At 37.7% G+C, this 72,089-nt stretch overlaps 1 protein-coding gene across 1 annotated transcript; it reads right to left on the bottom strand.

The window, feature by feature from the left end:
- Positions 1-48,155: 48,155 nt before the first annotated feature.
- On the bottom strand, positions 48,156-57,161 carry LOC149265316 (putative clathrin assembly protein At4g40080). Its single transcript, XM_089402965.1, has 3 exons — positions 57,014-57,161; positions 56,565-56,704; positions 48,156-49,132 (listed from the first exon to the last, which is right to left on the bottom strand). Exons 1-3 carry the CDS (start codon positions 57,159-57,161, stop codon positions 48,311-48,313), a joined length of 1,110 nt encoding a protein of 369 aa, XP_089259091.1. The 3' UTR covers positions 48,156-48,310.
- Between the last annotated feature and the right edge of the window lie 14,928 nt (positions 57,162-72,089).

The following is a 72,089-nucleotide window of genomic DNA, read 5'->3' as shown; positions in this document are numbered from 1 at the left end:
CAACCGCACCTAAGCCTCCCACATAAACCATATAAATACCCCTTGCGCGCATGTGAAAATTGGTTTTCATTTAACATTTGGTTAAATGAATAACCATTCCGCCAAAGTCCAAAGTTAAATACATTACAGACCCCACAAAAAACATTATAAAATGTTAAAATATTAACGCGGGTCTGGTATTATAAACCTCCGCCATCTACATCACCCGTCAACCGTCGGATCCAGCGCCACAGATCTAAAGGCTGTCGGCGATATCGGAACCCCCCATGTGCCGAAAGTTAGCGTCCGGGGGATGGGCGGTATCTCTGCCATAGCCGAGACACGAGTCGGCTTCCCAGCGTGATCGGAGCCCCCCTCCAAAACCACCATGGCCCAATGGTGGCGCGGGGAATACCGCTTACTGCCCCACTGCCTCCCCGTTGACGTCATGCCCAGGTCATCAGCTGACGTCGCAGCCACGTTGCCCGCCACCACTCTGTATCAGTGCCAGGTCACCTGCTGACATCACCACCTCACCTCTGTGTCACCCACCACGTCAGCCGCCACGTCATCCGACACGTCATCCTCCGTACCCCGCTACACGACAAACCAGAAACCTTATAATAACCCTCCGCGTTCAAATATCATCAGGGTTTATTTAACACTCGGTTAAATAAACAACCACACCTAAGCCTCCCACATAAACCATATAAATACCCCTTGCACGCATGTGAAAATCGGGTTTCATTTAACATTTGGTTAAATGAATAACCATTCCGCCAAAGTCCAAAGTTAAATACATTACAGACCCCGCAAAAAACATTATAAAATGTTAAATTATTAACGCGTGTCCCGTATTATAAACCTCCGCCATCTACATCACCCGTCGACCGTCAAATCTAGCGTCACAGATCTAACGGCTGTCGGCGATATCGGAACCCCCCATGTGCCGAACGTTAGCGTCTGGGGGATGGGAAGTATCTCTGCCGTACCCGAGACACACGTCGGCTTCCCGGGGTGATCGGAGGCCCCCCGCCAAAACCACCATGGCCCAATGGCAGTGTGGGGAATACCGCTTACTGCCCCACTGCCTCCCCGTTGACGTCATGCCCACATCATCAGCTGACGTCACAGCCATGTTTCCCGCCACCACTCCGTATCAGCGCCAGGTCACCTACTGACATCACCACCTCACCTCCGTGTCACCCACCACGTCATCTGCCACGTCATCTGACATGTCATCCTCCGTACGCCGCTACATGACTAAATTATGTCATGCTGACGTCATCCAACAAAGACGCGCCAAAGCCTGCCAACATCAATTTTTTTGTTAAAACGGCACAAAAGCGTCATTTTCGCTCATTTGTGTTGTCTCCTCTGCGCATCCTCTGCATGCCCTTTTACGTTCGAGGTAGCATTTTAATAACACGGTCCACCACCCATCCAATTTTCTCCATAGCTCGACCCATCAGCTCGACTCGCCACCTGCTAATCGCTCATTTCACCATTAAAATAGGTATTTATATAAATTTTGCTCCCAAACCTGTTTTTCTTTGGTTTTCTCTAAAAAATCTCCCGAAGAACCCAAATTTGAAGAAAAATGCTGTGCTGTCTTCAAAAATACACACTGTAACCACTGTTTTGCCCAATTTTTACCAAAAAATCCGTCAAACCCCATCTCCCTCTGTAAAAATTCGCCCACTGAGTCAGACCCGAGGTCACATTAAATCTGCATTTGCTAAATGAAAAAGCCCTGAACTGTTTGTCTGTTTTGCTACTGGAAAAACTCTGTGAACTACGTTTTTCTGCAATCTGTATCCAGTGAATTAATTCTGAGATCGAATTCGGTCTGTGTTTCCCGGAAAAAAATCCACAGAGCTAATATTTTGCCTATTTCACTTACACAGACCCAAAAATTCCAATTTCAAAAGCAACAAAATTAAGCTATGGATGCTCCAGTAGCCTTAAATGTCACTCCCCTCAATGCACCCCACAAGGAATTGGAATCACTACCTTTGGCTGATCGAGATTATCTAATCCAAGACTTGGTTGGTGACAGAAACCATCTGCAGACATTCTGTGAACTCAGGAACAGTTATCTAAATAAAAATGATTTATATGGGATATGGGAGTCAAATCTACCCATATACTTCCTCCCCTCTGTCAATGTCTTCCCTGAGATAATTCACCTCTGCTGTGAAAACTATGAACCAACCCAAAGGGCAGTCAAAACTCCATCTGGGACCATCCTCTTTCATATAACTCCTAACTCCATAAATCAAATGCTAAACTTCAAACCAACTCAGCTTCTGTTTCCTCTTTCTATGAAGTTCTTGCTTGATGAAGGTCCCAAACTCTCCAGCTCAGAGATAACCCGAATTTCCCAAGTATTTATGAGAGCAAATCGCCAGCCTACAGAGCCACCTCCTTTTCAGTATGCATGTTTCAATGAAGTGGGTAAATTACTTGTTGATATGATATCTTATGTTCTGGGTTTCAAGACAAGTGAACATATTGATGAAACTATATTGGTCTTACTGTCCACATTTACCCCAGGGCAGCCCCCTGCTGTCAAATACAATTATGCCAAATTCATTGCCAACAAGATACATGACCAACTCTTGAATCTAGATAGGGAGGGAGTCTTCAAGTATTCATCCTACATCTATCATCTGTTCCTGTATTATCAGTCAGACTGTTTCCAATTTCCCATCAAAAAATTGGACTCTAAAGGAGAAAAGAGGTCTGTGATTTTTTGGACCTCAGTCTTTCATGAAGTCCACAACTCTCCCTACTCTTACTGTGAGTTCATTGACATGTTTGTCTATCCAGTCTCTTCTCTCCTAAAGAGAACTCCTCCTCCTAGACTGTCTTATGATATGCAAAAAATATTGCAGCTCTCCAAAAACTACAAAATAGGTGACTGGTACTTCTACCAGAATCACACTGTCATCAGGATATATGGCTGTGAGCTGTGCCCCTACAGGCTGCCAAGATATGTGCCAATGAGACTGTTTGCCTTGGAATATTACAGGCAATTTATCAATTCAGATTTGACTCATTTCCATAGCACCAAGAAGAAGGCTCAGTTGAAATTGAGAGACCAACTAGGCCCCTATGTCATGAACAAAAAAGAAGGATGGCAAGATGCTGATCAGATATTGGGTGAAAAACTCAGATTAAAAAGGAGCTTTTGGTGGGTACCCTATGACCCAAATGGCTTTATCAATGCAAGAAAAATAAAATATAGGCTGTCAGCCTATGAACATTGCAAAATCCCAGAAATAGAACAATTTTCCAACCAAGATGAATGGGTAGAAGGCACACTAATTGAACAGTTCACTGAGGAAGAGAAAATGGAGCAAACTATGAAAAATCTGGAAAAAACCCTTGACTTAGATTCTTTTGGGCAGGTGTCATTCAAACAGCCACAGCAAATTGGAGAAGGCACATCAACTGCTGCAGCTTCACAAGCTGCCCAAGAAGGGACTACACCAGCAGCAGGGACAGCAAAGGGCAAGGAGGTAGTAGATACAGAGCAAGAAACAATGACAGACCAGCCAACTACCTCAAAGGAACAGGGTCAGGGGCAAGCCCCTTCACTACAGACAGAGGCACCACAGGTACCAGCATTACAGACTCCTCTCAATGAGGAAAGAAGCAAGAAACGGGACAGAGAAGAAACCACACCTGCAAGTGGGTCAACAGAGCAGCCAGAGGCCAAAAGGCAAAGAGTAGATCCTCAACCTGAGGAGGAAATTAGTGAAGAAATCACAGGGAGTCCAAGGAGGGAGAGGGCAACCAGCCAACAGACATCCACCAACTCTCATAGGCAAGAAATGGAGAGGCAACATGGTATGGAAGTTTCTTCCTCAAGGCGGCAAAGTGAACAACAATCTGGTATTAAAGGAACATTCATGGAAATCAAAGCCCAAAATGAGTTATTGAGGATACAGCTTTATGATCAATTTCTCAAAACAACGCCCTCCAAACAACAAAGACTAATGGCAGCATATGACATTAAGGAGGAAAAAATGATCTTAAGTCATTTCAAGCCTAAAATCCGGCAACCACAGACAGCTGCGGACTACATAAGAACAAATCTAGAGGTCCTCGCCAAAGACATACACCCAATGGACCAAATTGAGCTGCACAAGCAAACAGGCGAAATGGTCTATGCTACATTGGCAGACAAGGCAATGCTGGCCCACCAATTGAAGGAGTCATTAAGCAATACATCTGCCCAATTGGATTTGGAAAAAATATCTTCCTTGGCTAAAGACAACAGAATAAAGACCTTGGAGGAAATTATTATGGAGCTAGGGCATGATCCTAAGGATGCCAAGGGCATCAAAGCCCTCATAAAGAAAAAGGAAGAAGATATTGTTGCACTTAGAAAGCAATTGAGGCTGCCTGTAACCATGCACCCACAAACTACAGAACTTGCACAAGAAAAGGCAGGTGAAGACATGATGGATTTGCTGATGAAGATGAATCAAAGGCTAATTGAAATGGAGCAAGAATTGGAGAAAGAATTGCAAGCCAAGCAGGGAGAGTCGACCTCCCAGCCACCTGAAACAGCTCCAACAGTCACCACTGCCCCTCCCACAGTTGCAGCAGAAATCCCTCCTATCGTCCCAGCATCAACAGCAGGCACATCAACCACAAATGCTTCAGCAGCAGCAGCAATAACAGCACCAGGCTCTAGCATGAGCATGGAAGAAATGATGAAAGCAGTAAAAGAGCTAGAAGTCCAAATGTCAGAGCTGAAAGAGGCCAAAGAAAAGTTGGCCAAGCTAGAGGTAAGCCATGACAAATCCAAGATAACAGTGGCAGAGAAGACCAGAGAGATAAAGGCCTTGGAGAATAAGGTGAAATCCTTGGAAAAGGATCTCACTCTTCATAAACCTCTAGCAGACATTAAAACAATTTTGTGGACCAAAATTGGCCAGTCTATCACTGACCAATGGCAATCAATTCAGACGATCCATGAACAAATAGAATTGATAGAAATAGCTCGAGTAGAGATTCAAAAGGCCAGGGCATCATTGGGAAACATGCCTGAGCAGGCCAATAGACTTATTCACTTTTTGAATACTCATACCAAAGAACAACTAGCAGCTCTAGATATCAGAGATAGAACAAGTACCATTTTGATAGTTAAAAAGGTGCTAACCCTGAGGAATTTTGTTCAAAATCTGGAAAGAAAATGTCAAGAAATGCAGGCAGAAATAAATGCTTTTACAGAAAAGTTTACAGCCTTGTAGCAAAGGGGTCTACCGAGTTTGTTAACCAGCAATCAGAGGCTATCGACACATGAACAGTATGCTCAGAGGGTGAATACATATGTTTCCAACCAGATCACTGCATCATCAAGCACTTCAGAAGGCGTGGGACCTCCCATTGGACAGAGCTTATATGACAAATTGGAAAATCTGTTCTATGTTGAACATGAAATAAATCATCTTTTTGATGTCCAGCCCAACTTCTATAGGTATACTGAAGCTGATGAAACACTAATAAAAATACAAAGACATCAGTTGCCTACAGACCAATGGTGGCAGAAGATGTTGGAGGTTTTACCGAGGTAATTTTTGTCCTTTTTCTTTTTTGATCATCTGCATATCAGCAAATTCAAATGCACAGGCCACCTGTCAGAAAATGAAAACAGTAGAAGGAGGAAATCAGGTTGGGACTGTAGCTCATTAATGCAAGACCACGCACAGATAAAAGGCCGGGACAGCAACGCGGGAACGCAGAGTAAAGACACAACTATCAGCCGACTCACTCAGTTCAAAAAGTCAAATATATCTGACAAACTAAACAGCCAGCACACCAACATTTACTGCTGCATTCATTTCTCTCATTTACTTCTTCTGAAGAGTAGGTGGAGGAAGTTATTGCTTAATAGCTTATCTACACGATATTTTGTATCTCCTTTTTATATAAATACCTCCCCATGAGATGTATTCGGGGTTGGTGATTTCTTCTCTGGACTGCGTTGTAACTCTGAGACTTTTTAATACAAAAGTTGTTGAAGTTCACTCCTGCTGGACCGTCTGAATGTAGATTTGATGTTCTGGGACCTGCTACAGAATTCCTGTGTCTTTCTATGGATCAATAAGTTGTTCTAAACCGTGTTTTGTGTTTTCTGTATTTGCAAATTTCATATATGTTTCATAATCTTAGTAACAGAGAAAAAGAATAGCCCAGAATTTGTTTAAATACACTCTGTGTTCAATCTCTGTTGTTAATTATGTTTTCTTCAGAATTAGCCATAAACAGGAATTCTTAGCTGCTCTTGTTTCCACTGATTCTTTCACTTTGAATATTGCCAAGGAATTCTTTACCGCTCCTTGATAATATTCATGCACTTTCCCTCTGCCAACATGATGAAGGATTCTTAACTGCCCTTCATCCACTGGCTTACATTCCATCAATTTCCAGATTTTAAAATTGTTCCAAGATCGATTATCTCGCTCTATAGTATTGCCCTTTATTAAAGAAAATACATTCAACAGTTCATCCTCATAAACTCCATTTGCCCAATGGAATAAACTATTTTAGACTTGCATCCCAGCTCTGTTTAAGATCACCATCCAAAAAACTTAAACAAAACCCTGTGCATCATAACTAGCCTAAAATACCTCAAAACAAAGCTAAATTATAAAGAGAGAGCCCTCTCTGGTTGCAGATTGGCTAGAATCTGCAGCTAAAAGACTGGTTAGTGGTTACCTCAGCCGTATTCCCCCCTTAGAGCTTTCCTGGGAAACAACCTGAGTGATAACATCATTGGCGACTCCACTGGGGACCTGAATGACTATTTGTTACTGCTGTCTATTTTCTAAAGCTACAGATGGAGCCTGAAGTTAGCCAGGTAGCCTTTGAAATTGTTTTTGCTGTGCATTTACAGGAGTAAATAAACGCTGCTTCAGTCAATCTCCAGTCTAGTTTTAGGCTTTAAACAATTGTCCCAAAGATTTGATCAGTTTCCTTGTTTTAACATATTCAAAGGAAAGCCCAAAGCCTCCTATATTTCAAACGAGCTTCCTTCAGAATATTGTCAAAAACTGTGATCTTTAAACATTTCCAGAAAGTACCAAAAACAAATTTAGAAGCTGGCTCCAAAGAAGAAAGTCCGTTACACTAGATCAAATCTCGATCCATATCCTCCAGCTGTTTTTGAAAATCCTAACTTGATCTCTAAGAGCCTCAGAAGACAAGAAAGTCTAGAAAATTCTGTTGATTTAGACCTTGATATACTTCAGCAAAACCTTACAAGATCTGAGCTTACTCCTATGAGAGCAACAGTCCTTTCTGTCAATACTATAGCCTCTCCGAGTTCTTCATCCACACCTCAAAGCATCCTCTCCACACCCCCATCCACTGCACATATTTCCACTGCTGTCCCTGCTGTTCCAGCTGTCTTATTTCTTCCTGTTGTCCCATTTATCCCTGTAAATATGGCAAACCGTTATGCTCCTCTACAGTTACCTGCAAATCCAGGGGCTATGCCTCCAGATTATCAGAGCAAAATTACATATTTTGATGGTACTAGCTCCTATACAGCCCAGCAACACACTAAGAAAATGATGGACTACTTTGAGAACTATGAAATCGATGACAACGATGTCAGAATGAAAATTTTTGTTCAAAGCTTAACCGGTGAGGTAAGGACCTGGTTTAGGGCACTTGGTGCAAACACAATTGCTGATCTGGATGCCCTGTACCAAACCTTTTTGAACAGATGGGAAAAGAAGAAGGACCCATTGCATATCCTATCAGAGTATGACAATTTAAAAAGGGGGCCACAAGAAACTGTCCAAGACTATTGTGCTAGATTCAAGAATGTGTACAATGCTATCCCTCAAAACCTTAGACCTCCACCTGGCTTAGCCTTGATCAAATTCCCTGATGGATTTGATTCTGACATGGCATATCAACTAAGGGAAAGAGCTCCTCCTAGCCTAGAAGACATGCAAAGCATAGCAGTTAGTGTAGAGGCCAACTTGATATCTAAGAGAAATCGGGCTAGAACTGAAAGGAGAACAACTTTCAAAGAAGAGCCTTCTGCATTTGAGCAAAAACTAGATGCAATCATCAAAGGTATGGACAGATTGGGTGATAGAGTGGAAACCATTGAAAGGAAATCTTCTTGGGATGGTCAACCAAGTAACACCACTAGGAATCCAAACTTTAGAAAAAATCAAAATCCTAACACCGGGAAAGCTGGCCCTGATCAGAATATCAGACCTCCATTTCAAGAGAACTATGCCGAAGCCTCAACCTCTAGTGAGCCAACAGAGGATACTCTAATGGGTTTGAACAATGAACAACAAATCTTTCTAACCCAAGATGACCAAGAAGCTCATAATTTCAACCAATTTCAAACCAAATCCGGAGAATTATTTGATTTCAGGGAAGGGTATGATGCAGCTGTCTATGAGGTTCATAAACAATACAAATTAAGGAGCAGAATGATAGATGTGCCTAAACCTAGAAAGCTAAAAGATACCAAGCAACCTAAGAAAGCAAAGGACAAAACTTCCCCGACAGAACTCCTAACTAAAACAAACCTCGACCCGAAGGAAACCACTGTTGAGGACATATCAGATTTACAACCCTCAAAAAGTCAGCCATCCACCTCCTTTGCCTCAAAAGAAAATCTAAACTGTCCTCCTAAAAATAATTTCAAAATAGATTTAGTTCAGAGCAGCACTCATGATGAAGGAAAGGTCACTAAAAACACAGCAGAAAAGGAAAAGCTTGCTTTCCACAACACAAAAATAAGTGGAAAAACCCTTCAACCTAGAAACAAAAATAGGCAAGTTAAAAATAACAATTCCACTGTCCGAATTGGCTAAACATGAGGTTTATAGGGAACAAATCAATAGGTCACTTCAAATATCAGAGAATAGAGATGCAGTCAATGTTTTAGATGACCAACCAGAGCTAATTTTTGGTCCTGAGGTAAATGGTAAAGCAATAGATGGAGGAGTCCCTCCATTCTATGTAAGCTTAAATATTCATGACAAAGTGCTGCATAACGCAATGTTTGATTCAGGAGATTCCCACAATCTAATGCCTAAGTCTGTGATGGAAACGCTAGATCTAGACATCACAAGGCCCTACAAAGACTTGTTTTCATTCGATTCTAGCCAGGTCAGGTGTCTAGGCCTAATCAAAGATTTGTGCGTGTCTCTAGTACAATATCGAGCCAAAACAATTTTAATGGATGTGGTGGTAGCTGATATCCCACCAAAGTATGGAATGCTTTTGTCCAGATCTTGGGGTGCAAAACCCTAGGGATCTTTGCAGCTAGACATGTCTTATGCCACCATCTCAGTCTTTGTCCAGCCAAAGAGATTGTACCGGGAAACATTGATGAAGTATGTGGTCAGCAGTCAAGAGAAACCCCAAAACTTCCCCATTTATTCCCTGCATTCTGATATGGATTCGTTTATCTTATACAATGCTGAAATGTGTCCCAAAACTGATGACAAACTGCTAGAATTATCACAAGCAAAAGACATAAATGAAGAATCTACTGCCCAAGATCAAAGAATTATTGAAATAATTGATGCCACAAACAAACAAGACATACCATATGACTCACAAAATCCAAATCTGCCTATTAAAACACTTTCCACAACTCCTAAGGCTAGTTACAATCAAGAAATCTTATGGTACCTAGAGTTTGATGGGTCAGCAAATAAGTTAGGAGCAGGGGCAGGGATTTGGATACACAATATGCAAAATGACCATGCCCAAGGACATGCATATAGGCTAAATTTCAGATGCACAAACAATATGGCCGAATATGAATCCCTTTTACTAGGTCTCAAACTGATTAAAAGTCTAGGGGCAACTAAGATTTCAATTCTAGGGGACTCAGATTTGATTATCCAACAGATGAAGGGAAACTTTGTTACAAATGATCTCAAGCTGAGATCTTATAGAGGGGTAGCAATTGAAATACTCAACAACTTCTTAGAATCTCAGCTAACCAAAATCCCTAAAAACCACAATTTACATGCTCACAGTTTGGCAACTTTTGCCAGCACTTGCAAGCTGCCATTTGAGCCTAATCACCACTTCACTGCTGAAATTAAACACAGGCCCTCTATTCCAGACAATGTTAAAAATTGGCAGGTGTTTGAAAATGATACACAAATCAATAATTTCTTGACTTTAAGGGAGGAATTTTCAAGCACAAACATAGATACAAGCATCATTTGTGAAGAACAGCAAGTAGACAAAATTGAGGAAAAAATATCAGCTGAAACAGCAAATCACATTTTGCATCCAACAATTTTTACCAGCAAAAATTTACAAGAGCTGAAGCAAATGGACCTTGATCAAATGGCTGAGGGAGAATCTGAAGTAATTGAACTGAAGGATAATTTTCTGCCCACAGGCCTAACTCCTTTGGAGGATATTTTTGACTCAAATGATATTCCAAGAAAGCCAAAAATGCAACCATTGAACGCAGTAATTGAGGACTGCAATATTGGAACCACAAAAAATCCCAAAATGATAAAACTGTCCAAAACATTGCCTCCTAACCAAAAGCTGAAATACATTGAGCTATTAAAAGAATTTCAAAATGTCTTTGCTTGGAGTTATGAGGACCTCAAGTCCTATGATACTTTTGTCATCCAACATACAATACCCTTGAAAGAAAATCAAAAACCTTTTAAACAAAAGCTTAGAAGGGTGAATCCTGTCCTCCTCTCCCTTATTGAAAAAGAAGTTAAAAGAATGTACGAAGCTGGAATAATCGCTCCTATTAGATTTTCAGAATGGATTTCAAATCTAGTGCCCACTAGGAAGAAAACAGGAGAGATAAGACTGTGTGTTGACTTAAGAAATCTGAATAAGGTGTCTCTCAAAGACCACTACCCCTTACCAAAAATGGATCACATCCTACAAAGGGTAGTGGGAGCTGCTAGGATTTCACTGTTAGATGGATTCTCAAGATTTAATCAGATCTTAGTTCACCCGGATGATCAAGATAAAATTGCCTTTACCACACCTTCGAGAACCTTTAAATATGTAAAAATGCCTTTCGGACTTAAAAATGCAGGGGCTACATTTCAACGAGCAATGGACATAGCCTTTGCAAAAGAGATCCATGATTTCTTAGTCATATATCTCGATGATCTCACTGCTTTTTCAAAATTAGATCAAGAACATTTAGAGCATTTGAGACAAGTGTTCCTAATTTGCAGAAAATATGGCATATCATTGAACCCAAAGAAATCACTGTTTGGCCTAGAAGAAGGAAAACTCCTAGGTCACATAATCTCAAAAGATGGCATTAGAATTGACCCGGACAGAATACAAGCTATTCTCCAAGTGCCTCACCCAAGGAACATCAAAGAACTACAAGATTTTTTAGGAAAGATCAATTTCCTAAGAAGATTCATACCCAACTTGGTTGAACTAATAAGATTGTTGAATAACATGTTGAAGAAAGATTCCAAAGTCAAATGGACAATAGAAGCTAAACAAGCCTTTGAGGATATCAAAATAGCTTTAACAAAAACACCAGTCCTCACAAGCTCCAAGTTTGATAGACACTTCATAATCTTTTCCTTTGCATCTAAGCATACTATTGTTGTTGTCCTATTGCAAAAGGATGACCAAGGATGTGAGAAACCCATTGCTTTTTTCAGCAAAGCACTCAGAGATACACCTTTAAAATATCAGATCATGGAAAAACAAGCTTATGCCCTTGTAAAAGCCATCAAGGATTTCAGAGTTTATATCTTGTATTCTCATGTGATACCTTATGTCCCAAATATCGTGGTCAAAGACATTCTAACTCAAGAAGGAATTGAGGGAATGAGGGGAAAATGGATAGCTAACATCTTAGAATATGACATTGAAATTAAGCCAACAAAACTGATAAAAGGACAAGGATTAGCCAAACTGATGACTGAAACCAATTTTCAAGCCCTTGACATCAATGAACTGGATAATGAACAGGAGATGGCGACTCCACAGATCAATCAAGCCTTTTTACAATCACCTTGGTATGCTGATATATATTTTGTATTGTTAAACCTACAAGCTCCTCCAGGGTTATACAAGACTAAAAAGAGATTCTTGAAAATGAAAGCTTCAAAGTTTTGTATTATAGATAATGTGTTGTTTTGGAAAAACCATGAAGGTATTTTGCTTAATTGCCTAACACTGGATGAAACTGACAAAGTACTCAAGGAATTTCATGCAGGAGATTGTGGTGGACATTTGTATTAGAAATCAACAGCTGATAAAATCCTAAGAGCCGGTTTTTATTAGCCCGCCCTCTTCGCTGATGCAAAGAAATATGTAACTTCTTGCCACAAATGCCAAATCTTTGAAGGCAAGAAAAAGTTGCTGCCCCTGCCCCTCAAACCCATTTCAACTGAAAGACCATTTCAACAATGGGGTTTAGACTTCATTGGGGAGATCCACCCTTCATCTTCTGGCCAGCATAAATGGATTTTGACTGCAACAGACTACTTTACCAAGTGGATAGAGGCCATCCCTTGTAGGCAAGCAAATGACTCAGTAATCATGCAATTCTTAGAAACCAACATCTTGTCTAGATTTGGTTTTCCGGAGAAGATTATTACAGACAATGCTGTTGCTTTTAAATCCAAGAGAATGATCAATTTTTGTCATAAGTACCACATTACCTTGGGCCACTCCACAGCTTATTACCCTCAAGGTAATGGTCTAGCCGAATCCTCCAACAAAAGCCTGATCAACATCATTAAGAAAGTCTTGGAGGAGAATAAAAAGAATTGGCATAAAAAACTTGTAAATGCACTATGGGCAGACAGATTGAACACCAAAAGATCCATTGGAACAAGCCCATATGAATTGGTTTATGGCATGAAGGCAAGATTCCCTTCATCTTTGGGAATCCCAGTGATAAAATTGCTGCAAGAAATACAGGCAGAACCTAATGATATTCAGAGAAGAATCAACCAAACTATTCATTTGCAACAGACAAGAGAGGAGGTATATCAAAGATCTCAGGTTTTACAAGAAAAACTTAAAAAGATATTTGATAAAAGAACCAAAGAAGAGGATTTCTTCATTGGAGATAAAGTTTTAAAGTGGGATTCCAGAAGGGAAGACAAAGGAAAACATGGCAAATTTGATTTTCTATGGAAAGGACCTTTTGTTATTCAGGCTGTACAAGGGAACAACACCTATTTTTTGAAAAGCTTGGATGGTACAGAGGCAGATGATGAGCCAGTAAATGGTCGAATGTTGAAATTTTTTTTTCATTTGGTTTGTTGAAGAAATCAACACTTTAGTTTGTACATAATAGTCTTTACTTTCTGCAGTTTATTACAGCAATATGATAGGGAATAATATGCAGCAAATTTTGAGGGAAAGACAAGGAATTGTGCCACCTAATGGTATTGCACTTTAAGTTTATCAGAAGAAGTTGAAAAAGGGACTTGGGAGCTGTGAAAATGATGACAAATATTCAGACAAAGTATCCTAAACAGAGCTGCAACTGTGTGAATGAATTCATGAGAAACACCTAAATTTTGCAGAGGCACCATTTTGTGTACAGCAAAGGAGAAATTTCAGAATACAACAAGAATTGAATATAAGGCCCTCTGACCTACTGTTCTTGACTTTTCACCAGGAAAAGCCATCCCCAAGTGGAGCCACTGTTAGGTTCCTATATCAATAGGTTTCATTTTTCATGATTGACTGTATAAAAGCCAAATATGTTCATCATTTCGATGCTCCAAAGATTCCATATTTTGTAAACAAATGAAGAAAATTAAAAAATGAAAAGAGGGTATGCCCTAAAAGAAAAATCAAAGGGCAAGAAGAATCAATTGGTCAAGAAAGAAAGAAAATGAACCCCAAACCAAAAGACCAGGAAAGTGTGCTAGTTCAAATGCCACTATTGTTCCATTTTTGAAGAATCTCATTGTGTGCAGGTGGTTGACTCTTGCCACAGTTGATTAATAGCCAGACAGTTCAATCCTGTCTAGATCATGTTTGAATTTACTTGTCTTTAGAATAGAGAATAAAGGTCTGTCCAAATAGTTCAAGCTTGGTAGATGAGTAAATAGGTAGAGAAACAAAGGAGCCCAACTACTTAATCTGGGCCCTTGGAAGAAATAAGGATAGACTTAGATAGGAGGGCAGTCAAAAGAAAAACAAGAGAGAAAGGGTTTGCTAGTTCAAATGCACCCTGCCAAAGTGAAGAAAAAATGCTAGGTGTGTTAGGTTGGGTAGGCAGTTTTTGAGGTTGCAGAAGCAAGTTTGTGATCATTTTTGTCTTGTTAAGAAAGACTTATCTCATGGATGTCACAGGTACCATGGCAAAGTGGCTGCAGAACAGTGGAAGCATGACTAATTCCCCCTCTCATTCCCCCAAAAAATCATTTACTAACATCCCCTCAAGGACATTGGGATCTGCCCAGTGGTCCTACTTCACTTCATTTTATGAGAAATACTAAGTGGAACTCTATGTTTACTTAGTCAAAACAAGCCACATTTCTTGTATAAAAATAATCATTCCATTTTCCTTCCATTTCCCTAAAAACCTAAGTTATTACCTTATAAACTTAGCATTATCTATCCATAAAATCATAATTAACATGTTAACTTATTGTATAGCTCCTTTATCATTTTCCTACCCCTATTTTATAAAAACTATATAAAAAAAACCCAAAAAAAGTATATATATAATATCCCTACCCCTGGCAACTATAGCCATATAGCAAAGTTTCGGGAATTAAAAGGTTTACCAGAAACCTTATAATAACCCTCCGCGTTCAAATATCATCGGGGTTTATTTAACACTCGGTTAAATAAACAACCACACCTAAGCCTCCCACATAAACCATATAAATACCCATTGCGCGCATGTTAAAATTGGGTTTCATTTAACATTTGGTTAAATGAATAACCATTCCGCCAAAGTCCAAAGTTAAATACATTACAGACCCCGCAAAAAACATTATAAAATGTTAAAATATTAACGCGGGTCCCATATTATAAACCTCCGCCATCTACATCACCCGTTGACTGTCGGATCCAGCGCCACAGATCTAACGGCTGTCGGCGATATCGGAACCCCCCATGTGCCAAACGTTAGCGTCCGGGGGATGGGCAGTATCTCTGACGTACCTGAAACACGCTTCGGCTTCCCGGGGTGATCGAAGCCCCCCCCCCAAAACCACCATGGCCCAATGGCAGTGCGGGGAATACCGCTTACCGCCCCACTGCCTCCCCGTTGACGTCATGCCCACGTCATCAGCTGACGTCGCAGCCACGTTGCCCGCCACCACTCCGTATCAGCGCCAAGTCACCTGTGGACATCATCACCTCACCTCCGTGTCACCCGCCATGTCAGCCACCACGTCATCCTCCGTACCCCGCTACATGACAAAACTACGTCATGCTGACGTCATCCAACAGAGATGCGCCAAAGCCTACCAACATCAAATTTTTTGTTAAAAAGGCACAAAAGCATCGTTTTCGCTCATTTGTGTTTGTCTCCTCTGCGCATCCTCTGCATGCCCTTTTACATCCGAGGTAGCATTTTAACAGCACAGTCCGCCACCCAGCAAATTTGCTCCATAGCTCGACCCATCAGCTCGACTCGCCACCTGCTAATCGCTCATTTCACCATTAAAACAGGTATTTATATAAATTTTGCTCCCAAACCTGTTTTTCTTTGGTTTTCTCTAAAAAATCGCCCAAAGAACCCAAATTTGAAGAAAAACGCCGTGCTGTCTTCAAAAATACACACTGTAACCACTGTTTTGCCCAATTTTTACCAAAAAATCCGTCAAACCCCATCTCCCTCTGCAAAAATTCGCCCACTGAGTCAGACCCGAGGTCACATTAAATCTGCATTTTCTAAATGAAAAAGCCCTGAACTGTTTGTCTGTTTTGCTACTGGAAAAACTCTGCGAACTACATTTTTCTGCAATGTGTATCCAGTGAATTAATTCTGAGATCTAATTCGGTCTATGTTTCCCGGAAAAAAATCCACAGAGCTATTATTTTGCCTATTTCACTTACACAGACCCAAAAATTCCAATTTCAAAAGCAACAGAATTAAGCTATGGATGCTCTAGTAGCCTTAAATGTCACTCCTCTCAATGCACCCCACAAGGAATTGGAATCACTACCTTTGGCTGATCGGGATTATCTAATCCAAGACTTAGTTGGTGACAGAAACCATCTGCAGACATTCTATGAACTCAGGAACAGTTATCTAAATAAAAATGATTTCTATGGGATATGGGAGTCAAATCTACCCATATACTTCCTCCCCTCTGTCAATGTCTTCCCTGAGATAATTCACCTCTGCTGTGAAAACTATGAACCAACCCAAAGGGCAGTCAAAACTCCATCTGGGACCATCCTCTTTCATATAACTCCTGACTCCATAAATCAAATGCTAAACTTCAAACCAACTCAGCTTCTGTTTCCTCTTTCTATGAAATTCTTGCTTGATGAAGGTCCCAAACTCTCCAGCTCAGAGATAACCCGAATTGCCCAAGTATTTATGAGAGCAGATCGCCAGCCTACAGAGCCACCTCCTTTTCAGTATGCATGTTTCAATGAAGTGGGTAAATTACTTGTTGATATGACATCTTATGTTCTGGGTTTCAAGACAAGTGAACATATTGATGAAACTATATTGGTCTTACTGTCCACATTTACCCCAGGGCAGCCCCCTACTGTCAAATACCATTATGCCAAATTCATTGCCAACAAGATACATGACCAACTCTTGAATCTAGACAGGGAGGGAGTCTTCAACTATTCATCCTACATCTATCATCTGCTCCTGTATTATCAGTCAGACTGTTTCCAATTTCCCATCAAAAAATTGGACTCTAAAGGAGAAAAGAGGTCTGTGATTTTTTGGACCTCAGTCTTTCATGAAGTCCACAACTCTCCCTACTCTTACTGTGAGTTCATTGACATGTTTGTCGATCCAGTCTCTTCTCTCCTAAAGAGAACTCCTCCTCCTAGACTGTCTTATGATATGCAGAAAATATTGCAGCTCTCCAAAAACTACAAAATAGGTGATTGGTATTTCTACTAGAATCACACTGTCATCAGGATATATGGCTGTGAGCTGTGCCCCTAAAGGCTGCCAAGATATGTGCCAATGAGACTGTTTGCCTTGCAATATTACAGGCAATTTATCAATTCAAATTTGACTCATTTCCATAGCACCAAGAAGAAGGCTCAGTTGAAATTGAGAGACCAACTAGGCCCCTATGTCATGAACAAAAAAGAAGGATAGCAAGATGATGATCAGATATTGGGTGAAAAACTCAGATTAAAAAGGAGCTTTTGGTGGGTACCCTATGACCCAAATGGCTTTATCAATGCAAGAAAAATAAAATATAGGCTGTCAGCCTATGAACATTGCAAAATCCCAGAAATAGAACAATTTGCCAACCAAGATGAATGGGTAGAAGGCACACTAATTGAACAGTTCACTGAGGAAGAGAAAATGGAGCAAACTATGAAAAATTTGGAAAAAACTCTTGACTTAGATTCTTTTGGGCAGGTGTCATTCAAACAGCCACAGCAAATTGGAGAAGGCACATCAACTGTTGCAGCTTCACAAGTTGCCCAAGAAGGGACTACACCAGCAGCAGGGACAGCAAAGGGTAAGGAGGTAGTAGATACAGAGCAAGAAACAATGATAGACCAGCCAACTACCTCAAAGGAACATGGTCAGGGGCAAGCCCCTTCACTACAGACAGAGGCACCACAGGTACCAGCATTACAGACTCCTCTCAATGAGGAAAGAAGCAAGAAATGGGACAGAGAAGAAACCACACCTACAAGTGGGTCAACGGAGCAGCCAGAGGCTAAAAGGCAAAGAGTATATCCTCAACCTGAGGAGGAAATTAGTGAAGAAATCATAGGGAGTCCAAGGAGGGAGAGGGAAACCAGCCAACAGACATCCACCAACTCTCATAGGCAAGAAATGGAGAGGCAACATGATATGGACGTTTCTTCCTCAAGGCGGCAAAGTGAACAACAATCTGGTCTTAAAGGAACATTCATGGAAATCAAAGCCCAAAATGAGTTAATGAGGATACAACTTTATGATCAATTTCTCAAAACAACGCCCTCCAAACAACAAAGACTAATGGCAGCATATGACATTAAGGAGGAAAAAATGATCTTAAGTCATTTCAAGCCTAAAATCCGACAACCACAGATAGCTGCAGACTACATAAGAACAAATCTAGAGGTCCTCGCCAAAGACATACACCCAATGGACCAAATTGAGCTACACAAGCAAATAGGCGAAATGGTCTATGCTACATTGGCAGACAAGGCAATGCTGGCCCACCAATTGAAGGAGTCATTAAGCAATACATCTGCCCAATTCGATTTGGAAAAAATATCTTCCTTGGGTAAAGACAACAGAATAAAGACCTTGGAGGAAATTATTATGGAGCTAGGGCATGATCCTAAGGATGCCAAGGGCATCAAATCCCTCATAAAGAAAAAGGAAGAAGATATTGCTGCACTTAGAAAGCAATTAAGGCTGCCTGTAACCATGCACCCACAAACTACAGAACTTGCACAAGAAAAGGCAGGTGAAGACATGATGGATTTACTGATGAAGATGAATCAAAGGCTAACTGAAATGGAGCAAGAATTGGAGAAAGAATTGCAAGCCAAGCAGGGAGAGTCGACCTCCCAGCCACCTGAAACAGCTCCAACAGTCACCACTGCCCCTCCCACAGTTGCAGCAGCAATCCCTCCTATCGTCCCAGCATCAACAGCAGGCACATCAACCATAGATGCTTCAGCAGCAGCAGCAATAACAGCACCAAGCTCTAGCATGAGCATGGAAGAAATGATGAAAGTAGTAAAAGAGCTAGAAGTCCAAATGTCATAGCTGAAAGAGGCCAAAGAAAAGTTGGCCAAGCTAGAGGTAAGCTATGACAAATCCAAGATAACAGTGGCAGAGAAGACCAGAGAGATAAAGGCCTTGGAGAATAAGGTGAAAACCTTGGAAAAGGATCTCACTCTTCATAAACCTCTAGCAGACATTAAAACAATTTTGTGGACCAAAATTGGCCAGTCTATCAATGACCAATGGCAATCAATTCAGACGATCCATGAACAAATAGAATTGATAGAAATAGCTTGAGTAGAGATTCAAAAGGCCAGGGCATCAATGGGAAACATGCCTGAGCAGGCCAATAGACTTATTCACTTTTCGAATACTCATACCAAAGAACAACTAGCAGCTCTAGATATCAGAGATAGAACAGGTACCATTTTGATAGTTAAAAAGGTGCTAACCCTGAGGAATTTTGTTCAAAATCTGGAAAGAAAATGTCAAGAAATGCAGGAAGAAATAAATGCTTTTACAGAAAAGTTTACAGCCTTGCAGCAAAGGGGTCTACCGAGTTTGTTAACCAGCAATCAGAGGCTATTGACACATGAACAGTATGCTCACAGGGTGAATACATATGTTTCCAACCAGATCACTGCATCATCAAGCACTTCAGAAGGCATAGGACCTCCCACTGGACAGAGCTTATATGACAAATTGGAAAATCTGTTCTATATTGAACATGAAATAAATCATCTTTTTGATGTCCAGCCCAACTTCTACAGGTATACTGAAGCTGATGAAACACTAATAAAAATACAAAGACATCAGTTGCCTACAGACCAATGGTGGCAGAAGATGTTGGAGGTTTTACCGAGGTAATTTTGGTTCTTTTTATTTTTTGATCATCTGCATATCAGCAAATTCAAATGCACGGGCCACCTGTCAGAAAATGAAAACAGCAGAAGGAGGAAATTAGGTTGGGACTGTAGCTCATTAATGCAAGACCACGCACAGATGACAAGGCCGGGACAACAACGCAGGAACGCAGAGTAAAGACACAGCTATCAGCCGACTCACTCAGTTCAAAAAGTCAAATATATCTAACAAACTAAACAGCCAGCACACCAACATTTACTGCTGCATTCATTTCTCTCATTTACTTCTTCTGAAGAGTAGGTGGAGGAAGTTATTGCTTAATAGCTTATCTACACGATATTTTGTATCTCCTTTTTATATAAATACCTCCCCATGAGATGTATTCGGGGTTGGTGATTTCTTCTCTGGACTGCGTTGTAACTCTGATATTTTTTAATACAAAAGTTGTTGAAGTTCACTCCTGCTGGACCGTCTAAATGTAGATTTGATGTTCTGGGACCTGCTACAAAATTCTTGTGTCTTTCTATGGATCAATAAGTTGTTCTAAATCTTGTTTTGTATTTTCTGTATTTGCAAATTTCATATATGTTCCATAATCTTAGTAACAGAGAAAAAGAATAGCCCAGAATTTGTTTAAATACACTCTGTGTTCAATCTCTGTTGTTAATTATGTTTTCTTCAAAATTAGCCATAAACGGGAATTCTTAGCTGCTCTTGTTTCCACTGATTCTTTCACTTTGAATATTGCCAAGGAATTCTTTACCGCTCCTTGATAATAGTCATGCACTTTCCCTCTGCCAACATGATGAAGGATTCTTAACTGCCCTTCATCCACTGGCTTACATTCCATCAATTTCCAGATTTTAAAATTGTTCCAAGATCGATTATCTCACTCTATAGTATTGCCCTTTATCAAAGAAAATACATTCAGCAGTTCATCCTCATAGACTCCATTTGCCCAATGGAATACACTGTTTTAGACTTGCATCCCAGCTCTATTTAAGATCACCATCCAACAAACTTAAACAAAACCCTGTGCATCATAACTAGCCTAAAATACCTCAAAACAAAGCTAAATTATAAAGAGAGAGCCCTCTCTGGTTGCAGATTGGCTAGAATATGCAGCTAAAAGACTGGTTAGTGGTTACCTCAGTCGTATTCCCCCCTTAGAGCTTTCTTGGGGAACAACCTGAGTGATAACAGACTATATTCTTAGTATTCACATTTTCTATCTATCAAAATTGTTACATTGACATTTTGCACTCAAAATTTGTATTTCATCATTTTTCATCATTCAAGTTACTGACAGTGTCTTTCATCTCAACAAACTGAAGTAACTAAGCAAATTTTAAATTAAATCGACCAAATTAATCTTATACATATTTAGCAGGTTTAAAATGATCAAAATAAGAGAATTTTAAATTAAATTGACCAAATTAATCTTAGACATATTTAGCATATTTAAAATTATCAAAATAATTATATGTTAAACAAATTTTGTATGACCGCACATGAGTGAAACCATCCTAGATCCATCTTAACACCGGATCTATCAAGCACCGAGAGGGATCAAATCTCTCGAGATGCAAACCTTTCGTCAAGTTTTTCACTCAAAGAATAGGTTTTCACCTCAAGAGATTTGATCCCTCTCGGCACTTGATAGATCCAGTGTTAAGATGGATCTAGGTTGGTTTATATAAATTGAGATTTTTTTATTTTATAATGAAAATGTTTAATACAATTTAATATTTAATAATATTATAATTTAGAATTAAATGTTAATTAAATATAATAATTAAGAATTAAATTTTAATTGTATATGTGGTATTTTAAATGGTTAAAATTATTGGTGTTAATAACATTCACCTCAATTTCTCGATGGGGTGATGGATAAAAGAGTGGTGGTTTGGGAGTTGGCTTACAACCCCATCTTATTTGTCATTAATGTTGCTCAAGTGTGTTACAAACACTTTAATTGATGCTCATATAGAGAAGGATTTAGAGAACCTGTTCCATTTAATTATCACTAGTTTGGCCGCAGAGTGTGTTCGTGGGTTTTGGGAGATGAAGGGAATTTATATGGTGTGGGGAATTTCGTCAGGTGAGTTGAGTGGCTTGTAAACAAAGCCATTCCTCACTCCCTGGGTGATAGTCATCTGGGATATAAGGGTGAGGTGTTTGGGAGTGTTTGACTACAATGTATTACTGGTAGAGAGGGTCGAATATTTGGCCAAGAGGGATAGCTTTCTGGGGTTGGGAATCTCCAGAACCCCTTCCTCACTATTATATTCTTTCGACTTAACCATCTTTGGTTCTCTTGTTGAATGCATTGAGAGATCTAGTCTAGTTTTTATGAGGGATTTGGAGGGAGCCAGGTCTTTGGGGCAGTGAATGTTAAATGTGATGACAATCTGTTTGTTGTGTTGGTTAGCTTCTTGGGGCTCATTTTGTTCCTTCTCTTAGTGGTGCAGGTACTTGTTTTCGGTCTAATTTTCATTATTCGTTGGCTTTTACTTTGTGGGGTTCTTGTTGTGGTAGGTGGAGAGTCCTCGAGTCTAGATACGACAGCCATTGGGGATTGTGGCACCCTCAGTGTGGTGTCTACTTTTTCTTCCTATATCCTTTGGTCTTTGGAGGGTCAATTTAGTGGGGTGCTAAAATATTCTAGCATTATTCTCTTTGAGGTGGCAGATCTTTTTGGTTATCCTTCGTGAAGGAGGGTTTTCAGAGGGGTGTGTTGGTAGACTCATGCCATCTGGCTAGTCACATGGGGAGCAGACGACCTCATTGGAGGGGTGCTTTGGGTATATTGGAAGTGTTGGTGGACTATCTTCCCTAGCAGTTGTGTTTTTGTGGGCTGAATCTTGTAGTTAGCTAGGGCACTATGCAATGCAAACATGGTCACGCTTAATGAGGGGCTGGGTCATGTGGGCATAGAGGTGGTTGCTATGTGGAGTAGCAAGATGAGGGTGAGGGGATTGAGCAGCAACATGCAAAGTCATTGGGTTGTGTCGACCTTCCTCTGCCTTTTGGTGTTTTAGAAGCACAACTTTGCCATGTGTTAAAAGCAGTGGAGAAATTGGCCAGAGACTAACAAGATGATCACAACAAGGGTATCATATTCATGAACTAAATCTATCACAATCAAGGTCAGAAGCAGCTCCAGGAGAGGCTAGATAACTTCGAAGGGGGGATGGCACATATGGAAGCTCATGTCCATGAGGCCTCAACCATGTGGCAATGGACCAGATGATCTGGCTTCAAGTAACCATGGTAGTTAATGATGTTAGTGGGTTGTATTTGGCTCCTTGGGCGGTTCTGGTTTCTATGGGAAATCTAATTTTGGATTCTTAGTTTCAATATGTTACTATCTATATCTTTTCGTCATTGCCACCTGGCCAACAAGTCTGGTCAGAATGTTTCCAAGGGTGTTTTGAATCTATGCAACTCACAATGTAACTTTTTCATGAATTAATAGATTTTGTCAATTTAGAAAAAAAATAACATTCATCTTAATTTAAACCTCATAATTAATTTTGATGTATGATTGTGGAATTTGTCTTAAAAAAATGAAGATTATAATAACAATCCAAATATTTTGGCATTGTATTTAATGGGAGAGATTTTACATAATATAGATTTTGAGGGAAAAAATTAAAAGTTACGGTGATAATTCATTTGCTAATATGTTAAAGAAGTGAGATTCTAACTACTCATTTTTTCTAACATATTCATAAAATATTGAATAAAAACAACAATAATAATCTTGATGTTATTAAAAATGTAAATCTAAAATATAAACTTAAAAAGGTTATAAGATAAAAATATGATGTTATTTGGCATTCATAATATAAATTATTATTATTATTATTATTAAAGAAAATGATGTGTCAAATCAATAAACACGAACTTAATTCACATTAGTAAGAGGATGGTGGTTGACCTAACAAAATGTTATCCAATGTACTATCGATTGGGCAAGTTACGGTTAAAAGTATAATTGGGCATGTCTTCCTATTTTCATGTTTATGACAAAGAAGTAATTTTGCCATGTAATATTTTTTTATTTTATTGTAATTATTATAAGTAATTTTACCATGTAATATTTTTGTGGTTTTTAGTTTAGAAAGTGGTTTTATTATTTATAATGAAAGCACACAACATATTTCACATTTTCTTTAATGGAATTTATGTACATGACATTGATTTGTGATTAAAGGGGACTTTGATGGAAAATTCCAATAACAAATACAACGCATTCTAGATTAGAGGTAGATCACACTTCAGTATCGAGTAATAGAGCAAGTCAAAGTGCAATGGAATAAATTTGGACTAGATGAAGCAACATGGGAGATTTTAGATGAAATGAAGGTACTTACTAGATGTAAGAGATGTAAATATAAAGCTCAATTTTTGCTTTTGTTGTTTGTTAGAAAATACTGAGGATGGTGTTCCCTTAAGGGGGTGGGGTCTATAAGAACCCTTTTCTATCACCCTTATGTTTTGTAAATACAACTATGTACTATTAGCGTAAGGGCCATGGTTAGCTAAGACAGTTGGATTGGAAACTCAGAAATTAAATGTAAATTTAAATATTGTATTAAATGAGAGGACGACATAAATCCATTGCTCTAAAGGAAGAGGGAGCTCACTTGTTTAACAAGCCACAGTATCACCTGACAGTTATTGTCGTAATCGATTCTGGCCCAATCGAGTTACCACTGCCTAACAACAATTATGAGATTGGACAACCATGGTGAGGGGCACAGGATAGTTCCCATCCCTCTCGACGATTGAGGAGAGATTTGGAAAGACTACACTTTCGAAAGGGAATAATTGCCAAAACAATAAAAGTAGGAGCGGGATAGAGAAGAATGTGAGAGGAATAAGGAATTGATAAGAAATAGATGATTCTCCTTCATGAGTATGAAGGGATGCATGGGAGAAAAGGTAGGCTCAATAAAGAGATCACGAGGAGCTACAAGAGATAAACAAGAAGACCAAGTTATATCAGAGGTTTTCATTGATTCGGTGCTCAGTGACCTTGGGTGTTAATCCATTTGTTTCTTTGTGTTGAGGCCGCTAGACTATGTCTCTATCTGAGTGGGAGGCTTAGTAGATGACTGAATCACAATGGTGATTGTTGTATAGTTAATAAACCACCTAGAAAAGGAATTATGATCCATCGTGGTGCTTGCTAGAAATATATTTATCGCCTAAACAATGGACTGTAAACCCCTCTAGTGCTTGATATGAAAAATACAACTATAAACCACCTAGACAGTGGATTCAATCTCCTGGATTGAGAAATACCCCATATGGAACTTGGGTGAAGCCCTGCGATTAGACTCAAGAGAATATGTGAGTCATTATGGTGCTTACTCTCATAGGACAATTGATAAACAACCTAAATAGTGAACTCCATCTTTGAGTGCCTACCAAGTCTTTGGTGTGAATTTTCGAGCCTTGAGCATTCCCTTAGGTCAACTGCAAGAAAGGTTGTAGTGTAGCTAGCCTATTGTTGGGTGGAGAGTGGAAATCCCTCCTTCAATTGCCAACCATTATAATATATTTAGATAAGTACAAAGGCTATGCATATTTTAATCATAGGTTATGATGACCTTGTTATGTAAATGACTATTGTATGGTTTTGTAGTTCATGTTTGAATTTCTGAATATTTTTGTTACAATCTCTGCGATATATATTCTATGTTTTTTATTTCAATGACTTGTTGCACCATGGTGCTATTACCATACTCATAATTTATTGGTTACCTTATATGCTTTGATCTGAGTGTATACATGGATTGTGTTGGTAGGTGTTTACATATGAATATTATGATAAGTTGTGAGTTTTGCACACTTTTTCTATTGTTATGACTATGTTTCGTAATAAATTGAAGGTTGAAAAGTTCATAATATAGAGAGATATGGAAGGTAAATCTAACTATGAATGGGTTGCAACCCTATGGAATTTGTTGTGAGATTAAAGTTCAAGGTTAAACCATGCTTTCTAGGAATTTTGGATTTTGGGCTAATGTCTCTTGCTTTAGCAAGTTTATGTAATCCTCCTTTATTTAATGCATGGGTGGAAGTATGTGGAATTAGGAGGTAGTTACCTTGGGAATGGCTTGAATTTCTTCGTAACTAGATTTCCCCTTGATTGCATTGTATCCATAGGTTAGGAAGATGGAGGTTTGGAAAGGGTTTCACATTACATCCGGGAGTCAGGACATTTGAGGGTGGATAAGGTTTCCCACTCCCTAAGAGTCATAATTATCATAGGATAGGATGTCAAGTGCTTTAGCCTTCATGTAGGGCCCATAACACATAAGAATTTTTGGGACCTGTGTCTATTGTTTACTCAAGTAATGGATCTGGGGTTGTCGAAAGTTGTTCACCTTTCCATAGCCTAGATACAGTGTCAGATGGAGATTGTTCTAGGTACTGGGAAATTGGCCTGCTAATGTAACCATGTTATAATGGAACCCTTCATTGATCTATTCAGAGGTTCGGAGATCCAGAGGTGTTAATTGGTTGTGCAAATGTGTAGGCCCATATTTGACGAGGACTGAATACGCTTGTGAATGACAAAGGGCTCTTTGGATCCCATGTTGAGTTGGACTGGAAGTGCCATGGGAGCCAAGAAGGGGACATGTGGATGCCACATGGTAGGTTTTAAATGGCCAAACTTCTGAGAGGTTCAACTTTGAAGCTAGAAGCCATATTGAGGTAAAATTTGTATTGCTGAAAAAATCTTGATGAACTAAGCATGATGATGATATCTGAATTAAATTATGCAGACTTGAGATAAGAGGAATTTTGTAACTCCATATTCATAATAGACCTAAGAGTTCAGGTTAAAGTAAGAAAGTAACACCTCCCACAACTCGAGATAGGAGTAGGAGGTGGGAGTGTGCTTAATATATATATATATATATATATATATATATATATTGGATGAGGTGATGGGTAGATTAGGGGTGCATGGCCACCATCCCACCTAGCATATATAGTTTAGAATGTACCACCATTCCCTCCTAGTTATTGAATTCCATCTCTACCATGCCACCTATGCATAGTTAGAGCACCTCCTAGGGATTAATAGCGACATGAATTTTCTCACTTATCACCCTTCCTCCCATGCTTGACTATAATGTCAACATGGAATGATTTGGCGAAGTGAAGGATAGTTGTATTTCTTAGCATGATTTAGAATCTTAACATCTTGGCCCATTGAGGATAGAGCACTCATTCAATCTACTAGTTTTGTCTTGGGTTTTCCGATTGATTTAGTTTTCTTCCATCACCATTAAATAATTTCCAAAAAAAAAAAATTTCACGTTTGAAGTTTTCCACTTTGGATGGTTGTTGCTTTGCTAGAAATGTTGCTCTTCATTAGCTTTGAGCTATTAGCCTCAACTTCCCTCCTTCAGGCGACACTTTGTGATCATGAATTTTTCTTTGTGTTCCCTCCCTACCTTTCCTATTAATAATAACCTCTCAATTTATTTATGCCATGGGATTTCCTTGCCTCATAGTCACCTTTTGTCTATCTCTTTTCTCATATGTTGGATCCTTTCCTTAACATAAAGTGTCACGATTCCAAGGTAATGATATTGAAGCCATCATGGTAAAACTTATTATCAAGGTCATGGAGGGTCTCAAGTGTTCTAGCAATCTGAGTCATCTACTCAAAACTTAAAAGAATGTGTTCTGTTGTCAAATCAAGATGAATTGAACATTGTAGGTAGAGTTATCTTGGACAAACGTGGTTGCATGTTAGATACCGAAATTCTAAATGAATTGGCTTCCTGTATTCTAGATGTAGGTTAAACCAGAGGTAAGTATAACCAATAATTGAACATGATTGACTTGTAGTAGTGCATGAAAACTTTGTTATCTCATATGTTTCTAGACAAATATGAGGCAAAGGAAGAGATTTTGTTAAAGTTGGACAAACTCCAGTTGTACATGAAGGCACTCGAGAAAAGGATGAAGAGGATAAAATATCACCTAGACATTACTCTAGACTTTGGTAGTTCTCCCCCACATGGAAAGGATCCCATTGAATTGGTTCCTTCAAACTCCTCATAGTTTTACACTATATCTTTTCTTTTTCATTATGTACTAATGTTTACAAGTTTATAGCTAAGATAGAATATATGTACGGATAAGCAACATTAAGCTTTGGTTGAGAACATTTTTGGTTTTTGGTTATAATTTTGGATGACTAAATAAGACTGATAAAAGCTTAAGGTTTTGCGACTGGTTTGGTTTCCCATGTAAAAAACCAAGGAAATACAACACTTCTCTATATGCATCATTTGGTTAGATTAATAGAATTTTACTTTTAGAAAAATAAAATTATAATTTAAAATTAAATGATTATTGTATGTGAGGAATTCTAAATTGTTAAGATTAACGATGTTAATTCCATTCATTACAATTCAAATCCCCTACCTTTTTTTAAGAAAAAAAGTGTAGAGATTGTATTAAAATTTGCACATAGATGCATCAACTAAATGAGGAATTCAATACCTTGCTTCTTCTTTCAAAGGATCCTCCAAAGAGGTACTCTCTAGTGAAACAAAAATACTATATTGAAAGAAAACTATTGCAACAAACTAACATACATAGGCTTTACAAAATTGACCAAGAAGAAGGACACATTTATAATAGGAAACCATTAGTAAAGATGATCTAACTAAAATTTTCCCTTTGGTCAACTTGAAGCAGTGTTGGTCCTCAATCTACAACCGATGTGCATCGATTTCGCCATCTTGATAGGTTGTCTTGTATTTTAGGAACTAAATTTCCTCCATCAAATAGATGGAAGTGGTCTACTAGTGAATTTTTCGGTTGATGCCCATATTCTCCATCTAAAGGGCTCCATTTTTTTGACTGCATACTTTACATATATTGATTTCCCTAACAACAACTAAGATTCCTTTTCTGGTCAACATAATTGATGACATGCAGAGAGGGGACCAGGTGTAAAAGAGGACAGGGCTTGGGGAATTCACAGGGATGATGACATGGTATTCAAAAGAAGCACATAAGACACCAACATACACATATCGATCAAAAGTAAGACAAAAGGAAGGAGCAATGCCATTGGATTCCAACCTATCTTTAAAGCTTTATTGAGGAGTCACAAGATTGGGAACAAATAAATTAAAGTGAGCCAGGAGTAGGGGATGAATATAGAGAATGTAAATAAGTAATTAAGAGTGATGAAATTCTGGGATAACAGAAAATATCACACCTGGGAACAATAGAGACGTAAGAATAATAAATCTTGGGTGGATAAAATAAACCTACTAGATGACACTCCCATGAGATTGGACATCCTAGTCACTGAAGCAGACATGAGCATGACAGTTACCGCTTCCTCGAACAGACTATGAGATCTTGCGAGCCCTTGAGATAATATTTCACCAATTTACATTGCCATTAGAATGTGAGAGCTAATTAAAGAACCAATTATCACCAAGAGAATCAAACCCTGTAATTTTTCTAAAATGAGCATGCACAAGACACCCTTGGCAGCAATTAACTAGCAGGGTTTACTATAAATTCAATTAGGCATCATTGTGAAGGAGAAAGACACAATCCATGAGTTTATTTCAGAACCTAGAGACCTCAAATGTAGTGACCATTATTTCACTATTAATTCTCATGATTCCCAACTTTCTTGAATACATCATTGAAATTGGTATCAGGTCATATTGAGGTTGACTATTCCATCTGATCTCAGAGGTTTGAGCACATGAATTTAATGGATGGGTTCCCAAGCATGGGACACACTCACTCCTAGAGCCATGATGCCCAAAATAATATGCCCCTCCATTTGTATAGAAAATATAATGTTTTCCTTTATAATACTACCAAGACTGTAATGTGACAATATTGACATAGGATATCTTTATATCTTCATTGAGCCTAAGGAATATTTATCCATCCCATGGGGTCATTTATTTCCATTTGGCCCACTTTTAGGAGGTAGGCTAGATTAGCCTATTGATCAACTTCTATATTTCGTCCTGTAAGGATATGAAAGAAAGACTTCAAAATAATGTGTTCCAGAGCACATTCAATTATTTGAAGAAGAATTTTGATGTCATTCTCTTTAGTATATGATCCTTTGTATAGATTTTATATGGTGATCAGAGAGTCTCCCAAGATTACAATTACAAATATTCCCATATATTTGGCCAATATCAGTTCTAGAAATAGGCAATCAATTTTTGCTTGATTATTGGTCCTCTTGAAAATCCCCCAAGAGTACTTAATGGTTATTTTTTCTTCGTTATTAATTGTAACCCCTCCCCCTCATGCTACCCCTAATTCAAATCCCCTACTTAACTTCAGTTTGGCATGTGATTATGGGTTTTTCCTAAAAATATTGGAGGTTACAATGTCATCTAGGGATTTTGGATATCATGTCGAGTGGGTGAGACTTTATGTCATGTCATTCCTCATGGTGTTAAATGAGTGAAATTTTACCTATTTACTAATTCTCTAATTGATTCATAGAATATGACATAATAATATCAATAATGATTATAATTTTGTTAAAAATGTAAAATTAAAAGTATGGAATTATTCAACATTAATCAATATAAAATGTTATTCCAATTATTTTTCCAAGAAATTATTTGTAAAATTAATGCACACGAACTTAATTTAGAATATTAAAAGGATGGTGGTTACCATCGCTACAACTAACACAAATGTTATCCAATGTATTATTGGTTGGCCAAGTTACACTTCAAAGTAAAATTGGGCATAGCTTTATATTTTCATGTTTATGATAAAGAAGGAATTTTACCATCTAATATTTTTCTATCTTTTCACAATTATTACAAATAATTATTGGTGAAATCTCATTAATTATGTTTGAATTTGAAGGAGGAGAAATACCAATCATAATAAATTTGGTTGGCCATTAAAATATCATTGATTGGCAATTTGATAATCATTCACACAAGTGAAAGGAATGTGCAAGTTCTTAGGCTTGTCATAAAGTGGGATAAAATGAATGAGCCAAAGAAGAAACACCAAAGAAATTACTCTGTTACGATAACAGAGCAGTGAGAGAAGTGGTGGTGTCATTAGAAACCATTGTTGTGTTCCCAATGGACACTGGGTCGACCTAACATGGAGACATTTTGGCCTTTAAATAGGCCACATTAAAAATAAATACCATGGAAAAAACCATGGGTGCTCATAAACCAAGAGCCTGAAAACTGTTGGTAACTTGATTGAGTCAAGTTTACTTGAGCCACCCTAACAACCCCCCCTTAAACTTGAATCAAGCATGGATGTGAAAGAAAAATTCCTAAGGTTACCTTTTCAAACCAATCTTGCAGATTGAAGGCTAACCCCTTCAATCCAGAGAGGGCTCTCTCTGATAACCTAATTACTAAGCTTAGTAATTGGATGTGTCTTCAAACAATGGCTAGATATTTTGTAGGGTTGTGTTGAAAATAGGGTTTGTTTGGGATGAAGCAATTAATACATTGGGCAATGGGGTCAACAAATTAGATTTTTAGATGCAGTTACCAAGATATTGATTGTATGAATCAAGAGACATAGAGGCAAGGTAGATGGAAAACTGTAGACATATCAAACATCATCTGAATGGTAGTAGAAGGAGATAACAATCCACTATAGTAGGGCATGAAACATGAATCCTGCAAGCTTTAGAAGAAAAAGTGCAGATGTCTAAACCATATGAACTAGAGCATTAAATAATGAATTATGTCACATAATCTCATTTAAACATCAGAAGATAAAAGATAAATGACATCACATAGAAATGAAACTATCATAGAAGAAAATTGACTGAGTATACCATCACAGGAATCTTTGTATCATTGAACATAATATCCTAGTATTCTTGGCACTTGAAAGAGATAAGTAATTTTATTACACATAGCAAAAAGAGAATACTTTGTTTTAGAGTCCAACCCTTGGACCTTCCTTTTCATACATTATATAGAAACATACAAAATTTGAGATCCACAATGTTTAGGAAACTATTAATTACAATAAACATCAAGATAAAAAAGAAGTGTATTTAAAAATCATCTCCGCCCATATTTAGTCAGATCCCCATATTGAATTTGATGAGGTGGCCTTTAATTATTGACTTGGCATTTTGACAGGATTTTTTTTTTTTTTTTTTTCAAAAAATATGGGAAATTTTTGAAAAATGGGCTTCAAAGAGGGATTTCGATATCCCAAAATGTGATAAATTTGTAAAACTGAAAAGAGGTATTTTTGAATCAGATCATTTCCCACAATATTTATAAAATTCATCTTCATATTCTTGAAAACTACGCTCAAAGTGGATAACTAAGAAAAGAAATAATTAAATATTTAAATCCTAAAAAATAGGCTACAAATATTCCTTTATATCCTTCAAACGATGTTATATGGGTAACACCAGAGAGAGTTTTTTTTAAATTAGTATGTTATCAACAAAGCCTCTTTTTTTTTACAAATTCATCTCCATATGTTTGGAAACTGCATTTGAAAATAGTGGCTAAAACATGAAAATAACATAATTAAAAAATTTGGAAAAATTGGTCTCAAAGATTCCTCTGTAATTTAAAAACCATGACATATGTTGTAAAAAAGAAGGAGGATTTTGTAAATCATCCTGTTACCAAAAAAATTCTCTTTTGTTTTCTTTAAATTCATCACCACCTGTTTGAAGTCTGTGTTTGAACATAGTGGCTAAAACAACAGAAATGTTGGAAACTGCCATTTTAGGGCAAACTCTCATATTAGGGTTTAATTTAAAATCCATCTCTTAGGCTTGAAAACTCTTCCATATGTTATATCAAGGTTTAATAAGGGTAAAGGTTCTTGAAAGATGGTTTGGGCACTTGAAACGCAGTTTGGAAACTCATATTTTTAAACTTGCTATGGGTGCTACAAAATATTTTCGTAGCGCCACCTATAGACTTCTGATAGGTTGATTTTGTTGCAAAAACTTAGGGAACACTTAGGATTAGGTGAAATAAATGTTTATAAATGCTCTTAATCTTATGTTTCATTTTGACAAAAAAAATTCACAGGCCATTACATAACCCCTTACACAATGAACTAATAATCATAACCTTTGGACCTTTAGGAAAGGTACAAACTTGGCGCTAACACATCTCACACCTAAGATCTCACATTTCCCCCCTCAAGCCAAACACTAGTACACCTGCCACCCTGATACCTCTCCAAGTGGTCTATTTCACAACTTGATGACTCCATGTTCCATCACACTGCATGTATTCCTAAGAAAACTCTCAAGGCCTTACAACAATTCATGCCCCCATGCAACATGTTTTCCTGAACATTAGGTCTTAGAAATTTCTAGGGGAATATAGCTGCCTATGACAAGGTTTCAAAACTTGGACCAAAACCCTTAGGGTATTCACACATCACATATTGGCTCCTTCACTATATACACTCCATCTTCATTTTGTTCATACCACCTCTCTCTCTATTGCTCACTATATCTTGCTCGATCCATATCTTGACTTTGACCTTTTGAAATGTAAATCTTTTTTGCAGTTGCACACACCAACAACTTGTCACTGGTGAAGTCCTTCTAACATTTCCTTATCACTCACCTCGATCGCTACTACAAGATATTTCTTTGCAACATGCTTCCTATCCACATGCTTTTGTCTGCATACAACCTACTCAACTACATCCATTCTCTTGCTTGAACCTCACAGAACCCACATGTTATCCACTCTTATATGCCCTTTTTCTCACATGTAGACATTTCAGGGTTGATCCAGATTAACTGCAGGCACTGATGCCGTTTTCTTCAATTCACTTCTTTGCCTTCTCATAGATTTACGTAGCCTCCATAAGCCTCTTCCTTCGCACAAATGAAGAAGCCATGCATGATGACAATCTCATTATTTTTCGTCACCTTCACCCACCACAGATAATCTTTGGTTCTCACTCTATGTGTATCTCCTTTTATACCAACTCCAATTGTAGAAATTCCCACTGTAGATCACCAGATAATGTAATATACTGAAGCAAAATACTTGATCTACTTCTACAAACAAACTTGCGGAAGCTTAATCGATTATGAGAAACATCAACTAGAACACATATAATAGAGAATGAGAAATCAATCACACATGAACACAGAAGAATACTTTGGGGAAAGCCTCTGCTAAAAACCCCAATCTCTGTATTATCATACAAGTGGAAATATGTTTGGCTTACACAAAGCTTTAGCTCACAAGCTATCCAGCTCTCAGTACAATCCCTCAATACAACTCATAGACTGAATAGACACAACATATGCCTTCCTTCAATCCTCCAAGCCTTCTATTTCCTTGTGCAATTTCTCCTGGGGTCCAATGCTACCACTTGTGTGAATTGGCCTCTCACAAAACTCACCAAACTCAGAAGTAGCTGTGCAATCTCCAAGGAATGAATTCCTTCTGCATGCAAGAGATATCCTCAATGGAATATTCCTGCAACTAATAGTACACTATCCCATCATCTGATCTCAACTGGGTCTCTGACTGAACTGACATGCATGAGTTATTTATGAGAGAATATTCAGTTATCTGAAGTGCAGCAGTTACATGCATGCATGCATTAACTAACTAAACACACAATCAATTCCACAAACTGTTGGAACTAATCTAACTAGACTTAACTCAGTTTAACTAATCTAACTAATTACAACTCAAAGTATAACTCATCCTGATCTCCTTAATCAAGGGATAACTTCCTCAGTCAAAGGGGAAACTGTTGCATGTCTTCACATAGATTTCATGTTTGATTTTCTACAACTAATTAACTCAAGATAAATTAATTAATTATTTTTCAAATAGCTGCTAAGATCAAATTAGAATTTTAATTCTCAATTTTAGTTCAGGGACTAACTAAAATTGGAATATATCCCGAAATGCTATTTATAGCAGTTCTATTTTTAGCACTTCTATTTTTAGCATTTCTTGTTGCTATTTTCAACACTTCCTCTCAACAAGAAAGGGATTATTAGTCACCGCAATCTTGTCTTTGTAGAACTCAAACTTACATTTTGACAATGCCTTAGTCAAAATATCTACATCCTGTTCCTTGGTTGAAACATATAGCAACAATATGATCCTCTTCACCACACAGTCTCAAAGATGATGATACCGGATATCTATGTGCTGGGACCTATCATGAAATACTGGATTCTCAGAGAGTTCGATACAACTCTGATTATCGCAATAGATCACAGTTGGATCCATCCTTTGACCAAACAATCCCACTAGAATATTCCATATCCAAATGGCCTCGCATGCTACCTGACTGGCAGCCATGTATTCAGCCTCTGCTGAGCTAAGTGCAACTGACCTCTGTTTCCCATTGTACCAGGAAACTGCAGCTGAACCAAGGTTGAAGATTCCTCTAGAAGTGCTCTTCTAGTCTAATGGACTCCCTGCCCAATCTGCATCTGTGAAGCCCTGAAGCTTCACTCCCTCTGTTCATCTATACCACAATCCATACTGAGATGTGCCTCTGAGGTATCTCAACACATGCTTCGTTGCCTTCCAAAATAGCTTGGTAGGTTGAACCATAGCTTGACTCAGCTGGTTCACCACAAAGCACAAATCTGGTCATGTGTTTACTAGATACATTAATGAACCCACAAGCTGCTAATAAACAGTAGCAGCTACTACCTCACCTGAAGTAGCATCCTCTTTCCTCCAGTTACCAGCTAGAGGAGTCTACATGGGCTTGCACTTCTCCATGTGGAATCACCTGAGTATCTCATTGGCATACTTGCCTTGAGACACAAACACTTCCCCATCCTTCTGCCACACTTCCATGCCTAGAAAGTAGTGCATAAGACCCGTGTCTTTCATCTCTAACTCTCTTGCAAGGTCCTCCTTGCAAAAATTGATCAACTGAGCATCACCTATAAAAATCAAATCATCCACATGAAGAACAATGATCAATGGCTTACCTTCTACCATGATGTGGTAAAGATTTGCATCTGCTTCACTCTTAGTGAAGCCCAACTGGTGAAATAGTTTTCGATCCTAGTGTACCAAGCACGAGGTGCTTGCTTTAGCCCGTACAAAGACCTCTTGAGTCAGCACACATGTGACTCACGGTCGAAGGTCTCAAAACCTTCCGGCTACTCAATGTACACCTCTTCCTCAATCTTCCCATTGAGGAATGCAGTCTTCACATCCATCTGATGGATCTTCCAACCCATCTGAGCTAATAGTTCCAACATCGATCTGATAGATGAGTACCTTACTACAGGAGCAAAAGTCTCATTGTAGTCGATCCCCTTGACCTGTAAGAAACCACGGGAAACAAGCCTTGCCTTATGTTTCTCAACATTGCCATCAGCTGCCTAATTTACCTTGTAAAGCCATCGGGAACTCACCACTGACTTGTCTTGAGGTCTTGGGACAACATCCCAAACACAGTTCCGAACGATGGAGTCGTACTCCTCCACCATAGCATCAACCCAAACTGGTTGCTGCACTACTTCCTCGAATGAAGAAGGTTCGGTCTCTACACACTCCCCAATGAGGGTCATGTAACTAGTGTACCGCTCGGGTGACCTCCTTTGTCTGCGCTGAGAAGATGGTTGTCCTGCATTCTCTCTCGCATCCATCATCAACCTGTCAGCTTCCCTTGAGCGTTTCCGCACACCTCTAGAAGACTCGACATGAGTGGATGTCTCCACTCCCGGATCCTCTGCATGTGGTTGCTCCGCATCAGTCTAAGGCTCCTCCTCCTTAGGAATTGAAAGTTCCTCCTCTGCATGCAACTTGAGCTCCCTCTCAAGTGATACTCGCATGGCTTTCTGCTCGTCAAACTTTAGATCTCTGCGTACCACTGTCCTCTGACTGGTAGGCAAGAACACCTGATAGTTGTGGGGTGTATCAGTGTACCCCACAAGTATCCCCAACTCAGCTGTTGGATCTAGCTTCTTCCGGGCATCTTTGGTCACATGGCAATAAACCGATGATCCAAAGATCTTGAAGTGACTCACATCTGGTCGCTTCCCAGAAAAGGCTTCCATTGGTGTCTTCATCCCCAGTATACGGTGCGGGCTTCTGTTCTGCAAGTATATTGTTGTATTGCATGCCTTAGCCCACAAATGAAGTGGTAGGCTTTGGTCATGCAACATTGCTTGAGCTGCTCCCACAATTGATCTGTTCTTCCTTTCGGCCACCCCATTCTACTGTGGGTTATGGGGTGTCGTCAACTCCTGTTTAATTCCTTCTGCTGCATAGAAGTCCTTAAACTGTTGGGAGACATACTCTCCACCATTTTCACTACGCAAGGCCCTTATTTTCTTTCCAGATTATTTCTCTGCCAAGGCTTTAAACTCACAAAACCTTGAGAAGGTCTAATCCTTCTTCTGCATAAAGTAGATCCAACATCTACAAGAAAAATCATCAATAAAAATAACATAGTACCTTTGTTTAGCAGTGGAGGCTGTAGAGAATGGTCCACACACATCTGTGTGAACTCGCTCCAGGATTGCTCCAGCTCTACTGTCTCAATCCTGAAAGGAAGATTTCACATACTTACCCAAGGTACAACCTTTGCATGTATTTTTCTGCTCCAGTTTTCCCTTGGGAAGTCCGGTAGAAATCTGCTGCATGATCTTCAAGGCCCCATGGTGCAAGTGGCCCAATCTTCTATGCCATAGCTCACCAACATCTTGGCTCTACACCAACTCTACTTTGGAACTCAATGCAACACAGTCATCTACCTCCAGCTTGTAGAGATTCTTTACTCGAATTCCAATCCTCTTGGTCTATCCAGTGCCGATATGCCTCAAGAATACCTTTCCTTTACTAAAGACTACATAATAGCCTTTGTCTCCAGCATAGTGATAGACACAAGATTCTTCTTCAAACCCGGTACATACTTTACATCAGTTAGGGTGAGAGGAGATCCATGCTCCCTCTGAAACACAACCGTAACTTCACCTGAAACATGGTACTTTCCATCATCGCCCATCTCGATCCACATCTAGAGATCCTTCTCCTCCAAGGTACTGAAAATATTCTTGTCGCCACTGATGTGGAATGAAGCTCCACTATCCAGGTACCAAACACATCCCACCATTGATGAAACCATGCATGCGATGAGAGAGAAATCCAATTCGAACTGTGAGGTCAGTGCCTCACCATCTGATCCCTTCAAGGATCCCTTCTTGGATTTCTTTTGTGGGAAATTCGTAGCATAATGGCCCACCTCATGACAATGAAAAAATCTCACTTTCAATTTGTCAAGCATCTTCGCACCATGGGAAGAATTGGATTTGGAATGGGACGCTTTCCCTTTCCCTTTCCTCACCTTACTCGCTAAGGCTAGATTTTCTTCATCATCTTACTTTGATGAAGATCCATCTTTGGTGCTTCTCCTTATCTCCTCCTACATCATATCCGATCAAAGTCATTCCCAATCTGGAAGTTTCTCTCTTCCATTTACCGAGTCTTGGTAGCTATGCCAGCTCTTAGGAAGACCGAGGAGAGCAAGACTCACCATGTCATCATCGGTTGTTGTGATCCCTACACTTCCAAGATCATCCCTACAGGTGATGAGCTTGTTCAGATATGTAGAGATCATGTCGCCCTTTTCACACTTGATTTTCCGAAGCTTGTCTTTCAGTGCCAGTTTCCTCTGATTTTTGTTGTTCTAATATAGATCTTTCAATTTTTTCCACATTGAAACGGTGTCTCCTTCCCATGGAGACTCGAGACTATGTGGTCTTGAACTCCCTCTAGAAGGATTCTCCTCACTCTAGCCACACATTTCTTCCATTCCGCCAATTCTTGGGCATTAGCTGTTGCTGGCTTGGGGACTTCTTGATCAATGAAGTCCTTTAGACCGTTGTCCTCTAATACTGCTTCCATGCAATCCTTCCATGCTATATAATTCAAGCTGCCATCAAGGGCATACTCGAGTCTTAAACTGTTGAATGCCATTGGTGAAATTTGAGATGTGATAAGAATTTGAATTCTATAATCAGGAACTTCAAACTTCGAACTTCTCCCTTCTTTGTATATTGTTCTTTGCTTTGATCACCTTTGCTCTAATACTATGTAGAAATTCCCACTGTAGATCACCAGATAATCCAATATACTAAAGCAAAATACTTAATCTACTTCTACAAACAAACTTGCAGAAGCTTAATCGATTATGAGCAAGATCAAATAGAACACATATAACAGAGAATGAAAAATCAATCACACATGAACACAAAAGAATACTCTGGGGAAAGCCTCAGCTAAAAACCCTGATCTCTGTATTATCATACAAGTGGTAATATGTCCGGATTACACAAAGATTTAGTTGACAATCTATCCAGCTCTCAGTACAATCCCTCAATACAACTCATAGATTGAACAGACACAACATGTTCCTTCCTTCAGTCCTCCAGGCTTCCTATTTCCTTGCGCAGTTTCTCCTGGGGTCCAATGATGCCACCTGTGTGAATTGACCTCTCACACAACTCACCAATCTCATAAGTAACTGTGCAATCTCCAAGGAATGAATTCCTTCTGCATGCAAGAGACGTCCTCAATGGAATATTCCTGCAATTGATAGTACACTGTCCCATCATTTGATCTCAACTGGGTCTCTGATTGAACTGATATACATGAGTTATTTATGTGAGAATATTCAGTTATCTGAAGTGCAGTAGTTACATGCATGTATGCATTAACTAACTGAACTCACAATCAGTTCCAAAAACTATTGGAACTAAATCTAACTGGACTTAACTCAGTTTATCTGAGCTAACTAATTACAACTCATCCTGATCTCCTTAATCAAGGGATAACTTCCTCAATCAAAGGGGAAACTGTTGCATGTCTTCACATAGACTTCATGTATTATTTTCTATAACTAATTAACTCAAGATGAATTAATTAATTATTTTTCAAACAGCTGCTAAGATCAAATTCGAATTTTAATTCTCAATTTTAGTTCAGGGACTAACTAAAATTGAAATATATCCCGAAATGCTATTTATAGTAGTGCTATTTTTAGCATTTCTTGTTGCTATTTTCAACACCAATTCCAAATCCACAACATTTGTCCTATCCAAGAGTAAGTCCAATCTTTCCTAATTCCTTAGGTTTTACTAGTGCAAAATTCCATGTTAGTCCTCTTTTTTTGTCATTGTCACCATCTTCCCTGGTGCTCCTCCTCCTCCTTTCCTAATGTAAACCTTATGTATTTCCCAATGTTTCTATTTCTACTTCAATGCTTCATTCCATGCTTTCGATTGGACATGTCTTAATAAGCTTTGAGTTATGTGCGCATAAGGGTAGAGACTCGAGCTTGATTCACCTAAGACGAATCTATACTACTGGATGAATCCCTTGGCCCACATCTCCTCCTATGTAGGTCACTTGAATTTCTCCTTTGTCACCACTATTGACTCATTTTCTAAGGTTGCATTGTTGCCCTGGATGGTTGTGGCAACAATATTCCTTGACCAAATTCCTTCTACATTCTCTACTTGTTACCCATGGGAATAAAACATCCTACTCATTTCATTTTTCTTTGCTACCAGTTAAAATGTTACCTAGCATAATTAGCAACATGATTGTATACACCAAAACAAAATATTTCAAACCACTTTTATTAAGTTCAGCCCAACAAAAGTATGCTACTAATCTCATGCTTCATCTCTACAAGGAATCATGTTAGATCTTATACCCTGGGCGTGGTATTGCATCACTCCATCAACTGTGTATTTCCTCTTTTCCAACAATAGTATGCTTACACCTAGATTTGGAAACAATGTCGATATTTACGTCCACTAGGCCAATCAAACCCTTGGCAAAAAAGGCGCCCCCCCGAAGCCAAAATTACTTTGATTCACCTTCAGCGCTAATACAAATTGTAAAGATCACAAAGCAACAAGAGAAGTGGTAATGTCTTTAGACATTATTCTTCTGTTCCCAATGGCCACAAGGTTGACTTAACATGGAGTCATTTTGGCCCTTAAATGTGCTACATTAAAGATTAATACCATGGGAAAAACCATCAGTTCTCATAAACCAAGAGCCCAGAAACCACCAGTAACTTGACTAAGTCAAGTTTACATGAACCACCTATTTGTAGGCCTACAAAAACCTCCCACATTTGTTAAAAAGTCTAAAAAAATAGGGTTCCTTTATTTTTTATTTTTTATTTTTTTTATGTTTATTAAAAAACCTTCCAAAAAAAATCTAAGTAATAAAAGTTTCTTCTTTTAGTTAGAATAAATTTTCCAATCGGACAAGTCAGAGGTCGGTATGCACTCTAAAACTTTCTTTTTAAGTCATCATGACTCCCGACTCTTGAATCCTGAGTGTGATATTATGCTTTGTGTTGATTTAATGCTTTCATTGTTTTTTCACATTTTTTTCATAAAACTAATCATTTTAATGATTCGGTACATGAGCCATTCGATGTATGTTTAAATGTTAAACTAATAAGGAACTTGACCATCCAATTTCCTGACTATGTTCTCTGCCACTTGAAATGACATAAAATTGGTTATTTATTACATAATTTATAGAGAGTTAACTTTGATCTCACATGATTGCAGGTTATTAACTCATAGGTTTTTTGAGAAATTAAACATTCATTTTTTCAAAAAAAACCATTAAAACTGTATAATTTAAGTTTTATTCTCTAAGTTATTCCTTGCTCTCTATGCACATCTTCTCGATTTTCTGTCAAAAAGATATCAATTGTTTATAATTTCAAGCTCTTTTGGTTAGTATTTGTCTGTTTCTTTCATTAAATGTGCAATAGTATTAGTTTGTTTTCTTTCTATTTTTGAACTTTTATATCTTATCATATTTTCATTACTATTCACATGTGTAATGGGAAAAAATGGAAAAACACAAGCTTCCAGGCCTGCAATCCAAAACATCAAAATTAATATGAAAGCAGTGGAACCTCTAGAATTTGAAGAAAGCAACTTCAATTCCTCATTTATTTCAGGCACAACTTACATAACTCAGAATAAAAGTAGTACTGCATGGGAAGGAATATATGATTCCTTTGATAACAATGAGTGGAAGAGTCGTTTGAAGTGATAAAAATAAATAATTGTTGAAGGTTTCATCTAGGGCGACGATATTTCCTTATTATGATATGGTAAGTTATTTTATCCCATGCCCATCTTCCAACTTATTCTATTGTCGATCATAATAGGAATGTCATTACTTCTAGGAGACCTGAAGAATTAAGTTCAATTTATAAGTTGAGTCCTCTTGAGATTATTCTAAGCACAAAATTTCTAAATCATTTTCATAAAAATGCCCTTAGCAATAAGAATAAAGACTATATCCCACTTGTTACGAGGTGACTCCATCACCCCGAGGGTTCTAAGCTTAAGAATGAAAATGATTACCTGATAGCTCTTTTCAAAAGGCCTCATAGGTTTGTTATAAAAATTATCTATAGACTATATGGTGAGTCGAACCTTGAGCACTACAAAGTACAATGGGTTCCACTAATTCATATTATTTTTAAGCAATCAAAGAGGTTTAACTAGGCAGACATTTTGTCCCAAAATTCATCATAAGCAATCAAGTTAGCCCTAGCCTCTCCTCTTAGGTTTGACCAAGGTTTTTTCATGTTTGCATATCTTATGGATATAATTATTATAGAAATACCCTTCCCTTTAATGGAATGGAACTATCCCTCCAATCATGAAGAAACTATAAAGAATTTATGTTCCATATTATGGGAAAGCATATATAAAGACCATTTTTATGACATTTATGATAATATTTTACTTTACTTTCATGAAATTTTGTTTTGAAAAATCCCACCACAGATAAGAAAAGAACTCTAGTATGCCGTGTATGATATGGGAGACTGGTTTATTAAGGAGAAGTTTTCCTATATCAGAGTTCATGGAAGTGAGGTAGGACCTCATATATTTCCATGATACATTCTAGATAAACCGACAGTTAGGGTAATTTCTAATCACAACATTGAATGGTGTAACCATATTTTTGCAAAAAATGAAAAAGAAATTGTGGCATTTTTTTCCTATTAAATTTGGCCAAATAACACTAAAAGACAGAGGGTACACTGCCAAAGAAGTAGGTGATCTACAAGAAGTATGGATACACTCACTTTCATGTTATAGATATGATCCTAGTAATGTTATTATTAATCATTACAATTCAATTATTTTATCTAAAACATATGCTTATCAACTTAACTCCTTTTGATTATGTTTTCATTCATCATGATAATTTTTATGAAGTTGTACCAAAGGCTCATTTCATGAGCATGGAAGAGAAAGATAGATTACAAAAATTTAGAGAAAACACTTATGAGTTCTATCGTAGTAGTATAAGTATGCATTTCGGTATATCATTGGAGAAATTAAAGCTTTCTAAAAGGTATTAATCTCTATTTTACTGATATCCCTTCAGAGTTTAATTTTTAGTTCACATAGGAGGGAAATGTTCAAATTTTAAGTTCAAGAAAATTGTTTGTTTTGTCTACCTCAATAGACAAAACCCTTGCTTAATTAGTTTTAGGAAGGTCAGATCAAGGATCCAGTCAGACAAAGATATCAGTACAATCCTAGGAAACAAGGAAAACAACGATACAACCACAAAGCATCTCTTTATAGAAAAGGTAATAATAGATATTGAGTCTCCAGAGAAAATGACTCAACCTGATGACCTCATGAAGGATAATTATGTTGAAGCAAGTAAAGATAAAAAGACAATTAAAGCCCAAGCCACTCTCAAAGAAATTATCCAGGATATCAATAAGGATATAGAAGAAAACCCAATATCACCATCTCAACAAACTCAAGTTATTTCTCTACAGACTACTCCATTTGCTACAAAAATTCTCAAAGTTCACAAGAAAAACTAATTCAGGATGTTTTACAAACTCTAATTTCATTGATGTAGGTTTCCAAGGATGTTTCTTCACAAACATCAATCACTCCCATTTACACCAACATTCCTTTTACTTATTTAATTGTAAGCCTATTTCAGAATTTGAATCACTCATTAAGATTGTACCTTCTTTGAGTAATTATTATTTTAACTCCCAAACCAAGTCATTTGTCAAAAGATCCAGAAAAAGAAAACATAATTCTATTTAAATAGTTTTTGAGTTAATTTCACAAGCTACATGAGACATTCAGGAGAGATGAAATAAGTCAACAAAAACACTTAGATATTTTGTTGCTTATACTCAGAGCCAAGTCAAAGAGTTAACTGAATAATTTGATAAAAATATTGATAGGATCAAGGAGCTTGAAGTAGAATTAGAAAAGAATGAAGTTTTTGGTGGGGAGAAATGGCAAGTGCATTCCTCAAGACTCAAAGAAGGATTTAAATTAGCGATGCAGAAGATGGAGACAAAATACAATTTGGATAAATCCAATTTGGAACAACAATGGTAGTAAAAATTGAAAAATTCAAATGATCTCCATGCTCAACAAATTGCATCCTTTAAAGAACTCCAATATAATGAAATCAGAGTTATCAAACAGGAAACAAAGGAGAAACTCCAAATAGTCTCACTAAATAATCAAGAATAGATTTGAGCTCTGCAACAACAATTGAATGAAATTGAAGAGGTTTCAGTAAGTATCACTGATCTCAGAGAAAATGCTTTGAATGCGAATGAACATCTTAAAGGGACACAAATTAAGTTTTTCAAACAAATGGGAAAGATCTACAAATTTTTTCATAAGTTAATATCTCTTTCTGATAAAATAGATTTATTAATTGAAGATGAAAAGTTGATAAAGCATAGGTTTGGTTTGGTTACTAATTGGGAGAGACAATTCTCTCTCAAAAATATTGAAAGGTTATCCAAGGATGATAAAAAACTAATGTGAGCATCGTTGGATGAAAAGGATTTTAATTGTAATCAAATTAAAGAATGGATTACTCAAGCTACTATAATTTGTGATATTGTTTGGGATCTTGGTCTAGAGATAACCAATGAGTTCGTTATGTCTCAACCTAAATCCCTTTGAGAGGCAATTCCAACATAAATCAATTAACAAGAAGTTGAATAAAAGAGAGAATCAAATGAAAAAATTCTCTAGGAAATCAGTTATGGATAATGTAGAATGTTCAAAGGTTCTTTCAATTTCCATATGAGCATATGAAGTTGATATCCAAATTTTCATTTGAATACAATGTTAAGAAAAGATACATCGAAGGATTTGTGTCTAAATGCCATATTAGCTTTGAGAATTTCATGCCTATCCATTTTTCACAAATATCTGAAAGATTTGTTGAATTGTCTTAATTCATTAAGAAGAATGCTCTAAGAAAGTTGATAGATGACTTGACAAGAGTTGCACAAACACAAGAAGAAAACTAAACGACCCACCCGAAAGACATGAGGAATGTAATGAAACGATAAAATTTGATTCTATTATTGTTAATTTGAAGAGAAAATCTTTCAAATTTTCTATCTTTAGGAAATCATATCTTATATTTCTTTTATTTTAGTTATTTATACAACCCTTTACGTTGGAGTAAGGGTTGGAAATTATTGCACTTTAAGACTCTGATTTTGTAATCAACATATTACAATCATTTTTTGAAGACTAATTAGGAATTGATGTTTATTGAATGACATGATGTGAGTATTGTATGATCTTTTAATTACTTAAAAGACATTGATAATATTTTCCTCTATCTTTGTTTTATATTGATACCTATTGATTGTTGGAATATATTTTTGTCCTTTCTTTTGAAACGATAAAGTATATGCATTTTCGAGTTATTTTATCAATCGAGATTTATTATTTGTTTAATTTGAATAAAGCGACATTCATTTTTGATATTCAAAAAAATAGTTTGACAATCTTGCTCTTGTTATTGAGATATATTTTCTTTTGTCATTTAAACTTAGTCAATTGCATGCAAATAAAAATATAAAAAACATACCCAATTATTCATAATCTCTTTAAATAGAGCCCAAAAATCAAATTAGTGGCTAATTGAGATCACACTTCAGTCCAAGGCAATCACTATTTAAAACATTTATTCCCTTTCCCTCTATTATCTAGATTGTTAAAGCTTCACTTAAACACACACAACAATTTGTAATTTTTTTATAGTATATATGCAAATATTTGATTATGTTATATATTTCCCCCATTCAATTTAATTTTTAGCATAGAATAGAATAAGAAACCAGGCCTATCTAGATTGTTAAAGCTTCACTTAAACACACATAATAATTTGTAAATTGTTTATAGTATATATGCAAATATTTGATTATGTTATATATTTTCCCCCATTCAATTTAATTTTTGGCATAGAATAGAATAAGCAATCGGGCCTTTTTCTAGAGAGTATATAAAAATACCAAATGAATATGGGTCTAATTGGGACCCTAATTGGGCCAATACTCACTCATTGTAAGAGGAATTTTTCTACTTGTCAACACCACCCTAACATAGTCTTGGTATAGTTATGACCTTACAAGATGGTGAAAAAAACTAACTTTGATACAATTGTTTTTAGAATATGAAAGGAACAAAGACCTCCTTCCAATTCATAGACAAATTTTGTAATTTGGTTAACATTATCGTAAGCTAATTAATTTATTTTTTTACTTTCATTTTTTTCTTTTGTGATGTTTATTATTTTAATTTTCAATTTTAAAGCCTTAGTGTTATTAAAGTTTTTATTGGTTCATATGTTATTTGTTGTATTTGTGGGAAGTGATAGACATATTCTAAGAAGTAGGGTATGCATATTTTTGTAAATTCAAATCACAAATAAACTTGTTATTCTACAAAACGTCATACACCCTTTGTTCGTACTTCTACAAAATGTCATACACCCTTATTCTATGAACAAAGAGATCTCGCACACCCATTTGATGTCTGTCTTAAACACAAAATTTTGAAAAACAAAGAACTAAGAAGACGATGTTTTTCACTCGACCTCCATGGTTGGAAAAAATGGAAGAAAAGAAGGAACGTGTTTTGGCGAGAAAATAGATGCTCCCATTGATGACATAGGGGAGCCAACAAATAAAGATGCACCAAATAAGAGCATTGGCAACTTGCATGATAATTGAGGCCCCTCAATATTTCAAATCAATCCTTCAAATTATTTGGGAGTATAAAAATATAATCCATAGAGTATTGTAGACAATAAATTTGATTTAAGCGAAATTTCAGGTATACTACAACATCTAGTCACCCTGTTTTCTCTTTTCAACACATTGGTCGCATCTATTCATATCGTCCCCGAGTTACTCGAACCCTCACCAAATCGCTAACTGCAGAGAGAAAAACTTGGAACCTCCTCCTTAAACCCACAAGGTAGACTTAAGGCCTTTCAGTTTATCTTGTACAATTCCTCCATGTTTGGCTATACTCTCGAATTTGCCACCTAGATTTTAGGGGCTATTTTTTTTTGGTCTTTCTAACAATAAAAGATCTCACAACCATAGCTGATTGAATCTATAGTTATCAACAATACAAGCATAAAAAAGCAGAGGGAACAAATTTAGTTGTTGGAATTAGATGTATAAAGAGAAATGTGTTTCAACTGGTTTCAAATTTATAACTATTTTTATGATACATTTAAGTTTTGACATTAATATCAATTGGTTATAGTAATATTAGCAGAATCACATTAGTAAATGTGGTTGATATAAAATAATAGGTGTATATCAAGCACATGCACAATCACATTAATAAATGTGGTTGATATAAGCTTATAGTTGTATATCAAACACATATACAATCACATTAATAAATGTAGTTGATATACCCTGATAGGGTTATATCAACCACATTATGAAGTGTATGGTATGTATTTATAAATCCTAATATTAAATATAGAATTTATAATATAAAACTTAATATTAGAGTTTACAATATTCAATTTATAATATTGGGTTTAATATTAGGGTTTATAATATAAAGTGTTTAATATATAGACTTTATAATATAGGGTGTCTAATATATAGACTTTATAATATTAGGATGTAATATATTAGGGTTTTTGCCTTTGATTTAGAAAATATCGAAGGATAAAAGGTAGAAAAATGTTAAAAATGTTAGAGGCTTCAAAATATCTATATATATATATATATATATATATATATATATATATGATAGGTGGGAAAACTCTCAAATCAGTTGTGATGACTTTCAGGACAACTATTTATGGTTACTAATTGCTAATGCAGACAGACTCATCACCGTTAATTAAAGAAACCATGCCATCTGAAAACAACTTCATTTCTTTCCAATTTAAAATTTTATACTTAAAATATTAATAATCTAATTATTTGTTTAAAAACGTTTTTAAATAAACAAGCGAATTCAAAATCTTAACAACTCTAAAAGCAACCAAAATATCCACATTTTAACCACTCAAATCTGCATTCTGATTCTAATGGTTCAAAACATTATAATTCCATCTTTAGCGTTTAAAGAAATTTGAGCATAAAACTCTAATATGACTAACAATAGAATGAAATTAAGCTTAAAGAAAATCCGCCTGCGCTCCTACTGCGTCCCTCCACTACAATCCATCAACGTTATGGTCGATATGACACGCAGGGAAGCAGAATGGGGCGATTCCGTCTCGAGAGTCCTAAACGCTTGTTCTTGGTTTCCAATTTCTCGACGGCGCTCAGAAACTCCGCCGCCTCTTCCGGTCGCAGGCCCGAGATTCTCTCGCGGACATCCTGTAGCCGAACCAGCACCTCCTCCCGCAACTGCCAGGTGTCCACCAGCACTAGCCTCCACGCTTCCAGCACTAGCGGGTTCGACCGCTGGCCGTCCCTGGGGGCTTCCTGCAGGCATTCGCAAGTGACCGCCAGCAGGTACCCCAGTGCCGATAATTCTCTCACCAGCTCCGCGTTAACGAGGCCCCAGGTGGTTCGATCCGCAGACCTCCCGTCCAAGAATTCCCCCAGGGCACGAGATGTGCACAGCCACTGGTCGATGTATCTGGCGTAGCACCTCACCCAGGACGACAGATGCCACGTCAGGGAGGTTGACGTGTCCTTGAAGGCGGCGAGATTGAGATAACTGCGACCCTTGGTGAAGGTGTCGATGCTGAGCTGGTCCTGTACGATGAAGTCCCCCTCCCGGAGGAGCCTGTGGACGAGTATGAGCGACTTGAGCGCCACCGCCCAGTTCCGGGTTTTTCTCAACCGCCTTTTCAGCTCTGCCACGTATGGCGACACCCTGACTCGGGAGGTCGAGCAGGCAGAGAGAATGGCCTCCACGTGTTTCTCGTGCGTGAGGGACTCCTGGTGGCTGCTGACTCTCACTATGGTCGCATGGATCGGCGACGAGAACCTAATCATGCCGCTGCACTCTGCTGCTTTGTCATTCAAGATGCCAATTATCCTCTATACCTTATCCTTTATACTTTTGGCCGTCCGGGCAATTCCTCCGCCTCAGTAGATGACTCCATTTAAATATGTTTGGTATTTTTACTTTCAAATTTAAGGATAAGTTGTGGGAGGTTGAATTGGAGGGAAAAGGGAAGCTAAGGTATTATCATGAGGTTATCAACCCTAATATTGAAAACATCTTGACAGTTAATAAAAAGAAAATAAGCATTGCCACGATAAGAACTAATTCTCGTGAGCTCTAAAGTGAAACTGAAGTTGGTTTATTCCCAAAACACATTGGGACTAAATAGTTTGTCACTTTTGCTATATTAAGATGGTTGAAGATGAAAAACATTTTCTCTCAGATTGCCCAACTCCTCCTTTCTGATTTTTATAATATTTGTCACACTATTAACCATCTTCACTTGTTAAGTCAACAAAACTAAGATGATCTAGGAGTGTTGCTCTCCCTTTTTTAATCATAAAAATAACATGTTATCTCAAGTAATTCTTGACTTGTTAAGTCAACAAAACTAAGAGGATCTAGGAATGTTTCTCCACCTTCTTTCAGATCATAGAAATGTCATGTTAAAGAATCTCAAGTTATCTCTTACTTTCTTAAGGTCCGATAAACCATATTGGTCTTAGTAAACTTAATCATTATCATTATATATTCAAAAGTAATAATGACAATAAAATTTAAGGATGAATTTTTTTTTTATATATATATTTAGTTTCTATATTTTATTAAAATATTATACTTCTATTATAATTGTTTATATAAATTTATATAATTTAAATATGTATGATATAAATAAAAAATTATAAACCCCACATATATATAAAAATAATAATAATAAAATAATAAAATTAAATTACACTTCTACTCTATATATATATATTGTTTATAAATATAAAAAATATATATAAAGTGTTATAGTATAAATAAAACCCATATATTTCTTAACACAATTTAAAAATTAAAATATAATTTTTTAATTTACATATATATTTTTTATATATAACTCTTATATATATATATATATATATATATATAGCTTAATTTAAGTGTGTATGTGTAGCACCCTTTCTAGCAATGTAAATATTGTCATTTATTTTACTATGCAAAGACTTGGTAAATTCTAGTAAGTGAAAGTTAAAAAAAAAAAAAACTAGAAGTTACAGGTTGTTATTTATTTTCTTTAAAAGAAATGTTATATCAATTATGGAACAGCAATTGCGGAATTAAACATGCCTATGAAGTTAGTGCAAAAATGTTGCAGCAAATGAAAGACAACAACCCTAAAGGGTGGAGGATGGAGGGGAGGAAATATGTTCATGCTTGCAATAGCTCACACTTGTGTCAATGGTTAAATAATTTTTTTCCAATCATACTACTATGTCAAAATCTTATATACATATTATATCCAAGCTATAACATGCAAGGTCATGAGGAGAAACATTACTATAGGTCCTCTTGGGCATTCACGCACAAAAAATGTAATTGCACAGAGGAAATGACTAAAGTGTGTGTTGATAACCTTCAGATTCCAGATATTCTGTAATCAACATAAAGAAGCGGGTTTGTTTTAGAATATTAGCTATCTCCTTTAAAAAAAAATTCAATTAATTTGGAGCCATTAATTCCTCTTTTAAATTTAAATTTAAATTTTGTCTACCAAATATTTGTTGGAATTGTAAATTTATGTGTTGTAGTTTACACAATCCAAGTGTCCAAGTAAACTTTCAGGACATTGTATTCATTTATGGGTTCAAAAATACAGTTTTAAAAATGAAAAGTTACACATACTATATGCATATATAGAACCAATATAGATCTATTTTGAAGAGGATTAAATCTCTTGAGATGCATACTTTTTTTCAAGTTTTGCACTCTAAAAGAGGTCCCATAGGCTATCTTTAGCCTTATGGATGTTAATTTATCAATTAAACAATTTATATCATTCTACCTAAAAAAATCCCTTAAACACCTAAAAGAAATCTTTAAAAGTACATAATTTAATGTAAATTTTATCATATTTATTAAATCTTTAAAAATACATAATTTAATATAAATCTTATCATATTTATTAATATGTAGCATCAAGAATAGTGTGAAACGACATGCCAAAAATAGCTTGTTTAAATCAAATTTAATTTAAGGTGTTTGTTCTCCATTACATCATAGGTATCATGGGTTTTGAACATGAAGCTCCATAACCACATCCTAAAAATGAATATATTTAATTTTTATTTATGATATATAAATAAATATTTGGCTACACATTACACGTATTAGAATCAACCTATGTTTTCCAAGTTCCAAAATGAAAATAATTCATTATATTTTAATAAAATAAGAACTCTTTTCTTGTGAAATTTTTTATGACTTTGAGAATTGATCTATTGTATGAACTTGCTTATTTATATTTTATTTTCAATGCCATATCATAGTCATGCATATTTATTTCTTATTTCTTAGTAATTTAAATATGTGATATAACTGTAAAAAGTAAGGTTATCAAGTTTTTATTAATATAAAAGTTTAAATGTAATTTTTTGTAAAATAATGCTAATTATTATAAATCTCATTTCATATTCACAAAGTAGAAATATAAAAGAGAGAAATTTCAAAATATATATATAAAACTTACAACGATTAAGAGTGTGTTTCTTTGATAAAATGCAATAAGTTCAAATTCAAAGAGGATTAAAATATATACACCTTTATAAACTTTAAATAAATAAAATCTCATATATCAATTTAATATCTAAGCCATACTCTTAAAATTAAATTATCATTATTCTTATTACTCTTTTCCAAAAACATTAAAAATAAATTAATAACAAACTTAATTTTAATTTAGATATTAAAAATTAATTAAATACAAGATAGGTATTATGGATTTTGAACATGAAGCTCTATAACCACATCCTAAAAATGAATATATTTAATTTTATTTATGATATATAAATAAATATTAGATTTCACCTTACACGTATCAGAATTAACCTATGCAAAACCCTTGTACCTTTCCTAATTTCAAGATGAAGATAATTCATTATAATTTAATAAAATAAGAACTATTTTCTTGTGAAGGTTTTTATGACTTTGGTAATTGGTCTATTGCATGAGCCTCATTTATTTATATTTTATTTTCAATGTCATATTATAGTGGTGCATATTTATTTCTTATTTCTTAGTAATTTAAATATGTGATATAATTGTAAAAAGTAAGGTTTATCAATTTTTTTATTTATATAAAGATTTAAATGTGATTTTTTTTTAAATAATGCTAATTATTATAAATCTCAATTTCATATTAACAAAGTATAAATATAAAGGAGAGAGATTATATATATATATATATATATAGATAGATATAGATATAAAACAATGGTTAAGAGTATATTTTTTTTTGGTAAAATGGTATAGGTTCAAACTCAAAGAGGATTAAACTATATATGCCTTTATAAATTTTAAATGAAAAAATCTCATATATCAATTTAATATCTAATTTAACCATAATCTTAAAATTAAATTATCCTTATTATAATTATTCTTTTTCAAAAACATTAAAAAAAAAACTTAATTTTAATTTAGATATTAAAAATCAATTAAATATATTTATTTCTACTTTATGGTGGAGTTTCTTAATTTGTAAATAGATTTTGTTATAATATCATGGGCCATTACTATGGCTTATCAATACTACATGTCCAAAAAACCGTAACTCATTTCATATGACAATTGTTCATATAACTTTTTTTTAATTAATTAATTTAATTAAAAGGATAAAAAGACAAAACATGTCAAAACAACATAATGGAGATGACAAAGATACACAATGCCTAGCCTGACCAGTTTTAAAAAGGGACACATTTGGTGTAATTACGGGAGAGGATCTTAAAAGAAAATATTTAATTTTTCCAAGTAGTTGGGGCAGTTATATCCTCCTCCCATAAAGATGAAAAGATCTAAGTTTGGGAAGGCCAATGAAGGCAGAGGAAAGAGAGAGGCCAGAGGAAACAAGGAGGAAAAGAGAAAGACCTTGAACAAGATGCTACCAAGGTGAATTGGGGATGTTCTTGAGCTGGTCAGCCAGTGGAAACCCTAAAGCTAGAGAGTTCTTGAGGTCCAAGAAAACCCTAAAGCTAGAGAGTTCTTGGCTGGATTGAGAGTCTTGAGGTCCAAAAACCAGTATTGTCTGCTATACAACTCTGGAATAGTTTCCAATCTCACTGGTTAGGTGGAAGAGTCTTCTATCCCTGTTGATGCTCTAATAAAATTTGAGTATGCAAATAAGTACACTAAATTTTCATATTAATTATACTTTTGTTTAAGTAGCAGTGTTTTCTTGTATATTTCTGGTATGGAAAGATTGGAATATTGAGTCTTGCATTCAATTGTGCTAAGAAAAGATGTGTTAGATATTCTCTATTTATTTATATATATTCTCCATTTTTTGTTTTTAAGATATCTCGTCTATGTATGAAAGAGATAATAACCAATAGATTCAGAAGAGTTTGATATAGAATGGTTATGAAGTGAACCCTTTCTGTCAAGAGAAAGAAACAAAGAATAATAATCTTTTGTATTTACTGACAATAATAGAGAACATGGTTATTTTGGACCCAACATAGGGTAATAACTTTGTAGGTTACTCCCCACAACTTATTTGGATAAAAATTGAAATAAAGAATATGGGTGGAATTAGAGCGGACCTAGGATTATGTGGGGAACAATTCTGGGTATAAAATAGAAATCCAAACATGAAAACCCAGTTGCAATAAAAACCAGTTCTTAAAAATATCAGAGTGTTTTTTTTTAATTATAATATTATTAATGCATTTAAAACTAAACTGGAAGTGGGTTAGTTAAATACTTGGAACCAGAGGTCCATTATGAGAACAGTCGCACATCCAAACACATGTACATCATTACTAGAAGTGGTATGGATAGAGCCCGATGGGGTCAGGCTCCGTCTACCTTGCTGGATTTGGGAGTAACTACTGGGACCAAATTAAAAAAGAAAAATAAAAAGTACATATAAATAATTTACATAACAAACTAATAATTGAAAAGTTACGAATATATGGTTCAAAGAGAATATTCAGAAAAAACAATCATGGAACCAACTCTCGGAAGAGAAAACTGCTAACAATTTGAGATTTTGAACAAGGAAAGCCATTAAATGTGAAATAATTGTGTAAGACCCAAAATGAACAAATTGCATTGTTATATCAAACTGGAAATTCATAAGCCAACCATTAAATCAAGTATCAATGGGAATTATACATTGTAGCAACTCATGCATTTACTTCGTACACAAGAGTTTAACATGGCAGGCATTATAATCTCAAAACATACTATTATAGAAGTATACAAGAGAAGAGTTAACTGTAGGGTTGAGAAGAACCCTTCCTCCATCTGGAGTAAATAAAAACCCTCTCAAAGCACTTTCATTACAAACCTGATGTAATCTTGAAAGCTTGTACAAAAGGAAATAAAAACACTCTAAGGGATATGTTGGTTCTACGATGAATAAACTTGACTAGAACATAGTTTAAACTATCAAACCCCGATATGAGCCTTAAAGCATGAAGTGCAACCAAATATGAGAAATGGACTTGCCACCCTTAACTAAATAATGTTGAGCACATTAGATAATAAACAGAACCTGGAAAAAACGAGAAGATGTCGGTGTAAGGGTTAGTGGTGTTGGGTGATAAAAGGTGCCTTATAAAACTCCTAATTATCCTCACATTAATTATCAATCTGGGCAAGTATTCTTATTTCAAGAGCGTACACAGTATGTGGCAGCTATTTAATTCAGAGAGTAATGTTTTATGGATTGCAGTATAGATCTTTTAATACAAGAGTAAACGGATGCATCTAGTAAATTCCAATTGTAATTACAGAACTCAATCTTCTAATAAACTCAAATATTACATTAACAGCAACATCAGTTGAGAGTACAGTAATGATAACTCATCTCTCTTTAACTAATTTAATCTAAATCAAACCCAACCTTCAATAAATAATCTGAATAGCAAATGATATCAATCTGAGAGTTCCAACAGCGATAGTTAATACTCTTTACAGTTGATTAAATCCAGCGGAATGTTTGTCTAAGTAACTCAATCCGAAATGAAAGTAAACTGAAACAACGACAATACTGTGAGTTATATAAAGCAAAGATATTCTGTCAACACCGGAAAATAATAAACAGCAAAGGCAATCAAATCGCAGAAAGCAAGAATACTATCAAACCATCACACTTGCAAAAATGGGAAATGTATTGCACAGAAAAAGCAGTAGAATCCACTAGGGGCCGGGCCATTAGTCGCCAGCGAAACACTGCTAAATTACTTCAGATACACGAGGGAACAACAACAACACTTAAGTATTAATCATCGAATATGAGTAGCATTACAGTATGATTGTATTCTCTGAACAACGAGAGTCTGTAATTAAGATTACAAATTCAATAATAACGGTGATTCTCCCCCCCTTCCTTCTTATAAAACATTTCCTTTTATAATAGGAAAGGGTAAAAGATAAATGATAAATGCGATCCCTCAGGATCTCTCGATCCTGAGGGATTCACAATAGTTTTCCATCTTCAGACATCGTTTCCTTTCTTGCGCTGATTCTTCTGATTTGCTTTTGGCCTTATCTGCAACCACCACATTCCTTCCTTAGCTTGTCAATGTTTGTTGTTCCTTCATAGGGAACAACATTTGTCCCTTTTGTTGTTTTCCTACATAAAGAAATGTAATAATTAGCTAAGTCATAACTGCAGATAATTCCTTCATTTCTTATCGTAATTCCTTAATAGATTAGTGCATTAAGATATAGAAAAGATAAGAATAAAGGAAAAAGATGATGAGTTTAATAGTAAATGCATACCTCTTCCATGACCCAACATACTCCCCTGCTTACACTTTTTCATGTCCTCATAAAAAGCATGTAGTTCGTATGCAGAGCAGTCAAAGAATAAGCTCGAGAAGGAATGTCGTAAAGCGGTCTGAAACCATGATTCTTGGCCAAGAGATCAAAGATGTGCCCTGTCTGTCCTTCAGGCTATTCATATATAGCCTGATACCCTTTAGCAGGATAACAAACAATAGGGTTGCGGAACCGACAACCTAGCCAATAAGGACCCTCTCTTAAAATGAGATTGCTGTAAGTGACAAAATGGTCTACAGCTAGCTTAACATTTTGATAATTAAATGGTTCTCGATTGTGTACATTACTAGTGGAAACTGTCCACCTAAGCTTGGCTGCAGCCAGGGAGCTTTCCTGAATGGAGAGAAATTATTCTACTCCCTTCTGTACAATCTCTTTCTAAATAGGGCCCAAAATTTTAATTACTCCTTCTCTAGACATCAGACTTTTGTGACTGGCTAGCATTTGCAAAGGGTGCTTGGGTTCACTTCTAACCCAAAGATCCAGGCCATGCTCTTGTCTTTGGAACACGTTATGAGCCTTGAACCACTTCCATTGATTGACAGCAAATGAGATGAAGGCTTGGAACTGAACATCCCCCACAAAAGGATTGGGGTTCTTTTCCACTTCTTCCTCTAATACAAAATTATGTAGGTAAAATTCACACAACAATCTTTGAACTTTTACCCCATGCTATTTGCAACAGTTTATGAAATCCTCAATTGTTTTTAATTCTATCGGTTTTCCAGCCCTAACGGCTTTGATTTTCAGCTGCAAGTATCTTTCTAGTAAAAATAAGGCATAATTATTGGCAGGAGATCTGCATGCCAAGACATCAGTGTACAATGAGCAAATAGTATCCATTTGACTCATGACCTTCTCTAATCTGAGCTTCATTTTCTCAATTCTTTCCTCTGCCTTTCAGTATTTATCGAAGGTCTCACTTTCTGATGTATTCATGTCTCGAAGTTGCCTCTGTAATTCTTGGTATTTTTGCTGGGAGACAGTTTCCAGCTCAAGCCATTCTATGGTAAGCCGAGCCTGGGCTAAATCTTCTTGAAGATTCACTATACTGGGGTCATTGCTTGTCATGATATCTTTGGCTTGAGTATTTGTCTGCGTACTCCTGCTATGAGAATGGATGCCTATTGTTTGTGTTTCTTTGTTATGGGAGGCCCAAGCCTCCGTTTAGGTAGCCGTGCTGCAGGAGGGTACCACCTCCATCTGAATAGCTAAGTCATATGAAGGTATCACCTTTGTTTCGGTAGCTGCTTCCGCAAAAATTGCATGATGTTCCTTAACAGGTTGAGTGAGTATGGGCTCAGTTTGAGCCCCTATAGTTTTTGTTTCATGTAATTTAGTTTGAACAGCTGCGTTTATTGTTTCCGGGGTTTTGTCTGGAACCTTCCCCGCTACTAATTTTCTTATCTTTCGCCTGAGCCTTTTTACTATTTTCTGCAGCCTCTGTTCTTCCTTCCTAAGCTTTTTAATTTTGTCTTTATGTTTTTTAGGAGGAACAACTGTTCTGCTAATTGTCTCTACTCCTAATGAGCTCGATTGCTCATATTGGCTTTGTTCTACAAGAACTGTGTCCCCAAATTGGTAGTCATCTCCCTGGTTTGTTTCTATTTCTCCTGTTTGGCCTACATTCTCTGTATTTAGGCCTACCTGACTGGGTTCTCCTAGAGGCATATCACCAGGTTGGTTCACCTCTTCTTGAGTGGCCTTTGCCCTTGTTTCTACTTCACAGCTTACGTTTTCTAATATATAACCCTCTTATTTATGTAGTAGGATCGAGTCATAGTTATAGTTAATTAAAGAGTCAATAAAGCCCATATTAATAATTGTAAGTGGTTAACTCGCATTTAATGACGGGACCACAGTTAGTTGCAAATGGGCCATGGTATTAGATAGATGGTATTAATAAGAACCATGGTATTGCATGTATGAGTCATATATAAAGGATAGAGACTCCCTGCGAGCGTCTTATTTTGTAATCGAGCTCTACTCTATTGGAGGCTGCCCCCTCGAAGAAGCAAGTGAACATTACTTTCTGAATAATAAAATACCTGCTGTTATTTCTCACTGTTCTATGTTCTGGGTATATTTCTGCGTATATTTGGTATTCTTGTATCGTCTTGTAGGTTAAGAGCATAACAAGTGGTATCAGAGTGCTTTCCAGGGCCGGTGGGATCTCCATTTTTTAGCAATTTTTTTTTTTTTTGCTAGAGACATGTTCCGGCGTCTTTAAACCACGAGATCTGTCATTGAGTGCATAAACCTGTAGATTTGGGGAGGCATGCACGCAGGAAATACAAGAGGTGGTCACGCTTGTTGGACTCCCTTGTAACCCCTGTGGGTACCCCTTCGAGTAGTAGCACATTAGACAAAACCATGCACGGACTGTCTTCCAAGTACCCTCTGGTATATCAGAAGCCCCCTAGCTCCCTTGAAACCTCGCCATAGATAAAACGTCGGTTGTCTTGCTACTACAGTACACCGAGAACAGCACTCGGAGAGATTACTCGCCCGTACGATAGGGTAGTCGGGTTGTACAGCTAAGGGTACGGTTGATCCTCCTTGGTTAGTGCCCTGAAAAATTGGACTGAGTACTACTGTCAGACCCTTATGTATATTGCGATCTGTAGCACCTGACACTCCTCGAGACCATAGTTCCCTTTTCTATCTCGGGATCACGCATAATCTCTGCTAGATTAGATCTCGCAAGTGCAGTTTGCAGTAGCAGCAGAAAACAATCCTGCAGCTCAGATTAACAGAACAGCCATTCAGATCTATTAGATCCATTAGATCTGCAGTAGAAATCTGTTCCACCACTCAGATCTATCCAATCAGCCATTCAGATCTCTCAGATCCACCAGAGCCACCATCCAGATCTGAGTAGTTGTGTGGGTTCCTATACTGGGGCGTGATTTTCGCAGGAGTTTTGGTAGCATTAACATTTTGGGGATTCGGCTACTACAGTATTCCTAAGCAAGGAGTAAAACTCCATTAGGAAAAGTTTGAGACCCCCCGGGGTGCTTATTGGTGATCTAGCCCATAAGAATCAGGACGACGAGTTGAGCAAGGTGGTACCATTCAATTGTTAGTGCCAAAAAAAATTCGGGCGGTCCCAAATTTCCAGTACATCAGATCGGTGCATGGTAGAAACTAGAGCTCAAGCTATGGCCAATGAGAAGATCAACAAACTTGAACAATCCTTGAAAGACCTCCAAGATCAGCTGACGACAATAACTAATGCACTCTCTAAGGGCAAGGTGGAAGCCCGCGAGGAGGCGTATATTGGCAATGATCACAGTGAGGGTGAGTCTAGCCACTCTCTTCACCTCTGGGGCACCCACCAACAATCCCGTCTACGACCACCCAAGCTGGATATGCATAAATTTGATGGTTCTCACCCGGCAGCATGGGTAGCACAAATGGAGCAGTATTTCAATCTGAATTACATCTTAGATAATGAGACTCAGCTTATGGTGGGGAGCATGTACTTGGACAATGAAAGATGGCAATGGTGGCAATGGCATCAACGTTGCAATGGAAGGCCCTTGACTTGGGACACCTTAAAAAAAGCTCTTATAGAGCGCTTTGACCATGACTCTGCTTTTTTGGGTCGTCTCACTGAGCTCTGACAGACTGGCACAGTGGATGAATATATTACAGCTTTTGAAGCCTTAGCTTTCTGCACTATGGGTCTCCAAGATGCGTTTTACATGGAATGTTTTATCAGTGGTATTAAAGAGGCCATACAAGCTCATGTCCGACTACACCACCCTCCCACATGGTCGGAGGCTTGCAAGGTAGCTCGTAAAGTTGAATGTGCGTTAGCGGCCCAGTCCAATCGCCCAAATTTCACTGCCAAGGGTCGCCCCCCACAGGCTCACAGCACTACTCAAACACTTAAGGTTCAAAAGGTGTCACCTGCAGAAATGGCAGAAAGAAGAAAGCAGGGATTATGTTACTACTGTGATGAAAAATACTCCCCAGGTCATAAATGCAAGGAGCCCAAATTATTTCAAATTGATGCTATTGATTACAGCTCATCGGAGGAAGCCCCACCACTTGAGGAACCTGAGGAGGACGAAGAGGACAACTAGAAGGGCAATGTCCCTGACGAACCAGTTATTTCGATGCATGCTTTGGCAGGGATTTCTTCACCTCAAACACTCAAAATCAGAGGTTTTATTAAGCACCACCCAGTAGTAGTCTTGATTGATAGTGGAAGTACACATAATTTTATCCATCAAAGAGTCGTGGAAGCAGTGCATTGTTTTGTACGAGCAGTTGCTAACTTCCAAGTCCAAATTGCGGATGGGGGAACAATGAAATGTGAAGGTCGCTGTGAAAATGTCAAACTTCAAAATGGGGGATTATCAGTTGAAGACCCACATGTTTGCCATACACATGGGAGGATGCGACATTGTCCTCAGTGCTAAATGGATTCGCACACTTGGGCCAATCACAATGGATTTCTAGGAGTTATATATGAGCTTTAAGCAGAACAACTCCACACATACCCTCTGCGGACTCCAGGCGGGAGCTCCTTCTATCATCAACTCACATAGGATGGAAAAATTGTTAAAAAAGGGCCATCATGGAGTTATAGCTCAATTTAATGCCATCCAGGCTATCAAACCCAATTCTGTTCCGATTCATCCTGAGATGCAACAGATTTTAAATAACCATCTGCCAGTCTTTGATAAGCCTCAGGAGCTTCCACCCTCGAGAGGGGAACATGATCATAGCATCACTTTGGTCCCAGGGGCCCAACCACCAAATGTGCGCCCATATAGATATCCGTTCGCCCAAAAGAATGAAATAGAAAAAATAATCAAGGAACTTTTGGAAGCAGGAGTCATTCGTCCCAGCATTAGTCCTTATTCATCACCGATGGTCATGGTGCTCAAGAAAGATGGGGAATGGCGTATGTGTCCAGACTTCAGGGCCCTCAATAAGTTGACAGTCAAAGATAAATTTCCTATCCCGGTTGTTGATGATTTGCTGGATGAACTAAATGGGGCTCAATTCTTCACTAAGCTGGATCTTCGCTCAGGCTACCACCAAATTCGCATGAAAGAAGTCGACATTCCAAAGACTGCTTTCAAAACTCATGAAGGCCATTATGAGTTCCTGGTCATGCCATTCGGTCTTTGTAACGCCCCATCTACTTTTCAGAGCCTTATGAACCACCTCCTCAAACCATATCTCAGAAAATTTTTCCTTGTTTTCTTTGAGGACATCCTCATCTACAGTTGCACTTGGGCTGCACATCTTCAGCATGTAGATCTGCTCTTGCAACTGCTCTGCAAGCATAAATTATTTGTTAAGATGTCCAAGTGTTCTTTTGGCATGGAAGAATTTGAGTATTTGGGCCACATTGTGGGGCGTGAAGGTGTCAGGGTGGACCCCAAAAAGATCCAGGCAATGCAGGATTCGCCTCAACCTAATACCTTGAAGAGCCTGAGAGGATTTTTGGGTCTCACGGGCTACTATCACAAATTTGTCCACAATTATGGTTGCATTGCGAAACCCCTCACTCAACTCCTCAAGAAAAATTCATTCCTCTGGAATGATGAAGCATAATAGGCCTTTACAACTCTAAAAAATGCCATGTGTTCCACTCCAGTCTTAGCACTACCCGACTTCACCAAATCTTTTGTCATTGAATGTGATGCTTCGGGTATGGGTATTGGGGCGGTCTTAATGCAAGAAGGTCGAACCTTGGTCTTCACAAGCCAACAACTAAGTGGGAAGAATTTGGGACAATCTACCTATGAGAAGGAAATGATGGCCATCTTACATGCAGTAGATACCTGGCGACCTTACTTATTGGGGCAACGTTTCCAAATCCGCACAGACCATCACAGTCTTAAATATTTTTTGGAGTAATGCCTATCCTCACCACAACAAAATAAATGACTCGCCAAAATGTTGGGATATGATTATGAGATCATTTACAAGAAAGGGCGCGAAAATATTGTAGCAGATGCATTAGCTCACCAATTTGAGGAGGAAAGTACCCTGCTTGCAATTTCCCTTCCCATTCCAGAATGGATTGAAGAGGCTCGTAGGGAATGGTTTTCACATCCTTGGCTCTCCCAACTCATTACTCAATTGCAGGCAGATCCAAATTCCACCAAGGGCTACTCGTGGCAGGATGAAATTCTTCGCTACAAGGACAGAGTCGTAATATCACCAACATCCACCCTTAAAAGCCGCATTTTGGCGGAGTTGCACTCATCCCCCACTGCAGGACATTCAGGCTTTCAGAAGACGTATGCTCGCACTAGAAGATCATTTTTTTGGACAGACATGAAAAAGGACATTCTTACTTTTTGAGTGGAATGCGATGTCTGTCAGCGCCACAAATGGGAGACAGTCAAAGCACCAGGCACACTACAACCATTGCCCATCCCGGCATCAATATGGACGGAAGTTTCTATGGATTTCATTACAGGTCTTCCAAAGTCAGGAAACAAGTCAGTCATCATGGTGGTTGTGGACTGACTTTCTAAGTATGCTCATTTCTGTGCCCTACCCCACCCTTTTACAACGACTTTGGTTGCTCAATCTTTCGTGGATCAGATCTTCAAATTACATGGCATGCCCACTTCTATTGTGTCTGATCGTGACCCGATCTTCACCAGTAATTTTTGGCAGGAACTCTTCAGGCTACAAGGTACCCAACTAAAACTCAGTACTTCCTATCATCCACAAATGGATGGTCAAACTGAAGTAGTCAACAAATGTCTGGAAACCTATCTTAGGTGTTTCACTTCAGAAAAGCAACATCTTTGGGTACAGTGGTTACCTCTAGCTGAATGGTGGTATAACACCAACTATCATGCCACCACCAAAGTGACTCCCTATGAAGCAGTTTATGGTCAACTCCCTCCTTCCCCTACTTCTTATATCAAGGGGTGCTCAAAGGTACAAGCAGTGGATCAACTCCTACAGAACCGCACAACCATGCTTGCCCATCTTAGAGAGAATCTTCATCAAGCTCAAAACTGCATGAAGCAACAGGTAGATCAACATCGCTCAGAACGCCAATTTCAAGAAGGGGATCAGGTATTTTTGAGGCTGCAACCATATAAGCAAACATCACTCAAAGACAAGGGTTGTCAGAAACTATCTCCAAAATTCTACGGACCGTATCGAGTACTTCAGCGCATTGGAGAAGTGGCCTACAAGCTAGCTTTGCCACCCACTACAAAAATCCATCCAGTTTTCCATGTCTCATGCCTCAAGAAAGTGATTGGGAACAATTGCAGAATTCAAACCAGTCTACCTGAATTGGATGAAGAAGGGTCAATCTGGCTCCAACCTGAACAGGTCCTCGACACATGAGAATGGCACCTGCGTGGCCACATGATCAAGGAAGTCCTCGTCAAGTGGAAAGACACCTCTCCGGAAGATGCAACCTGGGAACAAGCCACTATTCTTCAGCAGTTTCCGCAGCTTCAGCCTTGAGGACAAGGCTATTCTTAAGGGGGAGGGCATGTTAGGGTCCCACCCTAACCCCCTTATTTATGTAGTAGGATCGAGTCATAGTTATAGTTAAGTAAAGAGTTAATAAAGCCCATATTAATAATTGTAAGTGGTTAACCCGCATTTAATGACGGGACCACAGTTAGTTGCAAATGGGCCATGGTATTAGATAGATGGTATTAATAAGAACCATGGTATTTCTCCATGGTATTGCATGTATGAGTCATATATAAAGGATAGAGACTCCCTGTGAGGAGCATCGTGTCTTATTTTGTAATCGAGCTCTGCTCTATTGGAGGTTGCCCCCTTGAAGAGGCAAGTGAACATTACTTTCTGAATAATAAAATACCTGCTGTTATTTCTCACTGTTATATGTTCTGGGTATATTTCTGCGCATATTTGGTATTCTTGTATCATCTTGCAGGTTAAGAGCATAACAGAGGAACAACTGTTCTGCTAATCGTCTCTGCTCCTAAGGAGCTCGATTGCTCATATTGGCTTTGTTTTACAAGAACTGTGTCCCCAGATTGATAGTCATCTCCCTGGTTTGTTTCTATTTCTCCTGTTTGGCCTACATTCTCTGTATTTAGGCCTACCTGACTGGGTTCTCCTAGAGGCATATCACCAGGTTGGTTCACCTCTTCTTGAGTGGCCTTTGCCCTTGTTTCTACTTCGCAGCTTATGTTTTCTGATATAATTCTATCATGGCCAGAGTTCTCTGCAGATTGGGTTGCTCCAATGTTCAAATTGAGTGGGCTTTCGGGCTGTATGAAATCATCCATATTGGCCAAAATCTGGGCTAATTCGATATCATGCAGTAAGTCACCTGGGGGACTTGATGTTGAGGGGAGTTTTGATTCATTTCTTTCTTCTTCTCCAGAATGCCTTGATTCCTCCTCATGGTCCGACTCAGGGTTATCCTAGCCTTCTATCTGCAATTTCTGTTCACTTCCTGGGCTAGATAATTCTATGGGTTGGCTGATACTGCCCTGGGGGTTTTTGGCCGCTCCTAAGTTTGTCCTCAGCCTAGCGGAATGTCTGCGCTTTTGGGGAATGTTTGCTGTAAGGGTAGTCCTCTTCCTTTTCGGAACAGGGTTAGGCGTAGGCAGAGCTAGGCCCCCTTCAATGGCAAATACTAATTCCTCCCAACTTGATTGCTGCTGGGCAAGGTTGTAACTCACTATTAGCCTAATTAAGCAGTGGTGGCTCACGACGGTTTCTATATGTTGGAACTTTTTTATGCTTCTAGCGGTGTCATGCAATAGGAAATTCAAATATACAGGCAAATTCATAGAACATTTTTGTTTCAGAATTGCTAAGAGTTTAAGTTGATGCAGCCTTACCACGTCTTTTCGCCCGTCACATGTGATGTAGTTCTGGACAACTCTGGCTAGTTCTCCCCACAATTCTCCAAGGGATGATGGTCGAACTCCTTTGCCTTTGATGATTAGGTCCTGTCCCTCATCCTTAAAGACTGCAATAGCATCCTGCAACTTCAATCTTTTATTAGCCCATACGGGTCCTTCTGCTGGTAATCTAGACACTTCAGCTATCACCGCATCTGACACTGTGATTTGCCTCCCTCTTATCATAGATTGTTCGTTTTGTAAATTTTGTAGGAATTCAATAGCAATTGCTTTGTTGGGTTGCTGAAATCGTGTGAAATATGTTATCCACCCAGCTCGGGCTAGAATTTCTCTGGCTGCATCAGAAACAACCAGTATTAGCGGCTCCCTGTACACTATTCTTCCTCCCATACTGCCTGGATTCTACAAACAGTTAGTGTAGTAGAGATATCATAGCAATAGACAGAGCCGAGTGACGGAACAACAAGTTGTTATAATGGTTATTTCGGATGATATTTTATAGGCATAAATACCATTATCTAAGGCTTTCTATTGTACCACATACTCCGTAATCATGGAATGTTGTATTGCCCTACAAAATCGAATAAAGGACTGACACACATACATAAATACAATGGAGGTTGCTCCTCGCCCCCCTTTGAAATGATAGGTCGCCTTTGACCAAATGAGTGAAGGAATGACGTGCTGGTGGCAAAGTACAGGGGTGATAAAAGTGGTAAGGTATGCATATTAATGATAGAATCGCAAAAGATATCGGAGTGTTGAAATCAATGCGTATAACGAAAATTATGAATAAATGTGGAGATGTCGTGAGGTGATTCGAAAAGGAACAAGGACATCTGACGCAAGAAAGATACTTTGACGTCATCATTCCACTTAAACTACTATGATTGATTTTTAAAAGATATCGCATGCATAAAGATTCAAAAATAGATTAGGAACATAATCTCTCTATAATGAAGGTAAAAAATAAGAAAAGGGAGTTATAATAACTATTGACATTAAAAATATGACTCCAATACCATCAGTAGATCTTCTGTTGCCCGCAGGCATTTATAGCCTCGACAGAGTTGCTTTTTCACCCTTTGGAACCATGATCCTCTATGTATAATTAGGGAAGTGCATTATGATGTTAGAGTAGAGACCAATGTGCTAGCTTGGTAACCAGATGAACACATTGCCATTCACTGGGAAGGAGCGAAAGGTGGGCAGGCTGGCTCGTAATGAGACCTCCTATTCCAAGGACTTTTCCTTGATGCATCCATTGGATCATATCCCTGGTGTGGTGGCCATAGTGGGAATGCCACTTCGCTGCTTCCTTATGATCATGGTAGGCTGGCTCGTGATGAGACCCCCTATCCTCCATCTGAAAAATCATAGAATTGTTAGTAAACATATGTATTTTTTTTTTTAAACAACACTTCCTATTTATATATAGAGGGTGGCTCAACACTCCTTAGGAGTAGGGATGGTGGAAGAAGTCTGAACATATCAATAGAAAAAAATATGCCCTTAACCTTATTTGATGATAATGAACAGAGAGAATTATAGGGGTTAGGGGAGAACCAACATGGTACAAATAATCAATCAATTCGATTTATAGTGAAAATAAGGACAGTGAAGTGATATAGATGGTTGTGTCCTTCCTTTTTCGATCAATACAAAGCAATCTCATTAAAGATGATAATATTCGATTTGCTTGTTCCAGTAAACTTCAAATTTTGTATCCTTACATATATATTTGTATACTTGCCCTATAGAGGATCATAAAGAGTGAGTAAAGGAAAGAAATGATATTCACAAAGTGCTTATTTCCTAAAGGAAAGAGCAAAAGAAAACCTCACACAAAGAGTGTTGTTCCTTATAGGGAATAGCAAGAAAAGACACACAAAAAGGTGTTGTTCCTTAGAGGGAACAACAGCTATTCCCTGTAAGGAACAACAAATGAAAAATATACGTAGATGGTGCTATTCCCTGTAGGGAACAACAAAAGGATATATACACAAAAGTGTTGTTCCTTATAGGGAACAACAATTGTTCCTTAGGGGGAACAGCGAGAAGAAAAACTGCACACCGAAACTGTTGTTCCTTAGAGGGAACAACAGCTGTTCCCTGTAGGGAACAACAGTTGTTCCCTATAGGGAACAACAAAGGAAATACATGTCAAAAAAACAATCGATGTTCCTTAGAGGGAACAACAGCTGTTCCTTAGAGGGAACAACGACTATTCCTTAGATGGGACAGCAACTGTTCCTTGTAAGGAACAACAAAAATAAAGAAAATATTGGACGTGACATTACTATTCCTTAGAGGGAACAACAGGAAAATGAAGACACACGAAATTGTTGTTCCTTAGAGGGAACAACAGTTGTTCCTTAGATGGAACGACAACTGTTCTTTAGATGGAACAGCAGGAAAACAAATACACACGAAACTGTTGTTCCTTAGAGGGAACAACAATTGTTCCTTAGAGGGAACAACAACTGTTCCTTAAAGGGAACAACACGAAAAGAAAGAAGTGAAAAATTGTTCGCAAAATTGTTGTTCCTTAGAGGGAACAGAGGTTGCTCCTTAGAGGGAATAATAGCTGTTCCTTAGAGGGAATAACAGTTGTTCCTTAAAGGGAACAACAAAAGCGAAAATTGCACATGAGATTGTTGTTCCTTAGAGGGAACAACAAGAAGAAAATCCACACGAACATTGTTGTTCCTCAGAGGGAACAACAATTGTTCCTTAGAGGGAACAACAAGGAAAATAGATACAAAAGTTGATGTTCCTTAGAGGGAACAACAGCTGTTCCTTAGAGGGAACAACAAGAAGAAAAAAATAGAAGAAAACAAACTTATATACAATAAATTCAATCAAACAGAAAGGGAAATTTATGTACAAATTTCAAAAAACAACCAAATTGTTCACTGGACCGATGTTGTGGACGGGTTGCCCTCCTCAACAAGAATTTGTATGGTGGAATCTTCTCGTAATTGTTGGCAAAAGGACTCCTTGGTAAGCGGTTTGTGATAGAGTCGTACTCGATGTCCATTCGCTTTAAAAGAGTAGCTAGACCCATCAATGGTGGCTAATGTGAGGGTGCCATTATCATGCACCTCTTGTATCTCATAAGGCCCTAACCATCTGGTCTGGATTTTTCCTGGGAAATCCTAGAACCTAAAATCATACAGGAGTGCCCAATCTCCTTCGTGGAAGATCTTTTTCTTGATAAGGGCATCATGCCATTTCGCTCTTTGTTGTTAGATCAGTGTAGTGTGCTGAAGAGCTGATAGTCGGATTTCATCCAATTCATTGATTTGATGTAGCCTATTAATCGGTGCTTCATTTAAGCCCATGCCTACCTCCTGAGTTATCCTCAATGTCTGGATTTCAAATTCGATTGGGAAGATAGGTTCTTTGCCAAACACTAGCTGATATGAGGAATATCCCGTGGTATTTCTCCATGTCGAGCGGTATGCCCACAGGGCTTCTGGCAATCGGGTAGCCCATTCACATCTATGTGATGCAACTGTCCTTGTGATTATTGCCTCGATTACTTTATTGGTGCTTTCTACCTAGCCATTTTCTTGCGGGTGGTATGGAGTTGTGATTCTGTGCATGATATGATGATTCTTTAATGTTGCATAAATCTTATGGCCTATAAATTGTGGCCCTCCATTCGTGATTATTTCTCTAGGCAAGCCATATCGCACGAATAGTTGGAAAAGATAGTGGATTACCAAGTCCTCTGTTGCCCTTGGTAATGCTTCTGCCTACACCCATTTAGTCACATATTCTATTGCAACTAGTATATACGTCTTCTGATTAGATGATGGGTTTATTGGACCAATGAAATCTAATGCTCATCGCTCAAATGGTTCAATGACTAACTGCGGATGCAGGGACATTTCATTAGACTGCCCTGGGCATCCCATTCTCTGGCAACTATCACATGCCTGGACAAACTTCTTGGCATCTTTGAAAATGGTGGGCCAATAATAGCCCATCTATAAAACTTTGTGACCAGTCTTGCGGTCTGCAAAATGTCCACCACAAGGTCCATCGTGGCAAGCTTTCATAATGTCGAAAACTTCATCCTGACACACCTTCGAATATGCATATCTGCTCCTGTGTGAAACAAATATCCTTCGATCCAAGAAAATCGAGTGCTGCGTTGCACTATTTGTTTTCTTTCATTGGGTGTCAAGTGCTTAGGTAATTTTCCCACTGCTAGGTAGTTTGTGACATCCGCATACCATGATGTTTTCACGGTGACAACGAATAAGTGTTCATCAAGGAACTGGTCTTCTACTGCTGCCGAGTCGTCTATCTTTGGTATACGTGAAAGGAAGTCTGCTATTGGATTTTCCTTTCCTGGTCGATATTTGATTGTTATGTCGAATTCTTGCAAAAAGGATCAACCATCTAGTCACTCTTCCATTTGTAATAGGTTTATTGGCTAGATATTTAATAGCATAGTGATCAGTGAATAAAACCACAGGGTATCCTGTTATATAATGTCTGAATTTATTAATAGCATAGATTACAGCCAAAAATTCTTTTTCAGTCACAGTATAATTTAATTCAGCAGGAGATAGATTTTTGTTGATGTAGTATATTGCATATGGCTTCTTATCTTCCTCTTGACTAAGAACTGCTCCAATGGCTGTATCTGAAGCGTTAGATGAAATCTAGAATGGCAAATCCTAGTTTGGGCCCCGTAATACTAGGGCTATTGATACAAGCTGTTTTAAATCTTCAAAAGCGATGTCACATTTTTCAGTCCAAATGAAATCGATATTTCCTGTTAATGCATATAATGGTGCAGTAATTTGAGAAAAATTCTTTATAAATATTCTATAATATCCAGAAAATCCCAAGAAACTATGTACCTCAGTTTGTGTGGAAGGGATATGTATTAAAAGAATTATCTAAATTTTTGCTGGATTTACCTGGATTCCAACTGCTGAGATATAGTGACCCAGGATGAGGCCCTCAGTCATCATCATGTGGCATTTTTTATGACTTAAACAGAGCCTGGTAGCAATCCATCTTTGCAGAAATTTTTCTAATGTTTGTAATGCTAGCTCGAAGTCATCTCCATAAGGTGTAAAGTCATCCATGTATACCTCGAGTCCTTTGTTTATCAGATCTAAAAAAATGTTGGGTATAGCCCTCTGAAATGTGGTAGGTGCATTGCACAGCCCAAAAGGTAAGACCCTGTAAGCAAATGTTCGCCAAGGGCAGGTAAAGGTCATCTTATCTTGGTCTTTAGGAGCAATTTGAATTTGATTGTAGCCGCTAAAGCCATCTAGGAAAGAAAAGAATTTCATTCCTGTCAATGTGTCCAAGACCTGGTTGATGAATGGAAGGGGAAAATGGTCTTTTTGGGTGGCTTTATTAAGCTCTCTATAGTCAACACATATACGCCACTTTCCACTCTTTTTCGGCACCACTACTAATGGAGAGACCCAGTTGCTGTTAGATATGGGATAGATGAAGTTTACATCTAGCAATTTTTGTAGTTCAACTTTAACAATATATTTAAGGTGAGGGTTTAACCTCTGTTGAAGTTGTCGAATGGGCCTGGCATATTTCTCTGTATAGATGTGGTGCATGCATAATTGGGGATCAATCCCTTTCATGTCTAGATAATCCCATGCGAAAGCCTCTTTATATTTTCTGAGAAGTTGAACAAGCTTCTGCTCCTGGTCAGCAGTCAGGTTTTTGTTAATATTCAAGGTTTTCCCTAGCTCAATTTCTATGGTTTTGCTATTATAAACAGAAGTTGTTGGTATTGACTATTCGTTAATATCTTTTAAGGGATCTTCTTCAATTTCATTATCCAGGGCTGCTTCGATCATGTGACACGTTAGATGGGATATGACATCTGGTTGGTTAATGTGAGTGTTAATGATGTCATCTTCTGTTTGATCCTTGAATTCGAGAGCATCTTCTATAGTTAGCGGTGATCTAATGTTTTCAGTTAGATATGATACAGGTTTTTTTCTAGTTTTTATTATTGTTAAACTTGGCTAAGCTGGAGGATATAAGGCTAAATTCTTCACATTGTTTCCTCTTTCTATAGTCATGCTGCTTGTTCGACAACTTATGTAAGCATCCGTAGTTGCTAGCCAAGGTCTACCTAGAATTAGGGGATGTCCATCGAGCCGGTTTCTAGGATTGATGATCAGAAAATCTGTTGGGTATTCCCAAGAATTTACAGACATCATTACATCCTGTAATGTGTCTTCTGGTTTGACTACTGATCAGTCAGCCAGTTCCAACAAGGTCGTGGTTGGGTCCAAGGATGTAATGCCAAGATTTTGACAAGTTGTTGTTGTAAGAATATTGATTGCTGCTCCTAAATCGACTAATGCATTGGGGAAGGAGCATCCATTTATTTGGACCGTGACTATAGGATTACCTGGGTCCTCATATTTTACCAGTGTTTCTCTGCCTAATAACAAATCAGACAAAGTACTGACTACATGGACAGTTGGGGTAGCTTTTATTTTCCTCTTTAGCTTCTTTGTACATAATTCCTTAATAGTTTTTGCATAAATCGGAATGTCCTGAATAGCTTGGAGGAGAGGTATTTTTACACACAAGTTTTTCAATTCTCCCAGAAGATCAAAATCAAGGTATTCGATTGAACGAGGTATAATTAATCTCTCTAGGAATGGTGGAGAAGAGGTACTAGCTTGATCGTTAGTTTTCTATCTAACCGTATTCTCCACTTGTGGTACTTGTTCTACAAGTAACGGATTTTCAATTTGTACATTTTTATCCCCCTCTGATTCTATTATCTGCCTAGACCTTAATTGAAGCGCATTACACTCCCTCAGCTCAATTTCTGGCTCTGGTCCTTCAATAATTTGCACAGATTGGACTGATCTATTATTAGGGCTCGGGTTGGGCTGGGCTGGAAGCTGTGGTCGTATGTTGGTTTGGGGGTTCTGTTGCAATGTGTATGGCGCTGGCAGTGTAGGTTGAGTTAGGGGGATTGTTCCTGCTGGCTGGTTTGTAGGTCTTTGCCAGCTTGATTGCCAACTCTGTTTTTGTGAGGTGGAGGGTGGCCATTGAGATGGATATGCGTTATTTTTCCAGAATGGCGGAAAGTAAGAGGAACTTGGCCAGTTGTTATTTTGATTTGATT

Source organism: Pinus tabuliformis, chromosome 6 (assembly GCF_031772625.1).
Source record: "Pinus tabuliformis cultivar Carrire ecotype Pingquan chromosome 6, CPIR1, whole genome shotgun sequence".
NCBI lineage: Eukaryota > Viridiplantae > Streptophyta > Pinopsida > Pinales > Pinaceae > Pinus > Pinus tabuliformis.
Note: the sequence above shows the minus strand (reverse complement) of the source record. Positions and strands in the feature narration are given on the sequence as shown.

Excerpts from the sequence above, each read along its gene's own strand:
- LOC149265316 (XM_089402965.1), bottom strand. The coding sequence starts at position 57,161 with ATGACAAGCAATGACCCCAGTATAGTGAATCTTCAAGAAGATTTAGCC. Across the intron at positions 56,705-57,013 it reads AGACATGAATACATCAGAAA|AGGAAGAAGTGGAAAAGAAC; the intron begins GTGAGACCTTCG and ends ATTTTGTATTAG. Across the intron at positions 49,133-56,564 it reads AGCATGGCCTGGATCTTTGG|AGGATAATTGGCATCTTGAA; the intron begins GTTAGAAGTGAA and ends GATAAGGTATAG.